At 42.1% G+C, this 57,718-nt stretch overlaps 3 protein-coding genes across 5 annotated transcripts; all 3 read right to left on the bottom strand.

Moving 5' to 3' along the window:
- Window positions 1–5,602: 5,602 nt before the first annotated feature.
- On the bottom strand, window positions 5,603–14,602 carry LOC139750225 (inactive CLIP domain-containing serine protease A8-like). The gene is made up of 6 exons (XM_071664715.1): window positions 14,580–14,602; window positions 11,494–11,568; window positions 11,220–11,321; window positions 10,893–11,084; window positions 10,604–10,747; window positions 5,603–6,825 (listed from the first exon to the last, which is right to left on the bottom strand). Exons 2-6 carry the CDS (start codon window positions 11,566–11,568, stop codon window positions 5,800–5,802), a joined length of 1,539 nt encoding a protein of 512 aa, XP_071520816.1. The 5' UTR covers window positions 14,580–14,602; the 3' UTR covers window positions 5,603–5,799.
- Window positions 14,603–15,739: 1,137 nt separating this feature from the next.
- On the bottom strand, window positions 15,740–28,175 carry LOC139750224 (phenoloxidase-activating factor 2-like). Its single transcript, XM_071664714.1, has 7 exons — window positions 28,151–28,175; window positions 25,833–25,907; window positions 24,750–24,851; window positions 24,453–24,644; window positions 24,132–24,275; window positions 23,049–23,201; window positions 15,740–17,693 (listed from the first exon to the last, which is right to left on the bottom strand). Exons 2-7 carry the CDS (start codon window positions 25,905–25,907, stop codon window positions 16,638–16,640), a joined length of 1,722 nt encoding a protein of 573 aa, XP_071520815.1. The 5' UTR covers window positions 28,151–28,175; the 3' UTR covers window positions 15,740–16,637.
- A 7,617-nt stretch (window positions 28,176–35,792) lies between these two features.
- Window positions 35,793–55,788, bottom strand: LOC139750223 (inactive CLIP domain-containing serine protease A3-like). Of its 3 annotated transcripts, none has more exons than XM_071664713.1 (6): window positions 55,687–55,788; window positions 46,711–46,785; window positions 41,995–42,096; window positions 41,624–41,815; window positions 41,335–41,478; window positions 35,793–37,143 (listed from the first exon to the last, which is right to left on the bottom strand). In XM_071664713.1, exons 2-6 carry the CDS (start codon window positions 46,783–46,785, stop codon window positions 36,139–36,141), a joined length of 1,518 nt encoding a protein of 505 aa, XP_071520814.1. In that variant the 5' UTR covers window positions 55,687–55,788; the 3' UTR covers window positions 35,793–36,138. The 3 variants fall into 3 exon arrangements, with proteins under 3 accessions (XP_071520814.1, XP_071520812.1, XP_071520813.1); XM_071664711.1 differs by lacking the exon at window positions 55,687–55,788 and adding an exon at window positions 55,419–55,495; XM_071664712.1 differs by lacking the exon at window positions 55,687–55,788 and adding an exon at window positions 47,543–47,616.
- Between the last annotated feature and the right edge of the window lie 1,930 nt (window positions 55,789–57,718).

Below are 57,718 nucleotides of genomic sequence, written 5' to 3'. Positions count from 1 at the left end.
ATAAACGAATAGGAAAATTAAGCTAAATATCGCAAAGATACTCATTCATATGAACAATATCTATTCACGCTAAATGCACAAAATTAATAAATGTTCGTATGCCTGGTCGAGACCATTTACTCGAAGTACAGATGCTATCATTAAGCGATTCTTGTTATGTAAAAAATCTGCGAACATCGCATGATAGTGAGGCTACCTTAAATCATAAGAATATTACGTGGCATATCGAAAAGTCGGTGGCTAATTTGTTTCCTATCATTTACTTATGCAGATTGAGAAGTTATACATTTAAAGTTTATAGTGTTTATCAAATTAGTTCAAGAAGTATGAACACATCAGTGTTTAAATGATGAAACATGGAGCAGGTTTCGATAATAAACATACATGTTTATAGTCATTTGGAGAACAATATAACTGTGGACATAATACATAACAACTAGGTGTCAATAGGGAAATAACGTGAGAATATTGCTAGGGATCGCGTGACGTGTCTTGAGGAACAGAGATATTGTCTGTGAAATTCCATATATCTCTATATGAATATTTACAAAATATTTTACAAAAAGTTATCAAATATACAGTCTTACGTACAGTTAGTTAGAGCATTTAAAAGATATATATATATATATATATATATATATATATATATATATATATATATATATATATTATATATATATATATATATATATATATATATATATATTCTTGACTCCCTATGTAAGATTTTCTTTTTCTTTTTGTTAATTTTGTGTCCTACCCTTTTTCTTATTTTTTCATTCCTACATTTAGTACTTAACCCTGTAAAATGAAAATGCGCTTGACGTTGAAGGTCACTAGTGTCAGGGATGTTAGTGATGATTATGATGAGGATGTGAAGAAGAGTCTTTTGAAACCACTCGAAAGGATCAGGTCAGTCAATGACCAATGTAGTGGTGATGATGATGGTGTAATGGAGATGCTCCTTGTCCTGACCCTATAAGGATGGATCAGTACCGCGAGAGGGTAGTAAGAATGAAAATGTATTGAAATAGCTTTTGACCTGATCAATAATGCCAATGGTGTGGAAGGTGTAGAGTATATGAGGGTACGGTGGAGGTGGAGAGTATAATAAAGGTGAGCGTGTAGTCGAAATGAGGCTTTAGTAAAGTTGTGGAGGTCGTGAAAATGACACTTTTACAAAGGGCATTTTTTTTTTTCATGTGAAGATGAGGTTGTAGTGAAGAAGAGGATCTAGCGAGGATAGGTTTAACCTCATAAGGATGTACTGAAGCTGAACGTAAAGTAAAAATGGCCTTTAGCCCGACGTATCATGTTTAGGTCAAAGGGCATTGATGTAGAGGGTGTAATGAAGATATGCATAGTAGTGTCTACAATATGTGCAAAAGTGCTGTGGCTCAAGTTTGACTTGATCCTATACTGCAAGGTCTTCCAGATTGCTGGGTTCAATCTTAGATCATTAAGTCATAGCCTTCTTAGTATCCTCTTATAGTTTCCTCTTAGCTGATAATTATTTAACCCGTAAACCCTAAAGCTTTATAATGTGGGTTGAGAAGCCAAGATCTTGGTAATTCTCACACAACTCAATCCTTTTAAGCATTCTCACTGTATAGGGGAAGTAAAATTAAATGAATCGAACAATAAACATTGGGAAGATACAATGGGACTCTAGACGTCTCTGGCCTTGTGTATTCCTGTTGGTAAATGGCTCAAGATGCCAGTTTGTTTATATCGTATTGCAGGCTAGGACCACTCTTCTGTCTGGTCAAGTTCCTGCTAATGTCTGGTTGGGTCTGTACACTGTCGTTATAACTGGTTTCAGCTTTACTACAGGTAGTTTTCTGTTCGGTGATATGCAATTTGGAATTCTGATTTCAATATTTCCCCAAGTCTCAGTGCTCCTACGCTATGTTTCAAGCTGAACTTGAATTACAATTTATATACAAGTATGCCCTGGTTGCTTTAGCCTTTATTCATGTCTATTTGAGAGAGGGGCAATATGCAGTCTGTTGTGGATGAGAGGGCTTGGGAGATTATTAGGTTCAGTAGGGTTGAGGGACAAGTTGATTGGGGTGCAAGTTTGAATGGAGAAAAACTGGGGGAAAGGAAGTGTTTTAGATATCTGGGAGTGGACTTAGCAGCGGATGGAACCACGGAAGCGGAAGTATCACAGGGTGGGGTAGGGGGCGAAGGTTCTGGGAGCATTGAAGAATGTGTGGAAGGCAAAAACGTTATCTCAGAGACCAAAAATGGGTATGTTTGAAGGAATAGTGGATCCAAAAATGTTATATGGTTGCGAGGCGTAGGCTGTAGATAGGGTTGTGCGGAGGAGGGTGGATGTGTTGGAAATGAAATGTTTGACAATATGTGGTGCGAGGTGGTTTGATCGAGTAAGTAATGAAAGGGTAAGAGAGATGTGTGGTAATAAAAAGAGTGTGGTTGAGAGAGCAGAAGAGGGAGTATTAAAATGGTTTGAACACATGGAGAGAATGAGTGAGGAAAGATTGCTTAAGAGGATATATGTGTCAGAGGTGGAGGGAAGAAGCGGGAGACCAAATTGGAGGTGGAAGGATGGAGTGAAAAAGATTTTGAGCGAGCGGAGCCTGAACATACAGAAGGGTGAAAGGCGTGCAAGGAACAGAGTGAACTGGAACTATGTGGTATACCGGGTCGATGTGCTATCAATGGATTGAAACAGGGCATGTGAAGTGTCTGGGGTAAACCATGGAAAGGTTTGTGGGGCCTGGATGTGGAAAGGGAGCTGTGGTTTGGGTGCATTATACATGACAGCTTGAGACTGAGTGTCAACGATTGTGGCCTTTGTTGTCTTTTCCTGGAGCTATCTCGCTTGGGAGGGTGTGCCATTTCCTGTGTGGCGGGGTGGCAACGGGAATGGATGAAGGCAGCAAGTATGAATATGTACATGTGTATATACGTATATGTCTGTGTATTTATATGTATGTATATGCTGAAATGTATATGTTCGTGTATGGGCGTTTATGTATATATATATATATATATATATATATATATATATATATATATATATATATATATATATATATATATGTGTGTGTGTGTGTGTGTGTTTGTGGTTGGGTTGGGCCATTCCTCGTCTGTTTCCTTGCGCTTCCTCGCTGACGAGGGAGACGGCGATTACGTATAACAAATGAAATATATATATATATTATTCATTTATTTATTATACTTTGTCGGTCTCCCGCGTTAGCGAGGTAGCGCAAGGAAACAGACGAGAGAACGACCCAACCTAACCACTTACATATGTATATAAACACACGTCCACACATACACATATGTATACCTATACATTTCAACGTATACATATATATACATACACAGACATATACGTATATACACATGTACATAATTCATACTTGCTGCCTTTAATCATTCCCGTCGCCACCCCGCCACACATGAAATGACAACCCCTTCCCTCCCCGCACGCACGCGAAGTAGCGCTAGGAAAAGACTATATAAAGGCCACGTTCGTTCACACAGTCTCTCTCTCTCGCTCTCTCTCTCTCTCTCTCTCTCTCTCTCTCTCTCTCTCTCTCTCTATATATATATATATATATATATATATATATATATATATATATATATATATATTTTTTTTCTTTTTTGCTTTGTCGCTGTCTCCCGCGTTTGCGAGGTAGCGCAACGAAACAGACGAAAGAAATGGCCCAACCCACCCCCATACACATGTATATACATACGTCCACACACGCAAATATACATACCTACACAGCTTTCCATGGTTTACCCCAGACGCTTCACATGCCTTGATTCAATCCACTGACAGCACGTCAACCCCGGTATACCACATCGCTCCAATTCACTCTATTCCTTGCCCTCCTTTCACCCTCCTGCATGTTCAGGCCCCGATCACACAAAATCTTTTTCACTCCATCTTTCCACCTCCAATTTGGTCTCCCTCTTCTCCTCGTTCCCTCCACCTCCGACACATATATCCTCTTGGTCAATCTTTCCTCACTCATTCTCTCCATGTGCCCAAACCATTTCAAAACACCCTCTTCTGCTCTCTCAACCACGCTCTTTTTATTTCCACACATCTCTCTTACCCTTACGTTACTTACTCGATCAAACCACCTCACACCACACATTGTCCTCAAACATCTCATTTCCAGCACATCCATCCTCCTGCGCACAACTCTATCCATAGCCCACGCCTCGCAACCATACAACATTGTTGGAACCACTATTCCTTCAAACATACCCATTTTTGCTTTCCGAGATAATGTTCTCGACTTCCACACATTCTTCAAGGCTCCCAGAATTTTCGCCCCCTCCCCCACCCTATGATCCACTTCCGCTTCCATGGTTCCATCCGCTGCCAGATCCACTCCCAGATATCTAAAACACTTCACTTCCTCCAGTTTTTCTCCATTCAAACTCACCTCCCAATTGACTTGACCCTCAACCCTACTGTACCTAATAACCTTGCTCTTATTCACATTTACTCTTAACTTTCTTCTTTCACACACTTTACCAAACTCAGTCACCAGCTTCTGCAGTTTCTCACATGAATCAGCCACCAGCGCTGTATCATCAGCGAACAACAACTGACTCACTTCCCAAGCTCTCTCATCCCCAACAGACTTCATACTTGCCCCTCTTTCCAAAACTCTTGCATTCACCTCCCTAACAACCCCATCCATAAACAAATTAAACAACCATGGAGACATCACACACCCCTGCCGCAAACCTACATTCACTGAGAACCAATCACTTTCCTCTCTTCCTACACGTACACATGCCTTACATCCTCGATAAAAACTTTTCACTGCTTCTAACAACTTGCCTCCCACACCATATATTCTTAATACCTTCCACAGAGCATCTCTATCAACTCTATCATATGCCTTCTCCAGATCCATAAATGCTACATACAAATCCATTTGCTTTTCTAAGTATTTCTCACATACATTCTTCAAAGCAAACACCTGATCCACACATCCTCTACCACTTCTGAAACCACACTGCTCTTCCCCAATCTGATGCTCTGTACATGCCTTCACCCTCTCAATCAATACCCTCCCATATAATTTACCAGGGATACTCAACAAACTTATACCTCTGTAATTTGAGCACTCACTCTTATCCCCTTTGCCTTTGTACAATGGCACTATGCACGCATTCCGCCAATCCTCAGGCACCTCACCGTGAGTCATACATACATTAAATAACCTTACCAACCAGTCAACAATACAGTCACCCCCTTTTTTAATAAATTCCACTGCAATACCATCCAAACCTGCTGTCTTGCCGGCTTTCATATTCCGCAAAGCTTTTACTACCTCTTCTCTGTTTACCAAATCATTTTCCCTAACCCTCTCACTTTGCACACCCTATATCTGCCACTCTATCATCAAACACATTCAACAAACCTTCAAAATACTCACTCCATCTCCTTCTCACATCACCACTACTTATATATATATATGTATATATATATATATATATATATATATATATATATATATATATATATATATATATATATATATATATATATATATGCGCGATTATCAAGACTTAGATCAAAATCAATACCAAGGTGGAATAACTCGTTTCATTTATTGGAAAATGTATCACAGATTATACAACCTTTTTTTCTTTTACAATATGGCACAATTTTGTAATACCAAAGATGTGGAAGACATCTTGGAAAGATTAGATTTGACTTGATGACAGAGCAGAAAGTATGAAGTCCGCTAAAGCTGTACACACTATATGCCACAGCTTTTGGGTGCTTCCTCACACACCGACGATGCCTTTCAGCCAGTCGCGGATGTACTGCACATCTGCATATACGCCTGGAACATCCTTCTGGCCACAACCGATTCCCCAGGCGGTGATGCCAACCAGGACGTAGCGGCCAGTGCTAGGATCCAGGCACGACAAGGGTCCTCCTCCGTCACCCTTGCAGGTGTCCTTACCTTCCTCTCCTCCGGCACACAGGAAGGACTTGTCTAGTATGAACTCGTAGCCCAAGCGGGTCTTCCTCAGATGCTCCTGACAATTGCCATGTGCTACGAGTGGCAAGTCGACCTTTTTCAGTGCAACTTGAGTCTTTGTGTCTCCGAATGCATCCTTACCCCAGCCGGTGGCAAAGCAGCGCTCGCCAGCGGGGAAGACTTGCCCTGACTCCGGGAGGCATATGGTATTTATGTGATACTTATACGGTACAGGTGCAGCCAGCTTCAAGACAGCAATGTTGTTGTGAAAGTTGCGGCTACTGAAACCTGGGTGGACCGTAATGGACTCCACGCCGACGTCATGGGACTGACCAAACTCATCGTTGCTGTTGATCTTCCATTCACCCAGGCGCACCAGGAGATCCTTCGGTTGGGAGCCCTGGATACAGTGGGCGGCAGTCAGCAGCCACTGGTCACCGATCAGGGATCCCCCGCACTTGAAGGCGAGGTTAGTGTCGAAAATAATGCCTTGCCATGGGAACTCTGCGAATCCTGTCTGGGAGAGGTGGAGGTCTGTGTTTTTGATGCGAGTGCCCAGACTGTGATGGCTGATACCACACCCATCAGCTGGAGGGAGTTCTGTCTCTTCGGAGGGGTTAGTGCAGCAGACTCCGGGAATTGGAATACTGCCGCTGATGAGGCACCGCTCCCAGGAGCCGGGTTGATGGTGAGGTACGGATGCGCCCGTTACGTCCAGTATTTCTCCCTTGCACAAGGCGTCCGGTAGGCACACGAACTTCTGAGGGCAGGTTTCCAGAGGCTGCCTGCAACACACGCCCGTCAAACCTGCGCCGATATTGCACTCCTGAAAAAAGACATTTTTCTCCCGTTATTCTTGGATAGGAAATAAACTTCATATATGAGTAATCTATAATCAACTCATCACTGTTATCATGTTGATACTGAAGGTCATCAGACAACCGGTTTGACACCACTGATTCTATCGTTTGACCAAGTTACAGAGATCTGGTGCTAATGGCCTTTCTATGCTGAAATGAATTATGTAAATATGAGTCAAGAAAGTAAAAGAGTTACACGATAAGGTAAACGTCAAGCATGACGGTGCTTATAAAAAAACTCTCCTTCCTCATACTCCCATTTAGCTTCTGCCACTGCCCGTAATCACTGCAAGTAGGCTACTCTTGGTGGCGAAGCGTTCCTTTATCTAAAAGAAGTGTGATAACCTCTCCCCGTCATCCACTGATGGGTCTTTCTGGTCTTTAGCTAAGTGCATTGGTAAAAGCTTCTGTCGCTCTACCTTTCCCTCACTTGTCCGTTCTGACGGTACTATAGCTGTCTCCCCCGTAGGCAAAGCAACTCTGGTTCCCGTAACAATCCTTCACCCCTTGGTGCCCCTCTTACTAAACCTATGTCTCTTGCCGTAATTTCTTTTCGGACTTTCCGAAAAGCGTTTCTCTCCTCTGGACACAAGCAAGGCTTATGATCCTGATGGCATCCATCCCCGTGTACTAAGCGCGCCTCTGAACTCGCACCTGTGCTTGCTCGTCGGTTCTAATTCTGCTTCAAAACCAAAACATTGCCTTCTTCTTAGAAGCATGCGTAGGTACATCCGACCCCCTAAGAAGGAATTTAAACATTTTGAGGAAATTCTTAACCCTCTTGGTGTGCGAGAACCCGATCTTGACGCATTACATAGTGATGTGCACATACCAGCTTTGGACGACCTTATAACTCCGCGTGAGGTGTTGCACCAAATCATGAGGATCAAGAGTAACGAGGCGTTATGGGGGCCAGACGGTGTGCCGCTCAGTAATTTTGAGAGAAAGATTGCTATTGCTCAAACAGTACATTGAGATGAAACGGTAACTTATTCTGAAATTTGAAGAACCCTTAAACTATGGTTATATTTCCTTTTGCAATAAAACATAACAACTGCAAAGAATTCAAAATGAACAGTAGAGAAACGCACGCACGTATCATAGAAGATATAGTAATATGCTCCAATTAATTGAGATCAGTATTGTTGTTCCGGTCTTAGTTCATGTAGCAAATTGATCATAGGACGCGTCCTACCAAACCCTTTGCCATCAACACTGTAATTTTGGTTTGATGAGTGACACTGGATAGCAACAATCCAGTTCTCTGTTAATACCTGCTTCTTTCCCCACACGTCGAAGCTCTGGAACTCTCTATTCTCTCATATCTTTCCCAATAACTATGACCTGCCACATTTCAAAAGACAGCTTATTCACTTTCTCAAACATTCGTAAATACTTTCTTTTGTATTCAAATGTTCCTGGCGCTATTTCGCTAACTAACGTAGGAAACGGCGATCAAATATTAAAGACTTATATATATATATATATATATATATATATATATATATATATATATATATATATAGATAGATAGATAGATAGATAGATAGATAGATAGATAGATAGATAGGAGCCATAGGACTGTGTAAGGGAGCGAGTTTAAGGCATTTGTTGGTAGAAGTAAAAGCTGGGTATGAAAGAGCTTGTGCACCTGCAAATGGGAGGAGTGAAGATGAAAGGAGTGTATACTGACAGGAAATGAGGGAGTGCAATGGCAGTATAGATGCTGGGGAGCAGAACTTGAACATGTGGGTAATGTGGCGATTGAGGGTACAAACTGAGGATTTTATGGTTCCTGGTGTGAATGAGAATAGGGAAAAACTGTCGAGTTTTGTGCCGAGTGAAGTTCGGTGACATGGAACACAAGTATACGTAGCAGAGTGGAGTCGGGAGTCAAAGGGTATTACTGTATTATGTTCTAATCACAATCGTATAAAAGAGAGGTGGCTGGATGTGAATGGGATGATTGGGCCAACAGGTGGAATGGGTGAGCATATTCTTGGTGAGAGCCAGTGTGAAAGTTTGTGGTGAGTTTAGGAGGACAAAAAATGACATGTGTAAAGGATGAGGCAAGAGTGAACGAGTTGGGAAAATAAACCGTTGGATGACACACCAAAGGAGAGGGGAGGGAGGGGTTTGAGTTAAGAATATCATTATACGAGAGTAGAGAAACTAAAGGAGTGGAAAGTAAGTGGAAAAGGAGTGTTAAGATTTTAGGCAATAGCGTTTAAATGCAAAAGATGGGATATGGAAGGATGAGAATGGGTAGTGAATGGTGGAATGAAGGAATTAAATCACTTGTAAGAGAGAAAAGAGAGGTGTATGGACGGATTTGCAAGGAAAGAGTACAAGCGACTAAGAGGATTACAACAGAAAACGGCAGTGAATCAAGAGAAAGGTATGGAAGCTAAAAAGAAAAAAAAAAGGGGGGGGGGGCAATTGAAAGATGGGATGAGAGGGTACTGCGAAATTTCAGAAAGAAAATGTTTTGGAAGGATATGGAGAGAGGTTTTGCCAGGAGAGTGAAGCAAGTGCGTGAGCCGGAAGGGAGGAGGATGCATATAGTCCCAGTTGAAGCTGGTCGCATCAAGGGTGTGTGATGCCACCATGGCTGCTTCATCTGTTCATGGACGAGTTAGTGAGGAAGGTGAATGCCTGAGTCTTGGAGTGAGGAGCGGGTCTGTATTATGTTTGGGGAGTGGGGCCTGGGTGAATCAGTTTCCGTTTGCAGAAAACAAGGCCCAGGTGGCACCCTTCAGAGATTGTTGTCAGGATTAGAAATGTGAAATTAAGACGAGATTTCACGTAAACAGAATTAAGGTTATGAAGTCGCAGCAAAGGGCGAGTCAGAATAGTGCGAGTGTAAGTTAGAATGGGGAGAACCTGAAGGAAGTCAAGTGTGTTTGATATCTGGAGTGGGATTAGCATAGGAGAGAACCGTAGGAGTAGAAGCGAGTCAAAGGTTGGAGGGGAAGATAAGGTCTTGGGTATACTAAGGAGCGTGTGAAAGGAGAGATCAGTGGTTGTAACGATAAAGAATGGTATGTCATGTCTGAAGGTATGTTAGTGCTGCCGGTAGTGTACGAATGTGACTCTTGGGTCTTGAATGCAAAGAAAAGGAGGAGGGTGGATGCGATGGAAATGAAAATGACCGAGGACGATATTTGGTGTGAAAGAAATCGATCACGTAAGGAATGACAATATCAGAGTCATGATGATCGCAGTCTGATTAAGAAGGTTGATCAAAGTGTGCTGAAATGGCTCGTGGGTGTATGGGAAGGATGAGCGAAGAAAAGACTAAACTGATATATGTATCAGATAAGCAGAGAGCGAAGGGGTGGGGACGAGTGAGGAGATGGAAGGATAGAATGAGGAAGGTTTTGGGGGTAACAAGGCTCGAACATTCAGGAGGGCTGGAGGTGTGCCTTGAGCAGAATGAATCAGGTCTATGTGGTGTATGGTAGAGAGGGAGGAGGGCGTCCTGCCAGTGAGCTGAACCAGGCAGATGGAGCGGCGAAGATAAACTATGGCACTGTCTCTGAGGTATGGCTGTCGATGGTGGGCTCTGGTGTCGGTGCATTACAGATGAGAGCTAGATATTAGGTGTGTACATAAAAGGCAATTCATCGTCTTTTCCTGGTTCTACCTCGCCCAGGTGGGTAAGGCAGTTAAGTATGACTGACACCAAGGGACAGGGTTAGCAAAGAAAAGGAAAAAAAGTACAAAGCATATAGCCGTCCTCACTATGTATGTTCCCTGGGGGTCTGTGATGGCACCATTACACTGGTCTCTGGGCACGCAGGTGTGGGTCGCAGGGCAACTGTCCGCGGGTCCGGGGTTCCTGCAGCACACAGCTGGCGAACTTGAGTACTCTGGGTTGACGCAGTCCTGCAGTGATGATTAGATGTAAGTAAAAGATCTTCGGCTTGAGAATTATTAGTAATGTTGGGGGTCGAAGATCGAACAGACTATATGACGACAGCGTCTAGTAAGGCAGAGCAACAGAAAACGTGACATCCTCAAAGCCACTTACCAGGTTCTGATTGATGCGTATGTCAAGCAAGCCGATCCCGGAGGTGTTGATCTCTCCGTTGATACAACTCGCAGTAGAGACGCACCTATGGTGGAAGGGACACGTATCGTCCACTATCACGTCCGGACCGTCTGGGTTGTCTGGATGACGACAGCAAACTGTTCCAATCTTCTCGCACCGAGGATATGGCACCTGGGGAGAAGGATGGTCAAATTAGCCCCTTTTACTAATACATATATATATATATATATATATATATATATATATATATATATATACACGTAGATATAACTAACATTTGCATACAAAACGCTACGGTGTACTCACGCTATCAGGCACGGGCTTCGGTGTGCGCGGGTCTATTATGCCTGACCCATCCGTGTTTATGAGGCCGTCTACACATAATTCATGATACACACACCTATGATTCTGAAAATAAAGGAACTATATAAATGTGTCCCACACTCTCTGGTGTAATTAGATTTAATGTAATCATAGCTAATCAGCCTAGCTGTCTTTTCTATGCACATGATTTCCAAAGATATAGTTTAGCACTAATGATTACACATGTGAACATAAATATAAGACAATAGGTACTGACCAGGTTGCACACGACGCTGGAGGCGCGGACGACCCCAGCGAACAGCAGGAGTGCGCACGCCAGCTCACGAATCATCTGCCAGCAAACAACACAAGTCAATGCACGACTGCTAAGGCATTCTGGTATCAACAACTCAGATTCCTAGATGTTACCTAAAATCAGTGTTAGAATGTTAATTCATGTGACTGGGAGATGTATAAAAGAAAGAGGCAGGAGGTCAAGAGAAAGGTGCAAGAGGTGAAAAAGAGGACAAATGAGAGTTGGGGTGAGAGTATCGTTAAATTTTAGAGATGAGGTAGTGAAAGCTTTGCAGAGGATGAAAGCCGGCAAGGCGGCGGGTTTGGATGGTATTGCAGTGGAATTTATATAAAAAAAAAAAAAGAGGGTGATTGTGCTGTTGACTGGTTGGTGAGGATATTCAATGTATGCATGGTTCATGGTGAAGTGCCTGAGGATTGGCGGAATGCATGCATAGTGCCACTGTACAAAGGAAAAGGGGATAAAGGCGAGTGTTCAAATTACAAAGGTATAAGTTTGTTGAGTATATCTGGGAAATTATATAGAAGGGTATTGATTGAGGGTCAAGGCATGTACAGAGCATCAGATTGGGGAAGAGCAGTGTGGTTTCAGATGTGGCAAAGGATGTGTGGATCAGGTGTTTGCTTTGAAGAATATATGTGAGAAATACTTAGAAAAACAGATGGATCTGTATGTGCCATATGATAGAGTTGGTAGAGATGCTCTGTGGAAGATATTTGAAGTATATAGTGTGGGAGGCAAGTTGCTAGAAGCAGTGAAAAGTTTTTATCGAGGATGTGAGGCATGTGTACGAGTAGGAAGAGAGAAAAGTGATTGGTTCCCAGTGAAAGTCGGTTTGCGGCAGGGGTGCGTGATGTCTCCATGGTTGTTTAATTTGTTTATGGATGGGATTGCTAGGAAGATGAATGCAAGAGTCTTGGAGAGAGGGGCAAGTATGCAGTCTGTCGTAGATGAGAGGGCTTGGGAAGTGAGTCAGTTGTTCGCTGATGATACAGCGCTGGTGGCTGATTCGGGTGAGAAACTGCAGAGGATGGTGACACTGTCTTAGGTAAAGTGTGTGAAAGAAGAAAGCTGAGAGTAAATGCGAATAAGAGCAAGGTTATTAGGTTCAGTAGGGTTGAGGGACAAGTTAATTGGGAGGTGAGTTTGAATGGAGAAAAACTGGAGGAACTGAAGTGTTTTAGATATCTGGGAGTGGATTTGTCAGCGGATGAAACCATGAAGCGGAAGTGAGTCACAGTGTGAGGGAGGGGGCGAAGGTTCTGGGAGGGTTGAAGAATGTGTGGAAAGCAAGAACGTTATCTCAGAGAGCAAAAATGGGTATGTTTGAAGGAATAGTGGTTCCAACAATGTCATATGGCTGCGAGGCGTGAGCAATAGATAGGGTTGTGCGGAGGAGGGTGGATGTGTTGGAAATGAAATGTTTGAATACAATATGTGGTGTGAGATGGTTTGATCTAGAAAGTAATGAAAGGGTAAGAGATGTGTGGTAATAAATTGAGTGTGGTTGAGAGAGCAGAAGAGTGTGTATTGAAATGGTTTGGTCACACGGAGAGAATGAGTGAGGAAAGATTGACAAAGAGGATATATGTGTCAAAGGTGGAGGGAAAGAGAAGTGGGAGACCAAATTGGAAGTGGAAGGATGGAGTGAAAAAGATTTTGAGCGATCGGGGCCTGAATATGCAGGAGGGTGAAAGGCGTGCAAGGAATAGAGTGAATTGGAACGAAGTGGTATACCGGGGTCGACGTGCTGTGTATGGATTGAACCAGGGCATGTGAAGCGTTTAGGGTAAACCATGGAAAGTTTTGTGGGGCTTGGATGTGGAAAGGGAGCTGTGATTTGGATGCATTACACATGACAGCTAGAGACTGAGTGTGAACGAATGTGGCCTTTGTTGTATTTTCCTAGCACTACCTCGCGCGCCCGTGGGGGGAGGGGGGCACCATTATATGTGTGGCGTGATGGCGACGGAGATGGATGAAGGTATGTTTATGTATACGTTGAAATGTATAGGTATGTATATGTGGGTGTGTGGGCGTGTATGTATATACATGTGTATGTGGGTGGGTTGGGCCATTCTTTCGTCTGTTTTCTTGCGCTACATCGCTAACGCGGGAGACGGCGACAAAGTATAATAAATTGATAAAAAGAAATAATTTTGTTTTCATACTATATCCATTTCCCGTGTTAGCAAGGTAACGTTAAATACAGAGGACTGAGCCTTTGAGAGAACATCCTCACTTGGACCCCTTCCTTTGTTCCTTTTGGCAAACTAAAAACGAGAGGGGAGTATTCCCCCCACCCCCTTCCCTTTATGTCGCTTTCTACGACACGCAGGGAATACGTGGGAAGTATTCGTTCTCCCTTATCCCCAGAGATGATATATATCTGCGCCTCACCAATTGTAAACAACCCACAAAGTTTCAAATCCAAATACCAGCGCACAGGTTGTACACACTGCTATCGCCAAGCCAGAGTAGAAACTGTCCTGGCCGTGACTGATTTTGATTTTTGCCGCGAGCGGTTTTTTTCTTTTTTTTTCATTGTACACTTCTAACCATTAAGTGGCCGTTGGCGCAAAAGAGGATACAGAGTGCACAAAAGGTCCACGGCTTGAAACACATATACGTTACATAGTGAGGAAAGTGTTTACATCATTTGGGCAACACAATGCCTCAGTTGGCAATTCACTCGATAAGTGGTTTACACCTGTTGAAAAACTGATTGGATTTCATATCAAGATGAATAAGAAAAGAACTATTACGCCAAGTTATGATACTCCCCAAGTATCCAAGGCAGAACATTGTTATGGATGAAACGTCTGCAAAGTTGGGGGAGTATTGTTGTTACGGGGGGCATGTGTCGGGCTGATTGGCCTGGAGAGCGAGACGCTTGGGCAGTATATATATATATATATATATATATATATATATATATATATATATATATATATATATATATATATATATATATATAATACGCTTTTGCCAGGTATCCTCCGAATGAAGATATGCGTAAAGTCACTGAAACTTGCGAGACAACTAACCTTCTTGGGCAATGCTGCGCGAAAAACTGCTTTAACTCGGCGGGCCCACGCTTCTTATACAGCGCAGCACATGAGGGGTTAGTGGTGGGCGATGGGAGGAGCTTCAACCCCCCACGTACCCCCGCAATCAACATCAGGTCTTTGTATTCATGTTGCATGGGTTTCCCCGGCAGGTGGCGCGGTCGGCTATTGTGTTAGGCTTTGTAAAGGATCGAGTGTCAGTCTTACTTATTTGCAAGTCTGTTGTATGGTTGGGTATGGTTTGTGAAATAGACAAGGACCTGGTTAAAAATCATGATTAGTAGCGAGTTAACACCGAGGCTTAATGAAAGGCTGTGTGTTCAACAAGGTCGTGTTTACAGGATTTGGTCCGGGTTGGGAGGTTTTTTTTTTTTTTGATTAGAACGAAGTTGGCATTCGACAATATAAAACATACAATAGCTATAATGAAAGGAGTTTTGTCCGTAGACGCATATACATTTATGATTTCCCTTTCGAGGGACGAAAAGGGGTTAGAATAATCGTAATAATATGCATTATTCATCAAGTTCATTAAATACTGCATCTTTTTCTTAACTCTATTTCGTTTCACGTTAAGTTTAGATTCGAAATGAGATAGGATTTCTTATTCGGGCAGACAGAACCGAGTAAGAATAAAAGTCTTTAAAAAAGTTTTTTTTTTTTTTTGCATTATCCCTTACCCTTTTGCCACATGGAAATTTCTTCATGTGTTACAGAGAATGATGTAGTAAGTTGTGGTAGTGTAGGTACCAACACAATAGCTACAGATTCCACCCTTGTATTTCTGCTATAAAGTGACGAAATCACCCATACAAGAATTAGTGAACACCAAAACGCTACCGAACAACACTGTCATGGAAATTTCCTTCTGAAGTACGAAAGTGATGCAAGGCAGAAGATAGGACTACAGTATGTACAAAGTCGACTGTGGCACAGCTTATTCATGTACTTCAGTGTGTAGCCTTTTCTTGCATGCGGACCACTTAAGCTCTCCCATTTGGTCTGTGGACCATCCTCCGCTTATTTAAGGGATGGAGGCGCAGTTATAAAAGCAAAATCACTCAAATAATGCAAGGGCACTACAACCTGACGTTATCATGTTTGTATTTACAAACCTGAGAGATAAGGACAGAGGGGTAGCGACTTCAAATTTTATTTGTACACAGACCAGAGAGAATATTCAAATTCAATTCATGGTCCAACCTCCCTCAGCATCCTGTTCTAGCAATCAAACAAGAAACCTCCTGATCTTATAAGCCAACCCTACTTGGCTTGTCCCAGTGTGCCAGTGTCATATCCCTTTTTGATATGGGTTGACACAATGATTATGATAGTTGCCTCATTTTTTTTTTTTTTCGACATTTCAACTTAGACATGGCTAGAACATGCAAAAATGAGAACAATCGACACTAGAAAAGGGGCCGAGGGTCTCTGAGCTCTCCGGGATCCCATTTGTAAATTTAGATGCTAGTTTGTTTACATCGTAAAGCTGTTTTGGGCCACTTTTCTGACTGGTCAAGCCCACTGCTAATGTCTTACTGTATTTGTATACTGTCGTTATTACTGACCTGGGTTTTTGATAGTTATGTTTTGAATAGCTTATGATTCTTATTTCAATACTGATCCAAGTCTTTTTGTTACTTCTTTCCGTATGGTTCATACCGAACTATAACTAGTTTTTGTGAAGGTATATATACACCCTAGGTACGGTACATTAGCCTTTTTCACATCAAATCGTGCACATCAAATTGTGCACATTTCCAGTTTCAAGAAAGATCTTAATATGAAACTGAGCTTTTCAACTGTTCTAAAACTTGTAAAATATACATGCGACTATCAAAATAAATTTCATACAAAGGTCTGATAAATTTTTGGTTAAAGGACTCATTCATTAGAAAAGATATCACTGACCATATATTTGTATGTAACATTTCATAACTTCCTAATATCATCGATACATAAGACATCATGGAAAGAAAACATAATTGAATATTAAGTAACAAAAAAAAAAATGAATGTGTACACTAAGCTACAGGCTTACTTCCTGCCGTAGCTGCCGTGCGTTTGCACAGTTTCACCGACGATGCCATCTATCCAGTCGCGGAAGACTTGCACATCTACATACACTCCTGGAACATCCTTCACACCACAGCCGAGACCCCAAGCAGTGATGCCAGCCAGGACGTATCGGCCAGTGTTAGGATCCAGGCACGACAAGGGTCCTCCTCCGTCACCCGTGCAGGCGTCCTTACCATCCTCTCCTCCGGCACACAGGAAGGACTTGTCAAGTACGAAGTAGTATCCTAAGCGGGCAGCGCCAAGCTGCTCTTGACAAGTCTTGTGTTCGACAAGTGGCAAGTCGACCTTTTTCAGTATAACTTGATACTGACCTTCAAATGCATCTTTACCCCAGCCGATGGCAAAGCACCGTTCACCAGCGGGGAAGACTTGCCCTGACTCCGGAAGGCATACGGTATTTATGTGATACGTAAAATGTACAGGTGCAACCAGCTTTATCACAGCAATGTCGTTGTGAAGGTTGCCATTATTGAAATCTGGGTGAATCGTAATGGACTCCACGCCGATATCGTAGTACTGGCCAGGCTCATCATAGCTGTTCACCTTCCATTCACCAAGCCTCACTTGGAAATCGCCAGGCTCGAAGCCAGAGACACAGTGGGCGGCAGTAAGCAGCCACTGGTCACTGATCAGGGAACCCCCGCACTTAAAAGTGAAATTAGTGAAAAAGATAATACTCTGCCATGGGAACTCTCCGAACCCTGCCTGGTAGTCGGTGTTTTTGATACGAGTGTCAAGTCCATATCCATCATGACGGATACCACAACCATCACTTGCTGGGGGAAGTTCTGGCTCCTCGATGGGATTTGTGCAGCAGATGCCGGTAGGTGGGTCGCTGCCGCTGAGGAGGCACTGCTCAGAGGAGCCGGCTAGATGGTAAGGTACGGATGCGCCCGTTTCGTCCAGTATTTCTCCCTTGCACAGGACATCCGGTAGGCACACGAACGCTTCAGGGCAGGTTTCCAGAGGCTGCCTGCAACACACGCCCGTCACTTCGCTGTTGACATAGCATTCCTGAAAGACACAATTGTATTTTCTAATGTCATTCGTGGAGAAAATGCATTACCTCTGAATACGAGTCGTCTATGATAAACATCTTACTGTTATTTTCTTCAAACTTTCGTTCACAAGACAACCGCAGTACCCTCACCATTTCTGACTGACGTCTGATGAATTTGCCGAAACGTAAAGGAAACAACTCGGGTTTAATATCTTGTTCTGAATAATTATGATGTTCTGAGGTAGATATTTCTTCAAAATGCAAAACAACTCAAGAGTTCGTTAAACTGTATAACCGTAAACTATTTCGATATTGGTCGTAATGAGTTATATTTTAATGTTTCGGTGTCAAATATTAGACACATAAAAGGTCATCTAAGTATGTCAGTTAAAAAGACGTTCTGATTAAGTAATGATTAATCAGCATTTAAGCTTTGGCTATGGAAGTCCATAGATTACCTGTTTAAGTCAACACACACACACACACACACACACACACACAATACTTTGTCGAGATCATGGCATTCGGTGTGTTCAGGTACACCAATCCATGTTAGGAAATCTACGCATGGATGAGATGGTTGACATCTGCCACTCTATCCTGGGAACCGAACACAATGTACATCTCAAAATTTGCCTTCCAAATGCTGGGGTGTTGTACTGGCGCCGCATTCTTTTTTTTCTTAAGCAGGCATTCTGCATCTGCAGAATATTCCTATGGGTCCACGGGGAAAGATATTCCCATGGGTCCATGGGGAAAATGAAACACGATAAGTTCCCAAGTGCACTTTCGTGTAATAATCACATCATCAGGGGAGTCACAAGAGGGAAATATAACAGTCAGTTGATATACATCGAAGAGACGAAGCTAGGGCACCATTTGGTAAACATGCGATTGGTAGGTCTTGGATAATCGCATGTTTACCAAATGGCGTCCTAGCTTCGTCTCTTCGATGTATATCAACTGACTTATATTTTCTCTCTTGTGTCTCCCTTGATGTGATTATCACACGAAAGTGCACTTGGGAACTTATCGTATTTCATTTTCCCTGTGGACTCATGGGAATATATATATATATATATATATATATATATATATATATATATATATATATATATATATATATATATATATATATATATATATATATATATATATATATATTTATATATATATATATATATATATATATATATATATATATATATATATATATATATATATATATATATACAATTTTCCAAAAGAAGGAACAGAGAAGAGGGCCAAGTGAGGATATTCCCTCAGAGGCCCAGTCCTCTGTTCTTAGCGCTACCTTGCTAATGCGGGAAATGGCGAATAGTTTGAAAGAAAGAAAAAGAAATATATATATATATATATATATATATATATATATATATATATATATTTTTTTTTTTTTTTTTTTTTTTGCTTTGTCGCTGTCTCCCGCGTTTGCGAGGTAGCGCAAGGAAACAGACGAAAGAAATGGCCCAACCCACCCCCATACACATGTATATACATACGTCCACACACGCAAATATACATACCTACACAGCTTTGCATGGTTTACCCCAGACGCTTCACATGCCCTGATTCAATCCACTGACAGCACGTCAACCCCGGTATACCACATCGCTCCAATTCACTCTGTTCCTTGCCCTCCTTTCACCCTCCTGCATGTTCAGGCTCCGATCACACAAAAGCTTTTTCACTCCATCTTTCCACCTCCAATTTGGTCTCCCTCTTCTCCTCGTTCCCTCCACCTCCGACACATATATCCTCTTGGTCAATCTTTCCTCACTCATTCTCTCTATGTGCCCAAACCATTTCAAAACACCCTCTTCTGCTCTCTCAACCACGCTCTTTTTATTTCCACACATCTCTCTTACCCTTACGTTACTTACTCGATCAAACCACCTCACACCACACATTGTCCTCAAACATCTCATTTCCAGCACATCCATCCTCCTGCGCACAACTCTATCCATAGCCCACGCCTCGCAACCATACAACATTGTTGGAACCACTATTCCTTCAAACATACCCATTTTTGCTTTCCGAGATAATGTTCTCGACTTCCACACATTCTTCAAGGCTCCCAGAATTTTCGCCCCCTCCCCCACCCTATGATCCACTTCCGCTTCCATGGTTCCATCCGCTGCCAGATCCACTCCCAGATATCTAAAACACTTCACTTCCTCCAGTTTTTCTCCATTCAAACTCACCTCCCAATTGACTTGACCCTCAACCCTACTGTACCTAATAACCTTGCTCTTATTCATATTTACTCTTAACTTTCTTCTTCCACACACTTTACCAAACTCAGTCACCAGCTTCTGCAGTTTCTCACATGAATCAGCCACCAGCGCTGTATCATCAGCGAACAACAACTGACTCACTTCCCAAGCTCTCTCATCCCCAACAGACTTCATACTTGCCCCTCTTTCCAAAACTCTCTCTCTCTCTCTCTCTCTCTCTCTCTCTCTCTCTCTATATATATATATATATATATATATATATATATATATATATATATATATATATATATATATGAGAGGGCTTGGGAAGTGAGTCAGTTGTTCGCTGATGATACAGCGCTGATGGCGGGTGAGAAACTGTAGAAGCTGATGACTGAGTTTGGTAAAGTGTGTGAAAGAAGAAAGCTGAGAGTAAATGTGAATAAGAGCAAGGTTATTAGGTACAGTAGGGTTGAGGAACATGTCAATTGGTAGGTAAGATTGAATAGAGAAAAAAAATGGAGGAAGTGAAGTGTTTTAGATGTCTGGGAGTGGACTTAGCAGTGGATGGAACAATGGAAGCATAAGTGAGTCACAGGGTGGGGGAGAGAGCGAAGGTTTTGGGAGCGTTGAAGAATGTGTGAAAGGCGATAACGTTACCTCGGAAAGCAAAAATGGGCATGTTTGAAAGATTAGTGGTTCCAACAATGTTATATGGTTGTGAGGCATGGGCGATAGATAGGGTTGTGCGGAGGAGGGTGGCTGTGTTGGAAATGAGATGTTTGAGGACAATATGTAGTGTGAGGTGGTTTGATCGAGTAAGTAATGAAAGGGTAAGAGAGATGTGTGGTAATAAAAAGAGTGTGGTTGAGAGAGCAGAAGAGGGTTTATTGAAATGGTTTGGTCACGCGGAGAGAATGAATGCGGAAAGATTGACAAAGAGGATATATGTGTCAGAGGTGAAGGGAACGAGGAGAAGTGGGAGACCTAATTGGAGGTGGAAGGATGGATTGAAAAAGATTTTGAGCGATTGGGGCCTGAACATACAGGAGGGTGAAAGGCATGCACGGAGTAGAGTGAACTGGAACGATGTGGTATACCGGGGTAGACGTGCTGTCAATGGATTGAACCAGGGCATGTGAAGCGTCTGGGGTAAACCATGAAAAGTTTTGTAGGGCCTGTATGTGGAAAGGGAGCTGTGGTTTCAGTGCTTTACACATGACAGCTAGAGTCTGAGTGTGGACGAATGTGGCCTTTGTTGTCCTTTCCTAGCGCTACCTCGAGCGCACGCGGGGGGAGGGGTGTCAATTCATGTGTGGCGGGGTAGCGGCGAGAATGGATGAAAGCAGCATGTATGAATATGTGCATGTGTATATATGTATATATGTGTGTATGTATATGTATGTATACGTTGAAATGTATAGATATGTATATGTGCGTGTGTGGGCGTTTATGTATATACATATGTGTGTGGGTGGGTTGGGCCATTCTTTCGTCTGTGTCTTTGCGCTACCTCGCTAACGCGGGAGACAGCGACAAAATATAATAGATGAATAAGATAAATAAATGAATATATATATATATATATATATATATATATATATATATATATATATATATATATAGATATAGATATATATATATATATATATATATATATATATATATATATATATATATATATATATATATATATATATATATATTATCCCTGGGGATAGGGGAGAAAGAATACTTCCCACGTATTCCCTGCGTGTCGTAGAAGGTGACTAAAAGGGAAGGGAGCGGGGGGCTGGAAATCCTCCCCTCTCGTTTTTTTTTTTTTTTTAAGTTTCCAAAAGAAGGAACAGAGAAGAGGGCCAGGTGAGGATATTCCCTCAAAGGCCCAGTCCTCTGTTCTTAACGCTACCTCGCTATCGCGGGAAATGGCGAATAGTATAAAAAAAATATATATATATATATATATATATATATATATATATATATATATATATATATATATATATATATATATATATATATACGGATACAAATGAGTAATGTGACAGTTGAGAGTATAATTGGTACGCATGGGGTATTTAGTGATGTGGATGAAAATGAGGATCATACATGTGTAACAGGAGAGATGGTAAGCAGGTTTTATTGCATTACGTATTAACTAATAGGCGTGCAGAAGAGAGACTTTTAGATATGAATGTGCTGAGGAAGGCAGCTAATGGGATGTCTGATCACTATCTGGTGGAGGCGAGGGTGAAGATTTGTAGAGGATTTTCGGAGAAAAAGGAAATTATGTGCTTGAGAAGAGGATGGTGTAAGTAAAAGAACTTGGAAAAGAGACTTGTGTGGACGAGATACCAGGAGAGTTTTGATTCTGGCATAACAAAAGGTGACAGTAAATGCAGCTAGGGGAGTGGGTGAGGAACGGGAGGTGCTTAAGGAAACAGCACTGGCGTGTGCAAGAAAAGTGTGTGGTATGCGGAAGACGGGGCGTTCAAAAAGAGATGATATACGGTCTTAGGAACTTCTTTGCCACCAAAAATGATTCCAAGTTTTTCAGCGAGCAAGATTTATATACTTACGCGAAAGAGTTTTCTGGCGAGCAAGATTATATGTAACAAAAAGTTTTCTACCGAGCAAATTATATAATCGCAATATTCAGGTACATTTTATGTCTCGACGAGTGAATTTATCAACGCGATATGAATTGGCCATGAAATTCTTTTTTCTAAGTTTCCTGACAAATTACAACCACCTCTTCGCGAGAATGAGAAACCATGTCAATAAAGACTTCAGACTAATTTCTTTACTAGCGACAAAACCATCACAAGTCTCAAGTGTTCATCGCAAGCTTCGGGAGTAGATCTCCCACTGTTGGAATGATCAATAAACTGTGGATGATGCCGACTTAATCATTTTCCTAAGATGCTCACGAAACCACATCATCCACACTGGTATATTTAAGTCAAAACAACAGTGTCGAGCAAAAGCATTCAGCCGTAAAATCAATAAGCTCATAACGCCACTACGCTATACACGACCACCAGCTTTTTTTTTTGTTTTCAAAATACCATCTTTGGAGATTTCAACTTGACACAAGCGAATCAGTCGATGCGATATCACGAATCGACTTACCACATCGTCTCCATTCTCATGCAGAGGAATTTTTCCAATACACTGATCCTTGGCCACACATTCTAGGCTGCCGTCACTGGAGCAGGTCTCGCGGACGCCTAGGGGATCGCAGCACACACCCACCTCCGTCTTACCGTCATCCAGGAAGCAGTCCTGTGGGAGGAATGATACGTTAGTGCTTACCTCTCTCTCTCTCTCTCTCTCTCTCTCTCTCTCTCTCTCTCTCTCTCTCTCTCTCTCTCTCTCTCTCTCTCTCTCTCTCTCTCTCTCTCTCTCTCTAAGTCTCTAGTAGTTCACTCACATTTGACCAAGGAAAGAAATCGCTTATGTGTTTCAATCCCTTTACACACTGGTACGACCCCCCCACCCCCACATGTGTCATGGTATGGCCTTTTTTGTGACCTGTCTTTAAAGGGTTAGGTCAAAGGTCACGCCAGTATACCCGCCGGTTGCACCGTCGTGCCCAAAGGAAGTTTATTTAGGGACATCATGAAGTTCATGTATCAACATTATCCAGAGTCCCTTCAGACATCCTACTTAAGCCCGCTGAAGGCAACCTGACATGGTGGACACACACACACACACACACACACACACACACACACACACACACACACACACACACACACAAAGAAAGGAACAGAGAAGGGGGCCAAGTGAGGATATTCCCTCTAAGGCTCAGTCGTCTGTTCTTAAAGGTACCTTGCTAACGAGGAAATGGCAAATATGTAAGGAAAAAGAAGAAATATATATATATATATATATATATATATATATATATATATATATATATATATATATAGATAGATAGATAGATAGATAGATAGATAGAGAGAGAGAGAGAGAGAGAGAGAGAGAGAGAGAGAGAGAGAGAGAGAGAGAGAGAGAGAGAGAGAGAGGGTGTTTCTGGACTCCGCCTATTTTACTCAGTGCGTGAAAAGTCACCTCAGGGGAGGGTGTAACACCTTCAATGGATGTAAAGGTCTCATCAAGGATACTACCACTAAAAGACGCAGAGAGCTATACTCAAACAATAAGAAGTTGACAGCAACCAGACACATATCAACATGTAACAATACTCACTATGTATGTCCCTTTGGGGTCTGAGGTCTCGCCATTACATTGGCCTCTGGGCACGCAGGTGTTGGTCTCCGGACAACTCTCTGCTGGGTAGGGCTTCCTGCAGCACACTGCTGGCGAACTCGCATAGTCTGGGTTCGTGCAGTCCTGTCGTGTAAAACAGACTTCATATATATATATATATATATATATATATATATATACATATAAGTTTTCCCGCTTCAAAAAGAATATCCCAGTCTCAGAGGCCACAGATCTCAGACTTGTATAGCAGTATCGACTAGGCTAGTGCAACAGAGAACCAGGCGCCCTTGAGTCACTTACGAGGTTTTCGTTGACGCGCACGTCGATTAGGCCGACGCCGGAAGTGTTTATCACACCGTCGATGCAAAGCTGATTCGAGACGCACCTATGGTGGAAGGGGCACGTCGCGTCCACTACCTCGTCCGGACCATCAGGGTTGTCGGGATGACGACAACAGACCGTTCCAATTTTCTCGCAGCGAGCGTATGGCACCTGGTGGAGAAGAAAGAATCAGCTCCTGCTGCTTGGACGCACATTTGCGAAATTATTTTTTACATGAGTATCCTCTGAACGCTTAAAAAGACGGAGTGTACTTACGCTGTCAGGCACGGGTTCGGGAGTGCGAGGGTCGATTATGCCGGACCCATCCGTGTTTATGAAGCCGTCTACGCATAAGTGATAATACACACATCTGTGGTTCTGTAAGAAAAGTACATTATATATATATATATATATATTTTTTTTTTTTTTTGCTTTGTCGCTGTCTCCCGCGTTTGCGAGGTAGCGCAAGGAAACAGACGAAAGAAATGGCCCAACCCACCCCCATACACATGTATATACATACGTCCACACACGCAAATATACATACCTACACAGCTTTCCATGGTTTACCACAGACGCTTCACATGCCCTGATTCAATCCACTGACAGCACGTCAACCCCGGTATGCCACATCGATCCAATTCACTCTATTCCTTGCCCTCCTTTCACCCTCCTGCATGTTCAGGCCCTGGTCACACAAAATCTTTTTCACTCCATCTTTCCACCTCCAATTTGGTCTCCCACTTCTCCTCGTTCCCTCCACCTCCGACACATATATCCTCTTGGTCAATCTTTCCTCACTCATTCTCTCCATGTGCCCAAACCATTTCAAAACACCCTCTTCTGCTCTCTCAACCACGCTCTTTTTATTTCCACACATCTCTTTTACCCTTACGTTCCTTACTCGATCAAACCACCTCACACCACACATTGTCCTCAAACACCTCATTTCCAGCACATCCACCCTCCTGCGCACAACTCTATCCATAGCCCACGCCTCGCAACCATACATTGTTGGAACCACTATTCCTTCAAACATACCCATTTTTGCTTTCCGAGATAATGTTCTCGACTTCCACACATTCTGCAAGGCTCCTAGGATTTTCGCCCCCTCCCCCACCCTATGATCCACTTCCGCTTCCATGGTTCCATCCGCTGCCAGATCCACTCCCAGATATCTATATATATATATATATATATATATATATATATATATATATATATATATATATATATATATATATATATATATATATGTTAAATTGTGTTCTAGATAGTCAGCCAAGCTGCCTTCTTTAAGAATATTACTAGGAGATATAGTTTAGCATACCTAATCATATATGCAAAATAGGTACTGACCAGATTGCACACGACGCTGGAGGCGTGGACGACCCCAGCGAACAGCAGGAGTGCGCACGCCAGCTCACGAATCATCTGCCAACAAACAACACAAGTCAATGCACGATGCTAAAGTATTCTGGTATCAACATCTTAGATTCCTAAATGTTTCCTAAAACCAGTGTTAGAACGTTAATTTCTATTACTGGAGTAAGAGGGCAGAACTTCTGTCTGGCCCAGTGCTACCAATGGAAGTCCCAGACTCTGTAAATATCTCACTGTGCATACCATTCACAAGGACTAGGTGGGAACACTTGTCAGTTACAGATTATAGAGAGTTCCCCGAAAGTGCTGCGAACATGGTAACATTTTGGGAAGTGATTCACTTAACATACTTGACCTTTTGTGTTAGCTTGTATAACGAGAGTGGTATCCAGCTCAAAACTATAATATGGGATTTAAGATCTCTTACTCTTCCTTGTGTGTGTGTATATATGTTGTATATATTGTTTGTAGAATTTATAAAATAAGTTTATGATACGTTCGTTGTCTGTCTTGGACATTCGTATGTTTACCAAATAGCGTCCAAGACACGTCTCTTCCTTGTATATCAACTGACTTATATTTCTCTCTTGTCTCCCTTGATGATGTGATTATTACACGAAAGTGCACTTGGAAACTTACCGTGTTTCATTTTCCCCGTGGACTCTTAGGAATATATATATATATATATATATATATATATATATATATATATATATATATATATATATATATATATATATTCCTGGGGATAGGGGAGAAAGAATACTTCCCACGTATTCCCTGCGTGTCGTAGAAGGCGACTAAAAGGGGAGGGAGCGGGGGGCTGGAAATCCTCCCCTCTCGTTTTTTTTTTTTAATTTTCCAAAAGAAGGAACAGAGAATTGGGCCAGGTGATGGCCCAGTCCTCTGTTCTTAACGCTACCTCGCTAATGCGAGAAATGGCGAATAGTTTGAAAGAAAAGAAAGAGAATATATATTCTCATTTGAAAGAACTCCTCTGGAACTGGTTCTGATAACATAAAAAACATGAAACATTTCTGCCCAGCTGGCAATCCTAGCTCACTTACATCTTCAACTGCTTCATGCTACACAATAAAAACCCCATCCATCCTGAAACCATCCACCCTCTATTGCTTACCTTCCCTCTTTTGTTCTACACACCTTTCTGTCATCAACATCCAAATTCTTCAAAGATTTGTCCCACAACAGAATAAAGCAAAATGTACCTCCCACGCCCACACAAGGCTCAGGAGCCAGTAAACCCACTGCTGTACTGCATACGGACCTCACACATCACATCCCTGGTGGTTTAGACCAACAGTAATCTCACACCCGCTTTGTTCTAGTGGCGACAGATACCAACAAAGAATTTGACGCTGTTTCCCGACACATCCTCAAGTAATAGATACTTGACACCACCCTCTGCAAAAAATTACAGAAGGTGGTCATTCTATATCAAGACCAGCCGACAAGTGAGTCGCTTTAAATGGCCTTACGCTCTAGGCTGCAGTTTTCCAAGGAACAGTTCTTTCCCCAGCTCTCTTCAGTCGCTTTATGCATGACTTTATAGCACCTCCCGCAAGCAACACTGTACAAGTCCTTTCATATGCAAATGATTTTACTACCACATCACAACACTGATACTATCCAAGTAAAAACAAGCATGCAACATTACATCACACAAATAGAATTTTCATTCATTCAAAACAGAAGGTCTGCATCCCATAGATATCCACCGTCATCCTCTTAACCCCAGACAAACATGACTCCAACCTGCACCCCCGTATATCCCTGGATGATTAACTAATTCCACTCAATAAAACTTTAACTATACTGGGCATCGAATCCTGTAACTCACCCACAAACAAACAATTCATCCGCCTCACCTACCTAGTCATCCACACCGTCGAAAGCAAGCAAAACAGAGCCTAGCGACAGAAAGAAAACACCGAAACAAAACACATCCAGTATACTCTCACTTCATTATACTAGGTACTCAGTTCATCGTAACAGCACTTGAATCTCCCATCCAATCCAAACCAACCAAACCAGCAATCAATACCCAAGTAGAAATGTGAATTTAACCCTGCTTCAGATTTCAACAACCTATACACAAACACATTACGACAACGTGTACACAGAGCGATGACTCGACATCCGACCTTCCAAACTAGACTTAAACTCCACTTCACCTGACATGCACCCATTTCGAACAACACTTTACAGGCACGTCCAAGTTACACTATCTCTTCAGGGTTTACGGTCACTAAAACCTGCGAGAGGGAAGGCCCCACCTTTCCGACGTGATACTGCAGGAATGACTGCTATACCGAGGCGGGCGGCTCTTTTTATAGAGAGGTGGACATGGGGGAGGGAAGGGTTAGTGGAGGGTGAAGAGGGGAGGAGTTTCAACCTCCAGGCACCCTCATCTCCGGCCGGTATCATATACTCCCCACATCTCATGGGTTTCCCCAGCTGGTGCCTGCCGGTCATTGTTAGGCATTATGTATGGATCGGTGGTCGATCTCACTTACATTAAAGACCGTTGGAAGATTTGTCAAGCAGACAGGAACCCGCCTGAGAAATAGGTGACGGAGACCAAAGGAAATATTATCTGCTTAGCACCGGTCTCCCTTTACAACTTTATCAGGAGGATCAGTTGTTCTGCAACACTGAGTAGACGTTTGTGGACGTAAGGAACATCTTGAGTTGATAAATACACACTGAAAAAATTAAAGGGAACTTCCTATGACACCTGAGAAGGGGTGGAGTCAATCCTAGCCGGGATACCGGAAGCACGACCAGTGTGTGGAACTAGGGTTATTACCAGACCCACCGACTGAAAAGAGACGGGAATTTTTGCATTTACTGTAGCTGCTCTGAGTCTGTTCTAGATGATGTTTCTAAGCACACGACTGGGAAACCCATTCGTAGTAAATGCAGTGTTACTGGAGGACACAGCAGACTCTCACCGTTGAGGTGGACAACTTTATTTCAAGGTTACACATGCTTATACTATTTTCTTTCAAGGTTAATGATATTCTTCATGAAACATACACCATCGATTCTCAAAGCATTGCAGGTAAAAGTTAAGGGATTGAGTGGTCCCATCTGTAACCTACTTTGTTAGGTTCTAATTTTCATTCGTTTAGTCGATCCCTTCTTCCAGTCCCTTCCCACCTCCAAAACTTGACTTCGCCCAAACCCAGTAATAACATCTTGCAATCTTAACGTCATCTAGAATCTTGCTTTCCTATACAACTGCTGGGTCGGAAGAATTTATAATTTTGATCGAAACTAGTGTATATACACCATGAAAACATGCAGGCAGGGGTTTTATATATATATATATATATATATATATATATATATATATATATATATATATATATATATATATATATATATTACTTTATACTTACTCGGGTTAAGCTTCATGACCCGTGTCACAACACCTTTGAAGTTAGTTTACATCCCATCGATGCAGTCCTCCTTATTATAAAACTTTGCTATCTTCCGAAAACATTCATGCAGGAATCCAATCCTTCTGCAGTCATTCACACTGATCCAAAGAAGCAGTGGCTCTAGTGGCAATGGACCTGAACCCATTTCGAAAAAGTTATCCTGACATGTGTCCTTTGTTCTCTTCCACTAAAATAATCTATCCATTGGAGTGGTCTCCCTCTCATTCCTGCCCTCGACGCTAACCCCTTCGGCATGAGAGCTCATTTAAGATAACCCCTCCTGCAAAAATGACTTACATATGTGGTGCTCGGAAGAAGGGCTGCAGAACAAAATGTAATGAAATAATGATAATAACGAATCAATATGATTCTACAACTATAAATCACATGTCTTTCCGTCTCTCTCTTTCTCTGTCATTCAAGGTCTCACCTCTGTCGTGGGCGGACGTGTCTCCCAAAGCTCTCAAGACTAACCTAGTACATATAAAACATGACGCCTACTCTGCGTCTTACCTGTCCTAGCTGTATGAAGGACTACACCCTCATCAGGAAGCAAGATAAGTCCTGTGTTTTGTAATTTGTTTGTGGTTGAGAGTAGAAATTAGGACAAACAGCGAAGCGTTAAGGAGTTTGGGAAATACGTTGAAGCTGTGGGAAAGTGATGCAGGCTTGGTCACTGTAAAGGCTGCGGACATTCAACAGAAGGAAACATGAGTAGCAGGTAGGGTTTTTTATAATTAAGCTACGAGGATGGTGATCGTGGAAGCTAAGTTCAAGGACAGTCGTACTTTCTACCTAGCTAGGGAAGCCGTGTCATCCCGCAGTAGGAGGTTAGGCTAGAGAGGTATCGACCCAGAAGAAAGTGTTCTGGAGGATGAAGTACAAGGTGATTGGAGACTCCTTAGTGACAGATCAACACCACGAGTTTTGGACTTAGGACATTAGGAGCCGTTCAATTATCATGTAACATTGGAAGAAAGGAGGAGGGTCACATGTTACGTTCTGTTATTGGGGGATGGGGGAAGGGGGAGGGGGGCAGTAGCTGAGCCTGTTATGTAACATAATCGACAGGTCTAACGAAAATGCAACTCTTTGATACTCTCATGCCATTTGATCAGAGACGTGTTGAACGTGAATTTATTACTATACTACACAAAACTATACTGGAGGGGACGGGAGCGGGGGGCCAGAAATCCTCCCCTCCTTGTATTAACTTTCTAAAATGGGAAACAGAAGAAGGAGTCACGCGGGGAGTGCTCATCCTCCTCGAAGGCTCAGAGTGGGGTGCCTAAATGTGTGTGGATGTAACCAAGATGTGAAACGCTACCTCGCAAACGCGGGAGACAGCGACAAAGTATAATAAATAAAATATAATATATATATATATATATATATATATATATATATATATATATATATATATATATATTATCCCTGGGGATAGGGGAGAAAGAATACTTCCCGCGTATTCCCTGCGTGTCGTAGAAGGCGACTAAAAGAGGAGGGAGCGGGGGGCTGGAAATCCTCCCCTCTTGTTTTTTTTTTTTTTTTAATTTTCCAATAGAAGGAACAGAGAAGGGGGCCAGGTGAGGGTATTCCCTCAGAGGCCCAGTCCTCTGTTCTTAACGCTACCTTGCTAATGCGGGAAATGGCGAATAGTTTGAAAGAAAGAAAATATATATATATATATATATATATATATATATATATATATATATATATATATATATATATATATATATATATACCCCCCCTCTGTCTCAACATTACCTTCATGATGTCGTACCAATTCCTGCTGAATGTTCATGTATGCAGAGGGACACGTTAGCTTCCTCTGACGTCTTTCATCCTAGGAGATTTACGTGGTAATCTTGTGTACAGTGGTGACTTGATGTAGACCGCTTTTCGTAATGCTTTGCCTCCTGGTTAAGTGATGTGACGGAGGCAGAGTATAGTCCACACATCTCCTCTGACCTTGAAGACTTGGGCAGCTCAAGTGGTAGGGCAAAGACTTCGCATATTTGCTGCAGGTTAGGTCAGCGGACTCCTTCCAGTGGCTGTACTTTTTTTTTTCTTTCTACGTTGAAGGCTCCAGTCATGGACAAAACTCCACATCAAGGCCAGGCCTTAATTGAGATATAGAGAGAATTATGAAACAGAAAAGGAAAAGACAAAGGAAAGAATATACGAATGTTTGAGAAAGTGAATAAGCTTCTTTTGAAATGTGGCAGGTCATAGTTATTGGGAAAGATATGAGAGAACAGAGAGTTCCAGAGCTTCGACGCGTGGGGAAAGAAGCAGGTATTAACAGAGCACTGGATTGTTGCTATCCAGTGTCACTCATCAAACCAAAATTACAGTGTTGATGGCAAAGGGTTTGGTAGGACGCGTCCTATGATCAATTTGCTACATGAACTAAGACCGGAACAACAATACTGATCTCAATAAATTGGAGCATATTACTATATCTTCTATGATACGTGCGTGCATTTCTCTATTGTTCCTTTTGAATTCTCTGCAGTTATGTTTTATTGCAAAAGGAAATACAACCATAGTTTAAGGGTTCTTCAAATTTCAGAATAAGTTACCGTTTCATCTCAATGTACTGTTTGAGCAATAGCAATATTTCTCTCAAAATTACCGAACTAAAAAGCAGGCTGAGTATCCCTTGCTCCATTATCTGTAATGGCGTTCTTAAAACATCCAGGGTCACCGGCAAAAGTTTCATTTCCATACCAATGTCGTCAAGACATCCAGGGTCACGAGGCTCAAGTCCCCTTTACACAAAGGCGGTAGGGAGACGTTATAGAAGTGTTTCCACTTAAGGGTGTGCTGGGAAGTCACGCCCACTTGCAGATTTAATCGCAGGGAAACAAACCGCTTCTTAATCACTTCTCGTCGTCCCGTCATTTCTGCTGACTTATATAACCACCGCATAACCCAACCTGGTTATAGACTGGGATAGCTTCCTACAGTTAACGGAACAAGAGTTGGCAAAACCAACTGTTTAGAGTAAAAACATTAAAAAGACAATCCTTTATGTGTGGCTTTACAATCACCGTAGCTGTGATAAATCAGTTTTGCGTTTCCTCCAAAATATTCTATTAAACAAGATGATGTTCGGGCTATTTAGGCCCAGATTTCATAAGGCTGGCGTTTTGCTCATGGATTGCAAAAGATAAACATGTCTTCAATGTACGATCCGGGAAAGCCCTCCAACTACGGTGACTTGATACAAATTTCAGCTTTGAATGAGTTAGACAACGTAAATCAATGAAACCCTTACGACAACGTAAATCAATGAAACCCTTACGAAATAAGAAAACACGAGTGGGATTTCGATTTCGCTGGAGCGATTACCAAATGTTGTTGATGTAAGCGAAATAGATTATACCTTCAAAAATAGATCGGACAAAGTAATTTCGTTTATCTACCTAATGACTAAAAGTTGAAAAATCATAATTTGTTCCTTTTTTCCATTCCGGACGCTTACAAGATTATGTGGTGAAGCAGAGGATGAGATTAAGAAATAGTAAGATTTTTCATTCTATATCCTATTAGATTCCATGCAGGCTTTCTTGACTTCTTTTTTTTTTTTTCTCTTCTACAGTTACTGTTGACGGAGGGAGTGGAAGAAGCTTCACTGTTCTATCCTCGCCTCATCCACTTACAACAAACAATGATAGGTTGCTGAAAACACGTAACCTAGGTATAGGCCAACGGTCACTGTGGTCGTTCAGCCTTTCCACGTAGTCCCCCCTCCCCCCATTTCTCGCTCCTGTATCTCTCCGCTTCAGTCTCCCAGCTTAACTGTCTGTCAGTCTCAGCTACTCTCAGTCTCAACCTTATTGACTCAAGTCTTAATCTCTCCGTAACATTCTTTTTTCTCCCATTTGAACTTTGATTTCCCCGCCTCTATGCATGACGAATAACCCAGGCCACTTCTACTCTGACGACTCTGCTCAGCGGTTGTCGCCTTTCTTCAAGTTTGCATCATTTTCTTGATCGACTCTCTCCCCCTCTACTCTGAACTTGAATGTGTGGATGGAATGGATTTCTCCGTTAAGCTTACATTTCTTTAAAGGACAATAGTTTCATTTTGAATTCCCCACGACTTTATCCTTTGTTTGTCCCTCAGTTGTACCAATCAACACCAGTAAAGATTGAAGACAAACTTCTGCCGATCTAACAGATGTGCTTCTAAAGATTAATATATATATATATATATATATATATATATATATATATATATATATATATATATATATATATATATCATACTATTCGCCATTTCCCGCGTTAGCGAGGTAGCGTTAAGAACAGAGGACTGAGCCTTTGAGAGAAATCTTCACTTCCCCCCTCCTCTGTTCCTTCTTTAGGAAAACTAAGAACGAAAGGAATTCCAGCCCCCCCCCTCCCTCCCTTCTCCTTTAGTCGCCTTCTACGACACGCAGCGAATACATGGGAAGTATTCTTTCTCCCCATCCCCAGGGATAGTACACACACACACACACACACACACACACATATATATATATATATATATATATATATATATATATATATATATATATATATATATATACATATATATCCATTTCCCGCGTTAGCGAGGTAGCGTTAAGAACAGAGGACTGAACCTAAGAGAAAAGCCTCTCTTGGCCCCCTTTTGCGTGATATTCGGGAACGCAAAAAACTAGGCTACGATCGTCCCTAACAGGGAAATGACTGTTTAATTACATGTAATCGAATACCCTTCGTCTCGCGTCCATCAGCAACGGAGTCTACGCCGGCCAAATCCCATCAGGCTCACATCACCAACAGTTAACCTTTTACAGAACCTTACCGTACAAGCGCGGAGGTAAATGAACGACGAAGAGAGTGCATATGAACGCGCACTGTCATAGAACACAATACCTCCAACAGCCAGGGTTCGAACCCAGGACCTTTTGAGTGGTATTCGGAAATCTAACTACTAAGCTATGATCGCTCCTAATAGCCTAGTTGTCAGCATTCCCGAATGTGGTACCACGCAAAAGGTCCTGGGTTCGAATCCTGGCTGTTGGAAGGTATTGAGTTGTTCCATGAAAATGCGCGTTCATCACTAAATTAGTGTCCATATACCACCGCGCTTGTACATCTAGGTTCTGTAGAATGCTAACCGCTGATAACATGAACCTGATGCGATTTGACCATTGCAGACACCGTTGTTTATGGATTGGGCTGGATTATAAAATCTAGATTTAAGCCAACCACTGAGTTTCTTAAGCTATTCAGCACTCTTAATAGTTTAGAATATTCTTAAAAATTCACTTGAACTCAAATGAGCAATTTCTGTTTTCATAGAACAGGAAGGGTAGAACGAAAAGTACAGGAGAGAAAATAGCTAACATGTGTTGGAGTAAGAGCTCAAACTTGACTTTTGCAACATGATTAACCCTACCCTGGAAAGGAAAATCCCCACTGTCATAGCTCTAGCCATCACTGCTCCACACAAACCCTACCACCGCGTTAAGGTAAATGTAGATTGGGGAAACCCGTTGTTTATGGAAGGGTATTATATTACATGTCATAGAACATTCATTTCTTTAGTAGGGGAGATCGTAGCGTAGTCGTTAGCGTTCCTGAATACCACACAAAATGTCCTGGGTTCGAATCCTGGGTATTGGGTGTCCTATTCAAGTGCGCCGGTCATATGCATATATGTTAACGACTAGTAGGGAAATGACTTCGATTACCAACTTAAACGTTTAAGCCAATGTCGCTAGTTCTCTCTTTAAATGTCCCAAGGAACTTTTTTTTTTTGAGAATTCTCCTCAAGTGTCGTCCATTGACTGGCACTAAACAGATCCCTCTATCGCACCTCTTCTCAAACGAATAAGATAAACGCCTTTTCAGTAGACGCAAAATCGCCATCGTACATTCCCACACGGGAATTTCCCTCGTTTGTTGTAGATAAATGAGACTTTAGAACATAGTTAGTCCCGTTATGATATTGTCTTTTAGTTCGTCAACACAATCAAATTGACGTAGTCCCAGCGTGCCAGTTTCATATCCTTTTATGATACGGGTCTAAATACGAAGATCTTTATAATTTCCACAGATTTCTCTTAGCATAATCCATCTCTAACCTCCTTTGGCCATTTTCGCTCTGGTCTTAAAGTACATATCGTAAGTGAATGATAGAAAAGTACAAAGATACTATGCTTTTTGTCTCGCGTAATCTTAAATTGTTTAAAGTGCATCTTTTTTGTTTTTTTAACATGATAATGCAGGTAAGGGTCACTCGTCCGAGCTAGTCATGTTCCTGCTAGTGTCTTCCAGCTTCTGTAAATAGTACTTACTAATGGCCTTAGTTTTACTTTTTTATTGTAAAAAGTAATGCAAAATTCCTCTTTCAATATTGACCAAATTCTATCTTGCTACATTCAGTATAGTTCATACCGAACCGGAACATTTATATGCAAATATATCCTGGTTGCTTTAGCCTTTATTCATATCCATCAAATTAAACATTGCGTATAATTTCATTAAGGAAAAAATGTTAATATGAAGTCGAACTCAATTGTTTCAGACACTAAACACAGCGAGATTATCAAAATTAAGACAAATTCTATACAAAACGTCCGATTATTATTTTTTGTAAAATGATTTATTTATTAGAAAAGATATCACAGACTAGATATTTTAGAATAACATGTCATAAGTTCCTAATGTTAAAGATAAGCAAGACAAAGCCACAGTAAACTGGCTAGATAATAGCGCAAAGCCGTAATCTCCGCTACAGGCGTAGCAACTGGTATGCCGCTTCGCACCTATTACAAACTGGTAGTGCTCTGCAGCCAGTCGCGGAAGTACTGCACATCTGCATATACGCCTGGAACATCCTTCTGGCCACAACCGATTCCCCAGGCGGTGATGCCAGCCACGACGTAGCGGCCAGTGCTAGGATCCAGGCACGACAAGGGTCCTCCTCCGTCACCCGTGCAGGCGTCCTTACCTTCCTCTCCTCCGGCACACAGGAAGGACTTGTCTAGTATGAACTCGTAGCCCAAGCGGGTCTTCCTCAGATGCTCCTGACAACTGCCATGTGCTACGAGTGGCAAGTCGACCTTTTTCAGTATAACCTGGAACTCTCCGCTCTCAAATGCATCCTTACCCCAGCCAGTGGCAAAGCACCGCTCTCCAGGGGGGAAGACCTGTCCTGCTTGCGGAAGACATACGGTATTAATGTGATACTTAAAGTCTACAGGTGTAGCCAGCTTTATCACAGCAATGTCGTTGTGAAGATTGTCTTTATTAAAATTTGGGTGAATGTGGAAGGTTTCCACCTCGTAATCGTAGTACTGGCCCGGCTCATCATACTTGTTCACTTGCCACTCGCCAAGACGCACCCGGAAATCATAAGGTTGAAAGCCGTTGATACAGTGAGCGCCAGTCAGCAGCCACCGGTCGCTGATCAGGGATGCCCCGCACTTGAAGGTGAAGTTAGTGAAGAAGATAATAGCCTGCCATGGGAACTCGGCGAATTCTGCCTGGTAGGAGAGGAGGTCTGGATTTCTAATACGAGTATCCAGTCCGTAATGGCGGACACCGCATCCATCCTCTGGAGGAAGTTCCGAGCAACAAACTCCTGTTTGAGTAGTGTCTCCTATGAGGCACTCCTGCCAAGTGCCGGTTTGTTGGTAAGGGATGGACGCGCCACTTACGTCCAGTATATCTCCTCTGCAGAGACTCTGCTCCACGCACGCGAACTTAGCAGGGCAGGTTTGCACGTCCGGCTTGCAACACACGCCCGTTGATCCTGTGCTGGTGTAGCATTCCTGAAAAAAAAAAAAAAATCTGACGTTATTCTTGGACAAGTACAAATTACAAATACGGGTAATCTATAACAAACTCATGTTGATACAGAGGTTCGCCAGACAACCGTTCTGCTGAAAGCAGTAACATGTAAATTTCTGCTTATAATAAAACTATTCTTACATTAAATATTCATACGACGACTGTTTAAAGTCTGTTTAGTCTTTGTACCTGTACACTATTCGAGACATGGAAATCACTCAAAAGTATGTTAATGAAAGTATTCATACCAAGATGCTCTCTCAGTCTTGTAACTTATGAAAGGAATGTGTCCATGACTATAAAATTGCAGTGATCCTCAATTACTAACTACACTTAAATAATATATTCTGATCATGGAGAGAGTTCATCACGCCATCTGTCGAGTTCAGATTTATCTATAATATATATATATATATATATATATATATATATATATATATATATATATATATATATATATAAATATATATATAATCCCTGGGGATAGGGGAGAAAGAATACTTCCGCGTAACCCCTGCGTGTCGTAGAGGGAGACAGCGCGGTGCTGGAAATCCTCCCCTCTTATTTTTAATTTTCCAGACGGAACAGAGAAGGGGGCCAACTGAAGATTTCCCTCAAAGGCTCAGTCCTCCGTTCTTAAAGCTAACGCGAGAAAAGGCAATTAATATATATATATATATATATATATATATATATATATATATATATATATATATATATATATATATATATTATTGGATCTGGAGAAAGCATGTGTACGAGTAAGAAGAGAGGAAAGTGACTGGTTCCCAGTGAATGTCGGTTTGCGACAGGGGTGCGTAATGGTTAATTTGTTTATGGATGGGGTTGTTAGCGAGGTAAATGCAAGAGTTTTGGAGAGAGGGGCAAGTATGCAGTCTGTTGTCGATGAGAGGGCTTGGAAAGTGAGTCACTTGTTCACTGATGATACAGCGATGGTGGCTGATTCGGGTGAGAAACTGCAGAAGTTGGTGACACTATCTTAGGTAAAGTGTGTGAAAGAAGAATGCCGAGAGAAAATGTGAGTAAGAGCATGGTTATTAGGTTGAGAGACAAGTAGGAAGGTATTTTTGAATGGAGAAAAACTGGAGGAAGTGAAGTGTTTTAGATATCTGGGAGTGGATTTAGCAGCGGATGGAACCATGGAAGCGGAAGTGAGTCACAGGGTGGGGGAGAAGGTTCTGGAAGCGTTGAAGAATGTGTGGAAGGCAAGAACGTTATCTCGGAGAGCAAAAATGGGTATGTTTGAAGGAATAATGGTTCCAACAATGTTATATGGTTGTGAGGCATGGTAGTGCTGTGCGAAGAAGGGTGGATGTGTTGGAAATGAGGTGTGTGAGGACAATATGTGGTGCGAGGTGGTTTGATCGAGTAATGAAAGGGTAAAAGATGTGTGGGAATAAAAAGTGTGGTTGAGAGAGCAGAAGAGGGTGTATTGAAATGGTTTGGTCACATGGAGAGAATGAGCGAGGAAAAATTGACAAAGACTGTTGCACACTCGCTCCCCCTCCCATGGTTCAGTCCACCCATCCTCCCTTCCACGGCTCAATCTATCCTCCTTTCCCCCTTCCACAGCTCAATACAACTTCCCTCCCCCACTGTTCAATCTAAGAAATTCCTATCACTTAACATTTTCATATCTTGACTGGCTAACCTCATCAAATTTCTCTCTGCATTACCTTTTATATTTCTCCATCTATTCTAGGTACCTTTACAGATGAAGAACCAAGTGGTCATAGCAGAAGGTCCCATCATGGAAATTATAGCAAATCTAACGCTAATTGACTCGAATCTACCGATTCGGTCATGCCATATTTTCTCAATAAAAAAAAAAGATCACTAACGGCAAATATTTGCATGATCTGTTGCGATTCAAAACTGCCTGAGCGGTGTGTGTGTGTGTGTGTGGATGGCGGCGTCAGCAACGTGCCTCCAAACCCACCACACACACACACCGTGCCACTATCACCAACCTAACTACACTGACGCGTGGCATCAGGCTAGTCTTCCAAGTCACCTTAGCTGCTCTTAGCTTTCCCTCAAGCATTGGTAATCTTGAATCTTTACGCAACACCGCCTGGGGAAGGGAGGGAGGGACCACCACCATGCCACTGACGTAGCCTCCAAGATGCGTGTCTTCGCGTCTATACACGGAAGCGCTCATCAAACCACGGGCAGAAGTCGTAGATGTCGGGCTACATAGATGCGTTACGGGACTCTGCCTGCTCGAGGTTACAACCGCAGGTGAAAAAAAAAAAAAAAAAAAAAAAAAAAAAAACACCGACCTTTTAGGGGTCATTATCAGTTCAAGAAAGAGTACAGTATCTCACATACACTTCAGTTCAAAAGAGTATTCTGTCCCTGTTACCGACTGTAGCACAGCCATCGAGCTGCACGAGCCCCGGGAGAAGCGTCTTACCGTAATACCACGACCCAATCGGAAACATGACGGTAATCATTATATATATATATATATATATATATATATATATATATATATATATATATATATATATATATAATTATACTTTGCCGCTGTCTCCCTCGTTAGCGAGGTAGCGCAAGGAAACAGACGAAAGAATGGCCCAACCCACCCACATACACATGTATGTGTATGTCCACACACGCACATATACATATTCATACATCTCAACGTATACATATACACACACATGCACATATACTTACCTATACATTTCAACGTATACATATATATGCATACACAGACATACAAATATACACGATGTACATAATTCATACTTGCTGCCTTTATTCATTCCCGTCGCCACACATGAAAGTCCTTCTACCTTCTATGGAGCTCCTCAATCACTGAAAAGCTCTTCATGCCCAGTGGGCTGGACCACAGGCTATGAAGCAGGGTGACTGTGTGTGTGTGTGTGTGTGTGTGTGTGTGTGTGTGTGTAGGGCAACCGAGCACCTCGTGTTCAGCGTCTTAACGTGCGTATGCAGAGATGGAAGACGTCCAGAGAGTAGAAGAGAAAGGATAACAACATTGATCCGGGGAGTGTGGGGTTAGATGCGTGTAGATTTGGTGGGGGAGGCATTTACGGTAGTTTTATTCTTACATGAAATTCGAGACGGCACGGGCAACAGAGGCTCTAATCAAAGCAATCTCAAGAACGCGCTATATATTATATATATATAATCCGATACTGCAAGGGTAAGTAGGGCCCTAATCAAAGTCACCCCATTAACGCTATATATATATATATATATATATATATATATATATATATATATATATATATATATATATAGTATTCCCTAGTTTGAGTTAAGTACCCATTTTATCGACCAAACCCCTTAGGGTGGTTAACCAACTGTTTTGACTAGACAAGATTTCAGCAATGGGAATCCAACCCTATGCGCTCGACCGTGAGCGGCCCGTGAATTGCGACAGTCGGATACTCTAACCGCGACACTGCTTACGTGTTTGTTGGGTCATTCCCGTCTGTATAGCTTTAGTCAGTTCTGATCCGTTTGGAGGGGGGGGGGGGGGGTAATAACATCTGCGAGTATTGGTTTTACTTTAGCTTGAAGCATTGGTAAGGTTATCCGTATCCACGTCAACTACGGGATGGTTTGCACGCGGTTGATCCTAGTAATGCTGCAGGTAAAAAGTGGTACTGTATTAGAATCTTTATTATGAGGTGTAGTGTTCGTGGTTCGTGACTGTCCACAGTGTTTTGGGAGATTTGCAGCTTTGCTAGACTTGCTTCTGACAAAGTGGTTAACCAGGCAAATTGAGGCGCAGTTTAAGGTGGGGACGATTAATTTGCTTGGAAAATATACCGAAGGATTATTTCGTTACACTGTGATGTGTGAAGAGAGTATCATGTGTATGTGTATGTCCAAGATGCATCGAGTCAAGACGAGCTACCGTACTCTGCTTGCCTGTGGCGATGCAACAAGTTATCTTTGGCAGGGTTGTACCTTAAGCTTCAAAGAGTCTTCTCCACAAACTTGCCGTTCCAAATGAAGACTTTCCTACTACCAGAAGTATTGCAACCTTTGACACGGAAGAACTAGTAAATGGGTCAGCGTAACAAAGATCCCTTCCAGTAAGGGCTCCGCAACAATCATAAACTGATTAAAGCAGTAGAAGAGAAAAACTAACATACAACAATACTGACTATGGGTTCCCCCTGAGGGTGTGTGGCGATGCCATTACACTGGTCTCTGGGCACGCAGGTGTGGGATGCAGGGCAACTGTCCGCGGGTCCGGGGTTCCTGCAGCACACAGCTGGCGAACTTGAGTACTCTGGGTTGACGCAGTCCTGCAGTGATGATTAGATGTAAGTAAAAGATCTTCGGCTTGAGAATTATTAGTAATGTTGGGGGTCGAAGATCGAACAGACTATATGACGACAGCGTCTAGTAAGGCAGAGCAACAGAAAACGTGACATCCTCAAAGCCACTTACCAGGTTCTGATTGATGCGTATGTCAAGCAAGCCGATCCCGGAGGTGTTGATCTCTCCGTTGATACAACTCGCAGTAGAGACGCACCTATGGTGGAAGGGACACGTATCGTCCACTATCACGTCCGGACCGTCTGGGTTGTCTGGATGACGACAGCAAACTGTTCCAATCTTCTCGCACCGAGGATATGGCACCTGGGGAGAAGGAAGGTCAAATTAGCCCCTTTTACTAATATATATATATATATATATATATATATATATATATATATATATATATATATATATATATATAGATAGATAGATAGATAGATAGATAGATAGATAAATAGATATAACTAACATTTGCATACAAAACGCTACGGTGTACTCACGCTATCAGGCACGGGCTTCGGTGTGCGCGGGTCTATTATGCCTGACCCATCCGTGTTTATGAGGCCGTCTACACATAATTCATGATACACACACCTATGATTCTGAAAAATCAAAATATGAATATAAATATTATATATATATATATATATATATATATATATATATATATATATATATATATATATATATATATATATATATATATATAATTATACATTTTTCATACATATTTGCCATTTCCCGCGTTAGCAAGGTAGCGTTAAGAACAAAGGACTGAGCCTTAGAGGCAATATCTTCAATTGGCCCCTTCTTTGTTCCCTCTTTTGGAAAAAAAAAAAGGGGGGGGGGGATTTCCAGGCCACCGCTCTCTCCCCTTTTAGTCGCCTTCTAGGATACGCAGGGAATACGTGGGAAGTATTCTTTCTCCCCTATCCCCAGGGATAATATATAATATATATATATATATATATATATATATATATATATATATATATATATATATATATATATATATATATATATACACACACACACACACACTTAGAAAATACTTAGAAAAGCAAATGGTTTTGTATGTAGCATTTTTGGATCTGGAGAAGGCATATGATAGAGTTGCTCTGTGGAAGGTACTAAGAATATATGGTGTGGGAGGCAAGTTGTTAGAAGCAGTGAAAAGTTTTTATCGAGGATGTAAGGCATGTGTACGTGTAGAAAGAGAGGAAAGTGATTGGTTCTCAGTGAATGTAGGTTTGCGGCAGGGGTGTGTGATGTCTCCATGGTTGTTTAATTCGTTTATGGATGGGGTTGTTAGGGAGGTGAATGCAAGAGTTTTGGAAAGAGAGGCAATTATGCAGTCTGTTGGGGATGAGAGAGCTTGGGAAGCGAGTCAGTTGTTCGCTGATGATACAGCGCTGGTGGCTGATTCATGTGAGAAACTGCAGAAGCTGGTGACTTAGTTTGGTAAAGTGTGTGAAAGAAGAAAGTTACGAGTAAATGCGAATAAGAGCAAGGTTATTAGGTACAGTAGGGTTGAGGGTCAAGTCAATTGGGAGGTAAGTTTGAATGGAGAAAAACTGGAGGAAGTAAAGTGTTTTAGATATCTGGGAGTGGATCTGGCAGCGGATGGAACCATGGAAGCGGAAGTGAATCATAGGGTGGGGGAGGGGGCGAAAATCCTGGAGGCCTTGAAGAATGTGTGGAAGTCGAGAACATTATCTCCGAAAGCAAAAATGGATATGTTTGAAGGAATAGTGGTTCCAACAATGTTGTATGGTTGCGAGGCGTGGCCTATGGATAGAGTTGTGCGCAGGAGGGTGGATGTGCTGGAAATGAGATGTTTGAGGACAATATGTGGTGTGAGGTGGTTTGATCGAGTAAATAATGTAAGGGTAAGACAGATGTGTGGAAATAAAAAGAGCGTGGTTGAGAGAGCAGAAGAGGGTGTTTTGAAATGGTTTGGGCACATGGAGTGAGGAAAGATTGACCAAGAGGATGTATGTGTCGGAGGTGGAGGGAACGAGGAGAAGTGGAAGACCAAATTGGAGGTGGAAAGATGGAGCGAAAAAGATTTTGAGTGATCGGGGCCTGAACATGCAGAAGGGTGAAAGGCGGGCAAGGAATAGAGTGAATTGGATCGATGTGGTATACCGGGGTCGACGTGCTGTCAATGGATTGAATCAGGGCATGTGAAGCGTTTGGGGTAAACCATGGAAAGTTCTGTGGGGCCTGGATGTGGAAAGGGAGCTGTGGTTTCGGGCATTATTGCATGACAGCTAGAGACTGAGTGTGAACGAATGGGGCCTTCGTTGTCTTTTCCTAGCACTACCTCGCACACATGAGGGGGGAGGGGGATGTTATTCCATGTGTTCCAAGGTGGTGATGGGAATGAATAAAGGCAGACAGTGTGAATTGTGTGCATGTGTACATATGTATATGTCTGTGTGTATATATATATGTGTACATTGAGAGGTATGGGTGTGTATATTTGCGTGTGGGGACGTTATGTATATACACGTGTATGGGTTGGGCCATTTCTTTCGTCTGTACACAAGAGAGGAATATAACAGTCAGTTGATATACATCGAAGAGATGAAGCTAGGACGCCATTTGGTAAACATGTGATTGTCCAAAACATGCTTTGGACAATCACATGTTTACCAAATGGTGTCCTAGCTTCGTCTCTTCGATGTATATCAACTGACTGTTATATTCCTCTCTTATGTCTGGCCTGATGATGTGATTATTAAACGAAAGTGCACTTGGGAACTTTTCGTGTTTCATTTTCCCCGTGGACTCATAGGAATATATATATATATATATATATATATATATATATATATATATATATATATATATATATATATATATATTATTAACTGGATGAAGTGAAGTGTTTAGGTATCTGGGAGTGGATTAGGCAGCGGATGGAACATGGTAGCGAGTCACAGGGTGGGGGAGGGAGCGAAGGTTGTGGGAGCGTTGTAGAATGTGTGGAAGGCGAGAACGTTATCTCTAAAAGCAATAATGGGTATGTTTGAAGGAATAGTGGTTCCAACAATGTTATATGGTTGCGAGGCGTGGGCTACAGACAGGGTTGTGCGGAGGAGGGTAGATGTGTTGGAAATCAGATGTTTGAGGACATGTGGTGTGAGGTGGTTTGATCAAGTAATGAAAGGGTAAGAGAGGTGTGGTAATAAAAAGTGTGTGGTTGAGAGAGCAGAGGAGGGTGTATTGAAATGGTCTGGTCACATGGAGAGAATGAGTGAGGAAAGATTGACAAAGAGGATATGTGTGTCAGAGGTGGAGGGAACGAGAAGTGGAAGACCAAATTGGAGGTGGAAGGATGGAGTGAAAGATTTTGAGCGATCGGGGCCTGAACATGCAGGAGGGTAAAAGGCGTGCAAGGAATAGAATGCATTGGAACGATGTGGTATACTGTGGTCGACGTGCTGTCAATGGATTGAACCAGGGCATGTGAAGCGTCTGGGGTAAACCATGTTGTAGGGCCTGTATGTGGAAAGGGAGCTGTGGTTTCGGTGTATTACACATGGCAGCTAGAGACAATGTGAACGAATGTGGCCTTTGTTGTCTTTCTAGCGCTACCTCGCGCGTGCGGGGGGTGTCATTTTATGTGTGGCGGGGTTGCGACGGGAATGAATAAAGACAGCAGGTATGAATTATGTACATATGTATATATACGTTGAGATGTATAGGTATGTATAAGTGCGTGTGTGGACGTGTATGTATATATGTGTATGTGGTTAGGTGGGCTCTTCTTCAGTTTCCTTGCGCTACCTCGCTAACGCAGGAGACAGCGACAAAGTATAATAAATAAATATATGAAACTTGTCGTGTTTCATTTTCCCCGTTGACTCACAGGAATATATGAATGCATATATACATACATAAACATATAGATAGGGAAATGACTACTTGAATACTATATACTCGAATACCCTTAGTCTCACGTTGGTAATCGTATCCACATACCTCCGCGTTGTACAGGTAGTTTCGGTAAAATGCTATCTGCTGCCTGTGTGAGCCTGATGGGAAATGACTGGTGTAGACCCCGTTGCTCACTAACGTGAGACGAAGGGTATTCGAGTACATAGTATTCGAATGGTCATTTCCGTATAAGAGGCGATCAAAGTCTGGCGGTAGCGCTCCCGCCTGTTGCACAGGGGTCCCGGGTTCGATCCTGGGTGTTGGAAGTTTGTACGATAATATATATATATATATATATATATATATATATATATATATATATATATAGTGTGAATGAATATGGCCTTTTTTTGTCTTTTCCTAGTGCTACCTCGCGGGATGTGTACGTGTGTGATATTTCATGTCTGGCAGGATGGCGATGGGAATTGATGAAGACTGCAAGTATGAATATGTACATATATATATATATATATATATATATATATATATATATATATATATATATATATATATAATGTCTTTGTATCATCCCTGGGGATAGGGGAGAAAGAATACTTCCCACGTATTCCCTGCGTGTTGTAGAAGGCGACTAAAAGGGAAGGGAGCGGGGGGCTGGAAATCCTTCCCTCTTTTTTTTTTTTTAATTTCCAAAAGAAGGAACAGAGAAGGGGGCCAGGTGAGGATATTCCCTCAAAGGTCCAGTCCTCTGTTCTTAATGCTACCTCGCTAACGTGGGAAATGGCGAATGGTATGAAGATATATATATATATATATATATATATATATATATATATATATATATATATATATATATACACACACACACATTCCCTAGAGTCCACGGGGAAATGAAAGAAAAGTTCCCAAGTGCACTTTCGTGTAATAATCACATCAGGCGAGATACACGAAATAAGTTAGTTGATATGGTCCAAAAATGTGTGCCAATATAACCGATGCATTATCGGTCCATAACTGATTACCAGAAAATGTAAAAAATTTTTAGCGGCAGTCAAGACTTGATTCATATGTTGACTCTGGTGCAAAAATCATTTGCAAACAAATGCATGTAAAAAATGAATTAACCCATACAAATTTATGACTAAACATTTATGCACATCTCAACATTTACACATTGGTGTAAAATTTACTAATCTATGTATACGATATAGGATAATCATTAACAAACAAATACAACCATATATATATATATATATATATATATATATATATATATATATATATATATATATATATATGACAAAGGTACTTACCAGGTCGCACACGACGCTAGAGGCGCGGACGACCCCAGCGAACAGCAGGAGTGCGCACGCCAGCTCACGAATCATCTGCCAGCAAACAACACAAGTCAATGCACGACACCTGACATAACTATAGTATTCTAACATCCCACATTCCTAAATGTCACCTAAAATATATTTGTAAAACTATGAATTCCTACGACTGAAGTAAATGGTATCCCCAGTGCTACCAATAGGAGTCCCATCTCTGCAAGTATCCCACTAAACGTTTGTGTTATCCATAATGACTAGATAGGAATAATTTCCAAGTTACAGATTATACAGTTTCCCGCAAGCGTTATTCACTCCACATATTTGACTCCGTATGTCCTTGAGTAATTGCAATTACCGATTCATTTCGAAGCTAAAATATGGAAATAAGAAAACCAAATCTTTTTAGCTTTGTTACAAAGCGACAAGAATTCTAAGTTTGGATCTTCTTGAGTACCTACGCCATTCGCATGATGAAAAAAGAAAAAAAAAAAAAATGTTGCAGTACTTGAATACTACAATACATCATCCTTCAAGATGTTGCTCAAGTCTATCAAAGTGCAGAGGAAGCAAGAATCCCAACTTTGTTGTGCTTCAGTAACTGCATACAGTTTCCAACATAGCGGTACATTACTAAAAAGTTAAAATAATCTTTCGAAATAAGGGTTTTCTAGTTAAAAATGAATACACTTTGGGAGTATCAAAAGGAATAAGTTAAAGTGTCTTTACATTAATAGTCACCACTAAAGGCTACAGTAGAAATGCACCAAAATACGTGTTAACGACCACCAAAAACTGCATGTTAAATCCCCACCTTTTCGATGCGACGAAGCGAGACCGACTGGTACAACGATGCGAGCGACGCTATTTATACGGCGCTGAAAACGGGGGGGTAAGGGAGGGTCAAGATGGGAGGAGCTTCAACCCCCCCTCAACGTTCCCCTCCCCCATCAACAGATCTTATGTTCCTCACGTCACACGGGTTTCCCCGGCTGGTGGCGCCGTCGATTAATGTGTTAAGAGTCTTGTGGACCAGTGGTCGCTCTTGCATGAAAGGCCATTGGAAGGTTTGTCACACAATACTTCTAAGAAATCAAGCAGTTAGCCAGTGTGGAGGCTAATGGAAATGTTTCACGTTCAGCAACGGGGTCGCCCTTCACAATTTTCATCAAAGGAACGTAGTATAACTATGTTTAAACGTGTGTTTAGATATTCTGATAAGAGTGAACATACTGAAAAGTCGAAGAAGGGTACCCACCACACCTGAGGTGGGACGAGGATACCAGAAGCAGGAGCAGTACGTGGAAATAGTGATGTTACCAGAAGAACAAACCGAGAAGAGACGGGTTCTAGCAATGCCGGCACTAAGACCTCTTCCCTCCGTTCCTGAGCACGCGATGGGAAACCTAACTATAAGAAATGAACTAAAGGGAGAGATTCTTCCTTTCCTCCGACGAGAGTGAAGTAGAACGATCCTGCTTCAGAATATAAATTCCTTTCCGAAGCTAACGAAATGAATGATTAAAAACGACAATTGTTCACGTCCTATGGGTAAAAACCACAGAAAAGACGTCCCACAGAATTGTGATTATCATCATTATCAATTATTTTTACTCATAAAAGCCCACATTTTCCGAGATTTTGAAGCCTATCCAGCTACTGTACTCTGATGAACGAGAAACCAACAAATAACAAGACTAAAAGTTCCCTCGAGAGCTGTCATGCGAGATGCCTGTCCCTTGCTATCATTGACGCGTCTATCATCACAATTAAAATTCACGTGAATGGTTGGAGTTACACAGGAAATCTTCACAGTGTAGCGCCATGTGAAGCTTTTCCATCATTAATGTGTATCGGGAAAATGACAGAAAATGAGCCAGACTTCATGCGAGTTTCATTCTCCCTATTTTATATGCGTGTCACCCGTAGAGGACTTTGTGATCAGTTATAAAGCCACCACAAAATTCACCACAGACGGTCATCATCATCTCTGTCTGTTTACCATAATAATCTACTTCAAACCCAGCCACAAACCTTCACCTGTACCATCGCAGTGACTACATGCCTACCACCACATGCTCTCACTGGGACATCTACAGTAGACCAAACAGATCATCACAGACCCAAGACATACAAGCCTATAATCAAATAGCCTATAAGGTTACCAAAAACGTCCACTTCATAAAGATCTTAAAACTACCAACAAAAGCAACTACAGTACGAGTTTCTTCACATGAATCTTTTTCTTTTGTATACGACGCCACTTCTATCAAGAGGAAGTGTATTGGAAAAGAATTGAAAATTCTCAACTAAGCAGAAAAGCGACAGAAAAGACGGAGAGAGAGAAAAAAAAGTAAGATAATTACAGTTACTCTGTGTGAAGATATTAAGTATAGACTCCAGTGTTGTAACCGATTCCTGACTGACGCATTCACGGGCCGCCCAGGGTCGAGCGCATAGATTGGAAAAATGGTTGCGGGAGTCGTTTCACATTCAGTCCAGGTGTCCATCCAATCCTAGGGGTTGGTCGATAAAATTGGTTTATATATTATACTTAATCGCAGTTTCCCGCATCAGCGAGGCAGCGCCAGGAAACTCATACACACACACACAATATATATATATATATATATATATATATATATATATATATATATATATATATATATATATATATATATATATTATACTCAACTGCTGTCTCCCGCGTTAGCGAGGCAGCGCCAGGAAACAGACGAGGAATGGCCCAATCCACCCATATACACATATATATGAATAAACACCCACGCACGCACATATACATTTCAACATATACATACATATATACACATGTACATATCCATACTTGCTGCTTTCATCCATTCTCGTCGCCACCCCGCCACGCACGAAATATCACCCCCCTCCCTCCACAGAAGCAGCGCCAGGAACGGACATGAGGGGCCACATTCGTTCACACTCAGTCTAGCTGGGATGTGCAATGCACCGAAACCACAGCACCCTTTCCACATCCAGGCCCCACAGACCTTTCTATGGTTTACCCTAGACGCTTCACACGCCCTGGTTCAATCCACTGACAGCACGTCGACCACGGTATACCACATCGTTCCAGTTCATTCTATTCCTTGCACGCATTTCACACTCCTTCCCTCCACCTGACACGTACATTCTCTGTCAATCTTTCCTCACTCATTCTCTCCATGTGTCCAAAACATTTCAACACCACCTTTTCTGCTCTTCCAACCACACTGTTACCATACATCTCTCTTAACCTTTTATTACTTACTCGATCAAACCACCTCACACCACATATTGTCCCCAAACATTTCATTTCCAACACATACACCCTCCTCCGCAAAACCCTATCTATAGTCCATGCCTCAACATATAGCATTGTGGGAACCACTATTCCTGCAAATCTACCCATTTTTGCTCTCAGAGATAACGTTCTCGCCTTCCACATACTCTTCAAAGCTCCCAGAACCTTCGCTCCCTCCCCAACCCTGTGACTCACTTCCGCTTCCATTTTTCCATCCGCTGCTAAGTCTACTCACAGATACCTAAAACACTTCACTTCCTCTAGTTTTTTTTTTTTCCATTCAAACGAACCTCCCAATTTACTTGTCCCTCAACCCTACTGAACCTAACAACCTTCCTTTATTCAAATTTACCCTCAACTTTCTTCTTTCACATATTTTACCAAACTCGGTCACCAATTTCTGCAGTTTCTCACCCGAATCAGCCACCAGCGAAGTATCATTAGCGAACAACTAATGACTCACTTCCCAAGCCCTCTCATCCACAACGGACTGCATACTTACCCCTCTCTTCAAAACTCTTGCATTCACCTCCCTAACCACACCATCCATAAATAAAACAACCATGGAGACATCACGCACCCCTGCCGCAAGCCGACATTCACTGGGAACCAATCACTTTCCTCTCTTCCTACTCGTACACATGCTTTAAATCCTTGGTAAAAACTTTTCACTGCTTCTAGCAACTTACCTCCCACACCATATACTCCTAAAACCTTCCACAAAGCATCTCTATCCACCCTATCATATGCCTTCTCCAGATCCATAAATGCTACATACAAATCCATCTGTTTTTCTAAGCATTTCTCGCATACATTCTTCAAAGCAAACATTATCCACACTTCCTCTACCACTTCTGAAACCACACTGCTCCTCCCCAATCTGATGCTCTGTACATGCCTTTACCCTCTCACTCAATACCCTCCCATATAATTTCCCAGGAATACTCGACAAACTTGTGCCTAATTCGAACACACCTTTATCCCCATTGCCTTTGTACAATGGCACTATGCATGCATTCCGCCAATCCTCACGCATTTCACCATGATCCATACACACTGAATATCCTTACTAACCAATCAACAACAATCACCTCTCTCTTTGTCAACCTTTCCTCACTCATTCTCTCCATATGCCCAAACCATTTTTACACACCCTCTTCTACTCTCTCAACCACTCTTTTTACTAATACACATCTTGCTTATCCTTTTGTTACTTGATCAAACCACCTCACACCACATTGCCGTTAAACATTTAATTTCCAACACATCCACCCTCCTCCGTACAACACTATCTATAGTCCATGCCTCGTAACCATGTAATATTGCTAGAACTACACTTCCTTCAAACATATCAGTTTTTCTTTCCGAAATAACGTTCTCCTTCCACACATTCTTCATCGTTCCCAGAAACTTCGCCCTCTTGCCCACCCTGTGCCTCACTCCCGCTTCCATAGTTTCATTCGCTGCTAAGTCCATTCCCAGAAATCTAACACATTTCACTTCCTCCAATTTTTCTCCATTCAAACTTCCATCCCAACTAACTTGTCCCTTCTTGCTAAACCTAGTAACCTTCCTCTTATTCACATTTCCTCTCAACTCCCTCCTTTCACACACTTTTCCAAACTCGGTCACCAACTTCTGCAGTCTGTCACTCAAATCGGTCACCAGTACTGTATTATCGGCGAACAACCGACTCTTCCCAGGCCCTTTCATCACCAACAGACTGCATACTCGCACCTCTCCAAAACTGCCGCAGACCGACCTTCACTGGGAACAAATCACTCTCTTCCTACTCGTACACGTGCCTTGCATCCTTAATAAAGACTTTCCACTGTTTCTAGCAGTTTACCTCTCACCATATACTCTTAAGACCTTCCACAAAGCATCTCACAGCCCTATCACATGCTTTCTCCAAATTCATAGATGCCACATACAAATCCATCTGTTTTTCTAATTATTTCTTAAAATCTTCAAAGCAAACACCTGATCCACACATCCTCTACCACTTTTGAAATCACATTGCTCCTCCCCAATCTGATGCTCTGTACATGCCTTCACCCTCTCAATCAATATCCTCCCATACAATTTCACAGAATACGCAACTTATGCCTCTGTAGTTTGAACATACCTTTATCTCCTTTGCCTTTGTACAGTGGCACCATGCATGCATTCCGCCAGTCCTCAGGCACCCCACCAAGATCCATACATACATTGAATATCCTTACCAACACAGTCACTCGCTTAATAAATTCAACTAAAATGCCGTCCAAACCCGCTGCCTTGTCAGATTTCATCTTCCGCAAAGCTTTCACTATCTTTTCTTCCTGAACCAAACCATTCTCCCTGACCGTCTCACTTCGCACTCCACCCCGACCAAAACACCCTACATCTGCTAGTCTATCAATAAGTACATTCAACAAGCTTACAACATACTCCATCTCCACTTCATCACTACCTGTTATCACATCCCCCTTGCCTCCTTCACCGATGTTGCCACTTGTTCTCTTGTCTTACGCACGTTATTTACCTCCTTCCAAAGCATCTTTTTATTCTCCCTAAAGTTTAATGATACGCTCACCTTAACTCTCATTTGTCCCCCTTTTCAGCCTTTGCTCCTTCCTCTTGACCACCAAACGCTTTCTTTGATGCATCTCTCAGTCATTTGCACTCCTTCCTTGTACATATCGTCCAAACGCCTCTTTTTCTCGAACAACTTTTCTTAATCCCACCACTCACTACCCTTTCTAATCTACCCATCCCCTAACTTTCTCATGCCACGTGCATCTTTTGCACATGCCATCCTCACCAACTCCCCTCACTTTGCTCTCGCCTTTTGCCATTCTACATCCAATCTCTCCTGTTACTTCCTCACACAAATCTCCTTTCCAAACCCACTTACCACACCTCTAAAATATTCTTTTTTTTTCTTGTAAATCTACAAATCTTCACCGCGCCTTCACAAAATAAGTGATCAAACATCCCACCATCTGCCCCTCAGCACATTAACATCCAAAAGTCTCTCTTACAAGCTTGTCATTCGACCATCTTTCCTACTCACATACGTATTTCTATGTATATCTCTTTTTAAACTAGGTATTCCCAATCACCAGTCTTTTTTCAGCACAAATCCACAAGCTCTTCATTTCCACTCAACACTGAATACTCTAAGTACACCAATTATACCCTCAACTGTCACATTACTAACTTTCGACTTCAAGTAACCCATCACTAATAACCAGTCCCGAGCAGCAAAGCTACCGACACACTCACTCGGCTGCTCCCAAAACACTTGCCTTCCATGGTCTCTCTTCATGACCAGGTGCATAAGTACCTATAATCACCCATCTATCCCCATCCACTCATTTTACCCACATCGATCCAGAATTTAGTTTCTTACTATCGATCACACACTCCTACAACTTCTGCTTCAGGAGTAGTGCTACTCTTTCCTTAGCTCTTGTCCTCTCACCAACCCCTGACTTTACTCCCTAGACTTTTCTAAACCATTCTTCCCCTAAACGTTTTAGCTTCGTTTCACTCAAGAGCTAGAACATCCAGGTTTCTTTCCTCAAACATACTGCTTCTCTCCTTCTCATTTTGGTTACATCCACCAACATTCAGAGACCCCAATCTGAGGCTTCGAGGAGGGTTAGCACTCCCCGCCTGATTCCCATTTCCCCCATTAGAAACAAATATAAAGGGAGGGTTTCCAGCCCCCTGCTCCCCCCCCCCCCCCTTTAGTCGTATTGACAATGGTACATGGAGGAGTGAATGTGAATCTTGTGTGTATTCCCCTGACCAGAGTGGCGATGCTTCATACTTTCCACAGAGTCTATTGACCGAAATTGACCTTGTGTTCGTAACCTGGTGGATGGGGGGGGGGGGGGGGGGGGGGGCTTAATGGGTAGACAAGTTTAATGCCGCTTTGAAGGTAGTGATGGGGTAGGGGGGTGGTGTTGACAAGAATAACGGGGACTGATGTAGTGGTAAGGATAACAAGGACAATGCAAGTTGGTGCTTGGAAATGACGATGATAAGGAATCGGAGGTTAGTAACGGTGATGTCAAGAAATGTGAGGGACTGTGTGGAAGGGTGATAGGTATAACAAATGCGAATTAGGAGTAGTAATAGGTGATGACGAAAGATAATGGACTGGAGGTTTTGGGTCTTGATGCGAATGCGGGGGGTAGTAGCGATGATACACAGTGGAGGGTTGTGGGCCAGGGATAAGGTTTAAGAGGGAGAGGGTAATGATTGGGATGACGGCGAAGTGGGATTTAGGGGGTTTTGGTTGATGGTGACAGTGGCTACATAATGTCTGGACGTAGATGACAATGATGAGGGGGGAGGGGAAGGGGTTTTATAGACTGTGGGTTATGATGAAGTGACAAAGGCGGAGGAGATGAAGCATGTCGAGATAGTGTGTGATAGCAGTGCTTCAGCCATATTCATAGATCCCAAAAAGCGTACTTGGCTAACGGATGACTGACAGGAAGTTGTCCAATTCTCTCAAGGATCTGTTCCACATCAAACAAAATGAACGGAACTCGTTACATCAATCATAATATCAAGACCCGATTTTGTGTTGTACGTGATCTTAGTCAATTATACCAATTACCCCGTGAATGACAATTCCACCAGCTTCTGACGAAAAATAAAACTAACATGGGCGTTTATTTGCGCCAGCGACCATCCTACCCTAACCAGTAATTCCACACAGACCCCAGCAACAGACCACAAAGTTAGTACATTTCTCAATTCTGCTGCTAGAAGTTGGGATTTTTTTTTCAGCAATTCTTTTTTTTATGAAATATCAAGTACCTTCACCCTATTACATGAATAACCAGTTTCCTTCATTCATAAACCTCCTTTACATTAACAAAACTCCGTGCCACACTCCGCATTTCATTGTTCTCTTAAACACTAAAAACCCTTACAGTATTTTAAAAGTCCCAAGATACTTTCAGTGGCACGCTAAATCAAGCAATTATCTCAAAAATCTTCTGTCTCGTAAATACAAACTAAATGGAGGGAAGTTCGTTAACAGAGAACGTTTATGATGTTCTTGGTAGAAATGGTCGAATTTAGAAGGAAAAGGACAAATTACCCAACGAGCAAACCTCCCACTCACTACCATTATCGAAACGGGATCAAAACAAAACTTTTCATGAACATCGAAAACATTGTAAATATTTACTAGGGAAAAATGGGCAAGGTTTACATAGATTCTACTGATGAACAAAGGTTTCCATTCTGAGAACTCCACATATCCACAGCTACTTTCGATTTCTAACGATATGAAAAAAACTAACGATGATCCGTATCAAAATAACATTTGTACCTGATAAAGTTTCACCACCTCGAAATAACCTACCATGATCGTACCGCTTAGTCGACTCTCATAACAAGGCCTTAGTACCACCAGCTCACCCACACTGCCTTTCCAAAAAGCACTGACCAAAATTGCACCGGTCCGGCCAGCAGCCTAGCTGCATCCTGAAATCAACACAAGGCAGATACACCTAGGAAGCGTAACTCTGGCACATTCATGTTATTTTTACAGTGACGTCGGGGGGGTTCACGCAGGCAAGCGACAACTCGCGGCGTCCGACGCAATTCAAAAGCTAACGGCGATCTCTCACCAAGTTCCTCGCTGTGCCCTGAATCACCACAGCCAGAGAGGTGTGCTCTGTGTGGAGATGGCTCCTGCGCGCAGCTAAGAAATGAATACTCTTCAAAAAGCGTTTGTTCGTCATACATCGTTTAGGTGTTAAAACAGCATTACAAGCAAGACAAGAAAACAAAACAAAATTGCGAATTCTTCTATCTCCCTGTCCACTTCATACGCCATAATATCAGGATGAAATGAGCCTCTTAAGTTCAAACATATATCTACAGCACTTTGAAAGATGAAATCCTTTAACGTCATCACTTTCATGCTATCTTAGCCTTTACAGTTAGTACTATGGGATCAGTACCGTCGTGCAACGTATTTTTTTTTTTTTCTCCTTATAGTTGCCGAATGTTGCTTTTCACGTCACACGAAGTTTTCGAGGACTTTGGCTTTCTTGGTATACCTTTCCCTGAGTCAACACCTAGCCGGGGCGGACAACGGCTTAAAACTGGTTGACTGTCATCCCGCCCCCGAATAAATCGTGCAATCGTTTTACAGAGACACGTAAACATACATTCCTTGGCTACCATGTTAACTCAATATGCATGTAATAGGTCACCATGACATTGTTTAATTTACTTTGCCTCTCACTGAGGATCAGCTTTGCAACATGCGATGGTATAACTTAATGTTTTTAAGTTCCGTCTAACAATGCAATGGGTCTCTTGTGTCATTTCCATGAACATTCATCATTTTTTTATTTAACCAGATGTTAATCAACTTCGTTTCAACTTATGTAATGTGGAGGATGATATCTACCTAATAGTGAGTGACTGACTATAGCCACCATATATGCACCATATGCATCTTGGAGGTGATATGACTTGATAATGGTATAGTCTACCAAGTAAAGGATAGATGTCGCTGAACGAGATAAGGGAATGACCCTTTCCAGCTTGCTATTAGAACCATATCTTGGGTTGACGGTACATTTCCGGTCGCCAGACTAACCAAAAGGAATAATGCAGGTTTAAAAGGCCTTAGAAAATGACAACATAACTGATGACAGAAACTCAGAAATAAAAAAAAAAGTGGTAGAAGAATCTATTTGTACAGTAACGGAGGCTCTATTAAGGTTTTGACGAAAGCGGTCTCCAGAATCATTGTGCCAAAACTTAAGACAGAAAAATAAACCTCACCCATTCAGGGAAATACTTTTCCTTCGAAGAGTCACTGAACACTGTAAAACTAAGGTGCTTATTGATGAAGTGGATGCCAAACCGATAGATTTATATAAAGGAGAGACTTGACCATCATTCTGTTGAAAAGAAAACTAGCATTTTGCTGGAAAAAAAAAAAATTGAGAAATATAATCAGTTCCCACGCCAGGTAACACTGTTACGGGTCAATAGGTCCACTGTTATCTCTTTATCATGCACGTTCTGTTGTTTTAGGCGGAGCAAACCAGAGCAGAACCAGCCAAGCAGCTAATGGCTACCAGCCAGCGATGGTAAGTCTGGGTGACCCAAGTACAAGTGTCCCTCTCTCATCACCTCAAGTGGCCCGTCTGACTAAAGGCCTGTTCCTTAGACAGTACCTCAGAGGTCCCTCTGACTGATTACCTGCGCCTCAGTCATCACCCCCGAGATCAGTCTGACTGATTACCTACCCCCTCAGTCATCACCCTAGAGGTCCCTCTGACTGATTACCTACCTACCCCTTAGTCATCACCCTAGAGGTCCCTCTGACTGATTACCTACCTACCCCTTAGTCATCACCCTAGAGGTCCCTCTGACTGATTACCCACCTACTCCTTAGTCATCACCCCCGAGGTCAGTCTGACTGATTGCCTACTCCTCAGTCATCACCCTCGAGGTCAGCCTGACTGATTACCTACTCCTCAGTCATCACCCCCGAGGTCAGTCTGACTGATTACCCACCTACTCCTTAGTCATCACCCCCGAGGTCAGCCCGACTGATTACCTACTCCTCAGTCATCACCCCCGAGGTCAGCCTGACTGATTACCCACCTACTCCTTAGTCATCACCCCCGAGGTCAG

This window comes from Panulirus ornatus, chromosome 9 (genome assembly GCF_036320965.1).
Source record: "Panulirus ornatus isolate Po-2019 chromosome 9, ASM3632096v1, whole genome shotgun sequence".
Lineage (NCBI taxonomy): Eukaryota > Metazoa > Arthropoda > Malacostraca > Decapoda > Palinuridae > Panulirus > Panulirus ornatus.
The sequence above is the reverse complement of the archived record's forward strand: the minus strand, read 5'-3'. Positions and strand labels throughout refer to the sequence as shown.

Excerpts from the sequence above, each read along its gene's own strand:
- LOC139750225 (XM_071664715.1), bottom strand. The coding sequence starts at position 11,568 with ATGATTCGTGAGCTGGCGTGCGCACTCCTGCTGTTCGCTGGGGTCGTC. Across the intron at positions 11,322-11,493 it reads CCAGCGTCGTGTGCAACCTG|AATCATAGGTGTGTGTATCA; the intron begins GTCAGTACCTAT and ends CTTTATTTTCAG. Across the intron at positions 10,748-10,892 it reads TACGCATCAATCAGAACCTG|GACTGCGTCAACCCAGAGTA; the intron begins GTAAGTGGCTTT and ends TCATCACTGCAG.
- LOC139750223 (XM_071664711.1), bottom strand. Across the intron at positions 41,479-41,623 it reads TACGCATCAATCAGAACCTG|GACTGCGTCAACCCAGAGTA; the intron begins GTAAGTGGCTTT and ends TCATCACTGCAG. Across the intron at positions 37,144-41,334 it reads ACCCTCAGGGGGAACCCATA|GAATGCTACACCAGCACAGG; the intron begins GTCAGTATTGTT and ends TTTTTTTTTCAG.
- LOC139750224 (XM_071664714.1), bottom strand. The coding sequence starts at position 25,907 with ATGATTCGTGAGCTGGCGTGCGCACTCCTGCTGTTCGCTGGGGTCGTC. Across the intron at positions 24,276-24,452 it reads TGCGCGTCAACGAAAACCTC|GACTGCACGAACCCAGACTA; the intron begins GTAAGTGACTCA and ends TTTACACGACAG. Across the intron at positions 17,694-23,048 it reads ATGAGAATGGAGACGATGTG|GAATGCTATGTCAACAGCGA; the intron begins GTAAGTCGATTC and ends TGTGTCTTTCAG.